At 39.3% G+C, this 55,167-nt stretch overlaps 3 protein-coding genes across 3 annotated transcripts; 2 read left to right on the top strand and 1 right to left on the bottom strand.

The window, feature by feature from the left end:
- The first annotated feature begins 1,055 nt into the window (after positions 1–1,055).
- On the top strand, positions 1,056–31,104 carry smarcc2 (SWI/SNF related BAF chromatin remodeling complex subunit C2). The gene is made up of 25 exons (XM_088338437.1): positions 1,056–1,199; positions 4,318–4,437; positions 4,531–4,616; positions 6,270–6,351; positions 7,261–7,353; positions 7,702–7,771; positions 7,921–7,990; positions 9,544–9,619; positions 9,701–9,945; positions 10,035–10,159; positions 10,244–10,297; positions 10,385–10,422; positions 13,886–14,016; positions 14,087–14,158; positions 14,240–14,353; positions 15,295–15,448; positions 15,523–15,639; positions 15,730–15,792; positions 17,517–17,775; positions 19,174–19,335; positions 19,974–20,035; positions 20,112–20,226; positions 21,852–22,012; positions 26,517–26,651; positions 26,738–31,104. The coding sequence occupies exons 1-25, from the start codon at positions 1,089–1,091 to the stop codon at positions 27,086–27,088; spliced, it is 3,066 nt and encodes a 1,021-aa protein (XP_088194563.1). The 5' UTR covers positions 1,056–1,088; the 3' UTR covers positions 27,089–31,104.
- A 2,847-nt stretch (positions 31,105–33,951) lies between these two features.
- Positions 33,952–39,527, bottom strand: tsfm (Ts translation elongation factor, mitochondrial). The gene is made up of 6 exons (XM_088337189.1): positions 39,381–39,527; positions 37,102–37,245; positions 36,896–37,024; positions 36,666–36,788; positions 36,115–36,196; positions 33,952–34,641 (listed from the first exon to the last, which is right to left on the bottom strand). Exons 1-6 carry the CDS (start codon positions 39,426–39,428, stop codon positions 34,247–34,249), a joined length of 921 nt encoding a protein of 306 aa, XP_088193315.1. The 5' UTR covers positions 39,429–39,527; the 3' UTR covers positions 33,952–34,246.
- Positions 39,528–44,281: 4,754 nt separating this feature from the next.
- On the top strand, positions 44,282–54,429 carry endou (endonuclease, polyU-specific). Its single transcript, XM_088337188.1, has 9 exons — positions 44,282–44,423; positions 44,505–44,627; positions 46,372–46,494; positions 48,813–48,972; positions 49,045–49,250; positions 50,794–50,907; positions 52,256–52,362; positions 54,040–54,182; positions 54,258–54,429. Exons 1-9 carry the CDS (start codon positions 44,333–44,335, stop codon positions 54,376–54,378), a joined length of 1,188 nt encoding a protein of 395 aa, XP_088193314.1. The 5' UTR covers positions 44,282–44,332; the 3' UTR covers positions 54,379–54,429.
- Positions 54,430–55,167: the final 738 nt, after the last annotated feature.

The raw sequence follows: 55,167 nt of genomic DNA, 5'->3' as shown, positions 1-55,167 counted from the left end.
TGCAACATAGCAAAAGTTTGCCCTACGCTGTCTAGATTACTTTAATGTACTGCTTTCCGGACTCCCAAAGTCCAGCATCAAGAACCTGCAACTGGTAGGAAACGCTTCAGTGAGGCTTTTAACTAAGACAAGAAAGTTTGATCACAGTACCCCAATTCTAGCTAACCTGCATTGGCTCCCAGTCAGTTTAAGATGTGAGTTCAAGGTTCTGTTGGTATTATACAAAATTATGCATGGATTCATATTTTACAGATTTAAATTTCCCCTATGTTAGTGCTCGGATCCTTTGCTTGGGAAATGCTGGTCTACTAGTGATCCCAAGAGCCAAGAAGAAATCTACAGGTTCGAGACCGTTCTCCATTTAAGCTCCAGTGCTGTGCTATGCTCTGCCCTCTGAGTTTGGATCTGTAATCCTCCGTGGAGCTGTTTAAATCTAGGCTTGAAACACACTTATATTCTATATTTTATGGATAACCTATATGTCATGTTGATGATGTCTGTGTATTGTTTGCTAATGCCCTTGCAACATTTATTGCAGCCCGGGCATCCTCAAAAGGGGATTACCTCACGTGTGGCCCCATCTCAAGGTTTCTAAATTTCCTCATGCTCCGGTTTTAAGTATTTCCTTGCGCTCATGTAGGTTTTAGATCAGGGGACGCTGTTATAATAGTCTGTAGACTGGGAGGTCGGTGGTTCGCGCCCCGGCCGAGTCATTCCTAAGACTTAAAAAGTGGTCGGCGGCGCCCTCTGTTGGCTGCGGCTGCATCGGCTCGCTACAACGGGTCAGGTGCAATCGACATTTCGTTCTGTGTACATTGTTACACAGAATGACAATACAAGGAAATTATTATTATTATTATTATTATTATTATTATTATTATAGCCCTTTGAGACTTCTTGTGTTTAAGAGCTATAAAGATAAACACGACTTGACTTTTGACACTGATGCCATCCCACTTTTTTAAAAAAAAAATTGGTACAACAGGGACACTTTCTGGACATTATGGCGTACTGCATCAAACTCGTTGCAGTACCTACACTTTGCCTCTCGATGGCGTCCCGCGTTGTCTAGTGTTCTGCAGGCAAAGATGGCGGTACGGAAGAAAGACGGCGGCCCGAATGTCAAATATTTCGAAGCGTCCGATACAGTCTCACAGTTTGATAATGTGCGCGTCTGGCTGGGAAAGAATTACAAAAAGGTACTGGAAGCATGATTCGTAATCTTCCATTGTTTTCACGCCGAAGACGTGGCCAGTGAAGCCACGGGCTTGACAAAGGGGAGGGAAGGAGGGCGCTCTCTGCTCAGCGTCCAGCTGCTCTTTGCCCGAGTCAGGATACAAAAGGATGCTGAGCCCGTTGCGGCGCATCGCGCGGCCGCCCCTGACACTTATCCTCGCGTGATAATGCGTGGAAATGACGAAAAGAGAAGCCCGGGCACAGGCGTGGGAGCCTGATTTCCACGCACCGGGCTCAGGCTCTAGCTAGCTGAATAGCTAATCGGCTAACGGTGCAGGAGCAGATCCAGATGTTGACTGGTTGGGGCGCGCGCCAAATGCACACGCTGATGACTGTAAATAAATAAAAGAAGCGTTTTATTGAGACATTTACGAATAGGTAAAAGCCAAGAGGTAAGATTATTTTTGAGGGTCATCTGTAGTTGCAATTCTTAAAAATCAAGCATGAACTTGTATCCATCTAGTTGAAAGCTTTTGTCCCAAAATTATCATCCTTGACCAGTGGTTCTCAACTAGTCCGACCTCAGGGCTCACCATTCCAACCTAACTACAAGCCTTGACCCAAATCACAAAAAAAAATCCACTTGTCAAATGCATTCAATGAAATGATTGTGCAGTTTATGCCATACATAGTCGAATATCTTCACATTAAAATGACCATCAAAAGCAAAATGACTTTAAATTATGATATTTCCTTTAATGTTCAGAAAGCTGTCTTTTTGTAGAAATCCGTTTTATCTGCGTTTTTTTCCACGCTCAACGAGTGTAAACAATCTATCAGTCTTTTTTTGTGAACTGAACTCACATTTGTAGGGAATTGTCACTATCTATGAGTACACGACTCACTGAAAACGGGTTCCCGATCTCCTTTTGGATCCTGACCCAGCAGTTGAAAAACACTGTCCTTGACACCTATTGATATCATCCATCCATTATCTGCACCACTTATCCTCAGTAGGGTCGCGGAGGTGCTGGAGACCATCCCAGCTATCTTCGGTGGGCAGGGGACACCCTGAACTGGTTGCCAGCCTGTCGCAGGGCACACGTAGAAAGACAACTCACCCGCTCATTCACACCTAGGGACAATTAGGACCGGCCAATTGACCTGACATGCATGTCTTTGGAATGTGGGAGGAAACCGGAGTGCCCGGAGGAAACCGACGCAAGCACGGGGAGAACATGCAAACTCTGCACAGGACGACTGGTAGCTGGATTTGAACCCTTAACTTCAGAACTGTGCCGCTGATGTGCAAAACAATCGGTTGCCGTGGTCTGCCCCCCATTGAAATCAATAAAAACAAAAATAAAACCGGACAATAAATACAAATTATCAAAACAAATACTGTGCAGTATGAAAGGGACCATGTGAGGAAGTACTGCTGTGGAACTGTGGTTCTCAACCTTTTTTTTTTAATTTGTGAAGTATCTCTTGTGCAGTATTTGTAAAAAAACTACTCCTAAAATATAAGTACAACATTGTTTTATTTTGTAACCATAAAGAGATCAAAATGATATACTGTTAGTAAGGTAATTTGCTTAAAGTTTCAGTAATTTTATATTAAATAAAATAAAAATACACATTTTGTTAATTGGAAACATTTTTGTTTGACAATTGAGTGAAAAAATTGTAAAATGAGTCAAAACAATTTTTTTTTGTAAGATTTTTTCATCTTATGATTTATTACAATAATATTTTTAGTCAAATAAGGAGATTAATAACAAACATGCTTAATTATTTGTCGTCATTTTTAACATCTCATAAAATAACAGTAACGATAAATAATTGGCAAAATTGATCTGGAAAGAAATATTTTTTTTTATCTTCTTCATGCATTGGATACAAAACAATCCCCATCACAGTTACAACTCCTTTGTAGACGTTAAAACTGACTAAACTTTTTGGGTGTAATTGTTATGTATGGTACTTTTATTTTCCCTGAAATATCTACACAATTTAACAAGAACTATTTAAATCATTTAATTTATAAAACTAATTGAATTGATTAAAAATCTTACATTTTTCTCCTTTTAAGAACCGCTGTTGTAGAACGTCACAACTAACTGTAGTACAAAACCATTGTCCACCAACAGCAATTATTTGCTTCACTAGTCAATACAACCATCACCCTAGTTAGTACATGGACTTTGTGTTAAGACCATTAAGAATACCTTTGGAACAATGCTTACTTTTAATAATACTTGGCTTTTTAAGATACATTTAAGTTTTCAATGAGGGTAGTGGCTAGGGCACTCAATCTTAAGCTATGTGGGGTAATGACACCCATTAAAAATATTATATTTAAGAAACTCCTCATCTCCCTTCTACAAAAACTGAGAAAAAAACAATTATTTTTTTTGTGAGAAATTGTTCACTGTTATTGTGGTATATTTGTACACTACTTGACATCTTGATGCTGCCAATACTAAGAGTGAAGATCTTTATAGACTAATAATAATAGTAAAAATAATAATACATTCTACTTCAAAGCACCTTTCAGGACATCCCATGTTGCTGTACATAGAATAACAAACAACAATAAAGCAAGAATAAAACACGTAATACATAGCAAATAAAAAACTGTAGGGGGCTGTATGTAAGGCAGATGATCATGAAAAGGCAAGTCTGACGAGGTGGGTTTTGAGTCCGGATTCAATTGTGGACAGAGTGGCAGAATTACGGAGGTCAGGCGGCAATGAGTTCCAGAGCTGGGGGGGCAGAGCGACTGAAAGCTCTGCTCCCCACGGAGCTGAGACGGGCAGCGGGTGTAGTGAGATGAAGGGAGGAGGATGATCTTGGGATGGCGTGGAAATGTGAAGGAGGTCTGAGCGGTAGAGAGGGGCAAGGTTATGAATGGCCATGTAGGTTTAGCGGAGGATTTTGTAGTTTATTCTATGGTTGATTGGGAGCCAGCAGAGTTGATATTAGTATAGTTACTAGACATTTCTAATATGATCAAAGAACATACAAGTCTATACAACTTTTCTATAGTGTTGTATAAACACTCTCACAGTCTGCTAAAGGTTCTAAGGCAAAATTGATTTTAGTTTGGTGTCCCCCTCAAAGAAATGTGCTCTTTCTTAGTACATCCAAGCAGAGCCTCCAACCAACAAGTCTCTGTCCAGTCTTGTGGTCCAGCTGCTGCAGTTCCAGGAGGAGGTTTTTGGCCGACACGTCAGCAACCCGCCACTCACCAAACTGACTGTATGTCTTTGTCACACATTTTATAAACCTGTAACCCAACCCCCTAAGATCTCTGATACTTAAAATCGTAAAACTTATAATATTTATCTCCAGATGAAATGTTTCCTGGACTTCAAGGCTGGAGGGGCTCTTTGCCACATCCTGGCAGCTGCATACAAGTTCAAGAGTGACCAAGGATGGTAAGGCTGTCTTCCCAGATTGGCTCACCACAATATGAATACAGTATCTGTGTTACCGTAAAAGGCAACCCCCCGACGGGCCGTTGGGACGTTAAGGGGTTAAGGTACCGTATATTATTAAAACTCTTTCTGTGTACCGTCTTTCTTTGTTAATATTTATTGTTTCAATGTGGGCACATGCGGCTTATAGTCAGGTGCGGCTCATGTATGTACTAATGTTTTTTCCCTTTAAAAATGTACTGGGTACGGCTTACAATCAGGTGCGCTTTATAGTCCGAATTTAACAGTAATCAAATCCAATTGTCTAAATTTTTCATACACCTGCTGATGTCACAAAGCACCTACAGAATACACATTTTAAAACATCGAGTTCAATCAACATAGGAATCACAACAATCCACTCCATCAGTTTTAAACTGGTCCGAAATTTACACTGAAAAACAATGGTGACCAGATGATGAAGGTGCTGTATCTGAGTCAGATGAGGAGGCTTCTCCTGCTATTGATAACCATGGAAACCTATACTGTCTTTTTCATGTGGGAGAGCAAACCCCTACTCAAAAAAACAGCCACCGCTATTTATGAACTCATTTGTGACTACTTTGAATTGTTTATAAATTAAACACAATATATTAAGTGACGGGCAGAACGTCGACGCAGTGGTTAGCGCGTGTGCGGCACAGTTCTAAGGTCTTGGGAACCTCCTGTGTGGGTTCAAATCCAGCTACCAGACTTACTGTGCGGAGTTTGTATGTTCTCCCCGTGCTTGCGTGGGTTTCCTCCCACATTCCAAAGACATGCATTTCAGGTGGATTGGCTGGTCCAAATTGTCCCTAGGTGTGAATGAGCGAGCGAGTTGTCTGTCCCTGTGTGCCCTGCGATTGGCTGGCAACCAGTTGAGGGTGTCCCCTGCCCACTGCCCGATGATTGCTGAGATGGGCTCCAGCACCCCCGCGGCCCTCCTGAGGATAAGTGGTGCAGCTAATGAGATGAGATATTATGTGACTTAAAAATCTCCCCAAACATTAAAAACTTGTATTCTTTTTGTTTTTGTGTATTTTTCACTTAATGGTGCGGGAGAAAAATATTGTGCAGTGGCCACTCTACTAACAAGCTACGAGGATTTCCAGACACTACCACTAGAGGGCCGAGTTTTCGAGACTGTTCACCACCAGAATTAGCTAGTTAGCACGTAAATTTCCCGCCCTAAGGACCTGTCCCCATGCACTTGTGTTATTTTTTGTTAACGCGCTCTCCTGCTCACTCACTCCTTTGGCAGCTCTCTCCCTCACTTTTCATACACCTCCATCGCAACTTCTATGCTCATAGTAAACTCACGTTTTATTTTCTCAAAATCATCTTAATACTGTTGTTTTTTGTTGCAAATTACCATTTAATTGTGTTTTAGCTATCAGGAAAATGTATTTCATAGCTATTCATGTTTAACATGGATGATTTTGGGAGCATAGGAACGGATTCATTAGTTTCCAGTCATTTCTAATGGGGAAAATTTGTTCAAGATATGAGATATATGAGCTCGATCCGGGAATAAATTAATCTCGACCACTGTTTCTGGAATCTTTATTATGACGCCACTTATAAATGGTAAATTGTGCAGTTTCCTGAGTAACTCCGGTCTTAATTTCCTGGTAGGCGCAGGTTTGACTTCCAAAATCCATCTCGGATGGACCGAAATGTGGAGATGTTCATGACAATTGAGAAGTCATTAGTGCAGGTAAGGTTTTACACAAATTATTTTTCCAAGACATGAAATTTTTGTTGCTTACAAAAGTACATTTGTATACAGTGACCCTGTCTCAAGACATTTTCACTTTACCGTGTGGAATAAAATTTTTTTTGCCCTCTTTATGTTACTTTTACTACTATAAGAAATTAACAACTATTCATTCCCCATGCCTAAAAAAGTATAAAACTGTAACTAAGGCAATTGGTTGAACTACCTCCCTCAATGCCTTTCTCTCTTCATTTAGTTCCGAACCGTGTGTGCTTAGAAGATAATTCTGACTTTTTTGTATGTATGTATTCACCATGGGTCCCAAGGCTTGCAGTGATGATAAAGTGTAAAAACAAAAACACTATAACCATGAAAACAAAGCTTCCAATATACAAAAAAGGAACTCAAATCAATCCGCTTGCATGGCGGTAACCAATCCACGATTAGGACTATTACTGAAAAAAAGGAGGTAATTAAAGCAAGCAAACTCTTCTAAGGTCATCATAATCCATACAAGTTGAAGTTTTAAAAGTATTTTAATTTTTAGTGTACCGTTTCCCCCCCTGCATCCACCCTCTACTCCACTCAACCAGCTCAAGCAACTTAACACCTGAGATACATAAAATTTCATTTTAACTTTACATTTATTTATTGAAACATATATATACATATATTACACATATGCTGTACCTACTACATACTATTTTGTTAGTTTAAAGTTATCATCTCAGGTAAAGGGGGTTCGGAAATCATTAGCTACGCATTACCATAGGTTTTTATCCCTCCTGCACACAAAATTTACCTCAGAATACATTGATGTTGTATCCTGGGGGTCTCCTGAATATTTATTTATATTTTTTCTCACTGGAGGCCCAAATAATGATTTCACGCATACAATCTGTGCTTCAGAACAACTGCTTGAGCCGCCCCGTCATCTACTTGAGTTCTGACATTGAGCCAAAACTGCTGGGGAAGCTGAAAGACATCATCAAGAGACATCAGGTTTGTTTTCAAGAATAAATCACTTCTAGTATGCTGTGAGGAATCTATAAAGAGTTTATGGGATGATTTACACTAGGCCAATGATTTTTGATTGGCTTTTTCTTCCAAATGTATTTTCCTTAATAAGAAAGCATGCTAAAAATGTCCCAGTACTGAAAATGTCCTTGAAAGAATCATTTAGTGTATCCACTTTTCTATTTGAGTTTTGATTTGTAAAATTATTACAAATGATAAACTCAATTATTTTATTTATTGTAGCATACTGATAGTTTCCCATGTATAGGTCGTAAAAGCGCCAAAATACATATTTTCATAATCATCTTTATTTTATTATTGCACTCCTTACAGGGCTCAGTGACTGAGGATAAAAGCTCCAGCTCTCATGTTGTTCTTCCAATTCCTGGCAGCTTGGAAGATGGTGGGGCTAACTTTCTTTATTATCAAAATTTTTGGAGTATTCAAAAACAATGGCATGATATCTCGTGGCTGGACCATGGTGTCACAATTTCTTATCACGGGATTTCTCTTTGTTGGAAATTAAAGAGTTGATTTTGTTTTTCTCTACAGAGGAGTGGGTGCGCCCTGTGATGAAGAGGGACAAGCAAGTTCTCCTTCACTGGGGATATTTCCCTGATAGGTTTGTTTCCATTTGAAGCTTCACTACAGTGTTTTTGTAACATTTTTGAGCCGCCTTTTGTTTTTTTAGGGCAGGGGCTGAGGATTTTGTCGGGGTTTAAAGGCTCACTGCCCATAGAAAATTATTTAAGAGATTCAATATTAGGATTTATTGTCATTAACATAGAATGCCAATAGAGTGTTTTTTTAGGTTTAAAATACTTTTATTTTTAAACCAGGCACGTCAAAAATCTGGCTCGGGGGCGAGTTTCGGCCCATCATAAAACTATTACTGGCCCGCGATCTCTGTTAGGAAATCAATAATATGTGGCCAACCAGTAATGTTGACCGCAGATTAAAATACATTTGTACTCAAAACAAAAATTGCCAGGTGATCGCAGTAGCTGTTTGATCGCCTTGCCGTTGGCTTTCTGTGGAAGTTTTAGCCTACCCCAATTCCGACTTGGGGACTATTAAAAAAAAAAAGGAAAGTTGACTGTGAGGGCTGTCGCTTCAAGGACAAGTGGAAATTGGATTTTTACTAAAATTCCAAAACAACTGCATGTGCCTAATTTGCCAAGAGACTGTGGCTGTTTTCAAAGAATATAATATCAAAAGGCACTGCCCGGCGAAACAACCTGACTACAAAAAGCTAACTGGAAATAAAGCTGTGAAAAGGTGAACCAACTGGAAGCAGTGCAACGCTTTTTCACAATACTGTTGAGTCAAATGAAAATGCTACAAAGTCACGGCGCTGATCGCCAAGCACTGAAAACCTTTCACGGAGTGTGAATTTATTGAAGACTGTTCAAAGAATTCCAGGCTGTATAGTCGTCCCTCACGCATTTTTATGTTTCTAAATCTGGCCCCTGGTTTATACACTTCAGCATTTCTTAACATACACAATTTTAAAATTTTAATTTGTCAATAGAGGCAATTAAGTCAAATGTTATCATAGAAAATAAGTACAAATAAATGAAAAGTATTATTTTAACACTTTTAGGATAAGGCACATTGGCCAAAGCAAATTATTTTCTATTAAAGCAAATGATTAAACACAAATTTCATTTACATACTTAAATGTATTTGAACCTTTCTTAATCCATTTATTTTTCTTTATTATATTTAGATTGTTTAATACATTCAAACCGTTATTTATCCATTCGTTATTTTTAGGATGTCGAGACAGGTGTTATAAATGTATAACAAATCAATACATTAATATTTATAATACTATTTTTTGATTATTTTATTTGCAATTAAAAAAGACACATAATGCTTATAATAAGTTCAATGTAAGCCAGTGTAAGATGATTTATTTTTATTTATTTCTTGATTGATTTAGTTATCGATTGATTCTTTTTTAATTGATTGATTGATTGATTGCAGTGTAGGCTCAAATGTCATCTTCAAAGTAAGTTACCCAAAATAATAACTGTGCTACCAGCTAAGTAGATAATCTTGCAACAGGAAGTTTTTTCTTCTCTTTGGACCTTTTCCTCCCCATTTTGGACGTTCTAAGTACAAGCTTTTATAGCGCCATCACTAATTAGTATGTCTGTCCTTGACCTGTAGTTATGACACCTGGATACCAGCTAGTGAAATCGAGGCCTCTGTGGAAGATGCTCCTGGCCCAGAAAAGCCAAGAAAGGTAGCTGACTGCCAATATTTTTCAAATACAACTTTGAACATCTTTAAAAACAAAATCAGACTCCGTGTTCTTGTTCTACAGGTCCATGCCAAGTGGATCTTAGACCTGGACCAATACAACGAGTGGATGAACGAGGAGGACTACGATATGGGAGAAGGCCACCCGAAGAGGAAAAGGATATCGGCCAAGACCCTCACCGATGAGGTGACCACACCTGATGAGCGGAGGGACAAGAAGCCCGCCGGTGCCAAAAAGAGAAAACGCTCCCCATCTCCGTCCCCCACGCCACCCCCGCAGGAGAACAAGAAAAAGAACGCTAAAAAGGGGTCCGTGACTGTGCTCATTAAAAACAAACTGATAAGTAAATATCCTTTATACGACATTTAAAGTTCTATAAATATGCTTGTTGTGACAGGCCGACGACCCCATACACAAAATCCAAACGGGGCCAAAGAGAAGAAGAGCAAGAGGATCTAAATAAGGACTTAGACGAAGCGTCACCTCTTCCGGCATCTGAAGACGGAAATGCAAACAAAACAAGTGCGCTGTTTTTGCCGTTTCATTATACATAGCAACGAATAATTCTGTGAGTTAACTGATTAAACTTGGGGTTTCTTCTTTTAGATAGCACCAAGAAGGATTCTGACTCAACACCAGTCAAAGGAGGAGCAGATCCAGGTGGGACAGAACAAGCTCTGATTTATCAAAATATGACTTTGTAAAATAATATCTAACATTGGTTTCATATTTTTCAAATCTAAAAAGATGAGCAAGAGGATGAGTCAATGGAAGTAACAGGAAAGGTAAGATGGTGTAAAAAGTCAATTATGATAGCTGTGGAGTCAACACGAGTTCAAAATTACGATTCGGTGTAAATTTTTTCCTTTTTTTACACACTCAATCTTCTATACACTGCAAAATATGAAATCTAACCACATTAGCAAAAAATATATTTAAAATGTAATTTGAAACTGTTTTAACTTGTTTGACCCCAAAAAAATGAGAAAATGTATACTTAAAATGCAAAGGTATCAGTTTTTCCTTGCCTTCATGTAGGTTTTAGATCAGGGGATGGTGTAATAATAGTCTGTGGTTTGCAATAATGTGTGGTCTGTACAGCCCTTTGAGACTCTTTGTGATTGAGGGCTATACAAAAAAACATGACTTGACCTGACATTTTTACAAAATTGCGGTTTAAAATATGTATTTAGATTACCAATGTATTATTCCGTCTGCTAGAAGTCGGTGTGCTTTTTTTAAGGGTGTACTTTGTCTTTTTTCGTCCGAGGAGCATGATGAAAAATATTTTGATAAGTTTTAATTTAACAGTTATTCAAAATAAGGAGAGAAGACATACCGTATTTTCCGCACTATAAGGCGCACCTAAAAGTCTTGTTTTTTTTCAAAAGCTGACCATGCGCCTTATAACACAGTGCGCCTTATATATGGCTCAATATTAAATTCGCAAGGTCTCGCAACTACGAGAAACAGCCGCCGACTCCATTTTTCGCGCTGTGCATACTGGGAAATATTAAACGATTGGTAGTTGCCGGGGCTCGTGTTGTATTTGTTTACTAAGTGGCAAAATGGCTACCCCATTAAACTGCTTAATTCATATTCAACAAATACAGTATTTGTCTGAATCCAGGGTTATGACTGGTGAAGATGTAAAGCACAATTTACCTTAAACAAACGCAGAATTATTCAGAATGTCACGTTTGAGAGAGAGAGAGAGCGAGAGAGAGAGAGAGAGCGAGATTCTCTTTCATACGTGCATTTGTATAAGAAAATGGCTCCTGTTAAGAGACACGCGTACAACGCCGAGTTTAAACTCAAAGCGATCAGTCACGCAGCACAACACGGCAATAGAGCGGCAGCGAGAGAGTTAAACTTAAATGAATCGATGGTACGGAAGTGGAGAAAGGATGAAGATAAGCTCCGCCAAGTAAGGAAAACTCAACAAAGTTTCCGTGGCAATAAAGCAAGATGGCCAGAGTTAGAGGAGACACTTGAACAGTGGGTTGTTCAACAAAGAGCGGCAAGCAGAAGTGTCAGTACGATAACTATACGTATGAAGGCAACAGCGCTGGCACAAAAACACCGGACGTGTTGGATGGCCCATTCACTGAGATATGGTCAATTCGAACACAGCAGAAGAAGAATTCGAGGGATTCGTCGATGAGGAGCTTATAGAGTGATCTTTGTTTTTCTTTTGTGTGTTTACGTTTTACATTTTACAGTTATTATGGTATTGCTTTGCACTCGTTGTTTTTGCACATTACGAGTGTCACTTTATTGCGATTGCACTAACGTTTCATTTAAAATAACAGTATCAGACGTTTTTTTCTTTGCGTGTTGACTAAATGGACAAAAAATAAAATGATATGTCGATGTTGTTCAAAGATGTGTCACGAAAATGCTTTACCTCAGAGAAAATAATAAAACGGCTGTTTATTTATTTTGGGAGTGAATGGAGTTGTGGAAAGCTTGTTTGTTAATAAAGTTTGACCTTTTTGAATATTTTGTTGACATTCCCTTGAGCGTGGCAACATCTAGAGGTTGCATAAAGTAACTACATTCTCTACTGTAGATAGATAGATAGATAGATAGATAGATACTTTATTCATCCCCTAAGGGAACAGAGAGCAGCAAATTCCTGTGAACTACCTTCTCTTTGCCCGTCAGGCAATCCTTGACTCTATAAACATTGAGATCAGGCTTGACTGATATGACTTCATACGGGGTCGACTCCCACTTATCTGCAACTTTGCGTTTCCCCGGGACACCTCTGTTGGCGATCAACACCCGGTCTCCCACGACGAGAGGTGATCCTTTGGCCCTACGGTTGTACAGCTTGGCATGACGAGTCTGTTCTCTGAGAGTATTCCTCTGTACAATTTGAGCAGCTTCATGTAGATCTTTCTTCAGATGGCGTACAAAGTCAGAGTAGCTGACAACAGCATCATTGGTATTAGCATGTTGAAACATGACATCGACAGGGAGACGAGGGATCCTACCAAACACTAGGTAAAACGGTGCAAACCCTGTTGTCTCATGCTCTGTGCAGTTATAGCAGAATGTGAGCTGCTGCAGCATTTGTGGCCACTTTGCTTTGGGCTGAGGGGGAAGGGTTCTGATCATATCTCCCAATGTTCGGTTGAATCGTTCTGCGATACCATTTCCCATGGGGTGGTACGGAGTGGTATGGGATTTCTGCACCCCTGCCATCTCTAGAAGCTCTTTGATCAGTTTGCTCTCAAAATTAGCTCCCTGATCAGAGTGGATACGCCGTGGGAAACCATAGACAAGGAAGAAATCCTGCCACAGACGGCGAGCAATTTGTTTGGCGGTTTGATTTCTGCAAGGGAAGGCGTGCGCCATCTTGGAGAAATGATCAGTTAGGACCAGGACATCTACAGACTTGTTCTCTTGCTCAGCAGTCCAAAAGTCTATACAGACCAACTCCATAGGCTCAGAGGTGACTATGTTCTTGAGTGGTGCACGGTTGTGTGGTTCCGGTGTTTTCCCTACTACACAGCGCTGACAGGATTTGACACATTTATTTACCGTAAATAGCCCTTAATCCCAAAAATGTCTCGAAGGACTGCACAGGATTACAATTACAAAATTGCACAATTACCTGATCTTAAACCAGCATGCACTTATAGCGCCTTATAATGGGGTGCGTCTTATGTATGGCATAAGTTTTAAAATATATCATTCATTGAAGGTGCGCCTTATAACATGGTGCGCCATATAGTGCGGAAAATACGGTAAATGAAATTTGAGCTTGCAAGGAGACAAGAGTGGACTTTACAAAATACCCAAGCTGTACAATATTCAGCCAGTTTAGATGATCCTCCTCTTAGACCTCATTTTTTATTAAAATCTCCCAATTTACAACATTAAAAATAAGGAAAAAAAGACATAAATGAAACTTGAGCTCGTTAGGAGAACAAGAGAGGACATTACAAAATTCCCAAGATGTAGAATTTCCAGCCTGTATTCATGAACCTCATCTCAGCCTTCTTTATTTATTTATTTTTAAATCCCCCAACTTACAAATAACAGATAAACCCCAAGGGATATAGAAATTAAAGAGCTTATTGGAAAAAAGTGGTGCCAACAACTGCAAGGAGCACCTGGGAGAGAGCGGTAGAGGTAACATACAGAAAAGAAGGACGCAAAGTGCAAGATCGTGACAAATATCATACAAAGTCTTACATTTAGATCAAGCAGTTAAACAAAATGAATATTTTTCCGTAGGAGGAGGAAGAGGGCTCCCCAAGCGTTAAGGGGGAACCAGTCAAAGGTGCCGACCTTCACGAAGACAACGTGACAGAGCAGACACATCACATCATCATTCCAAGCTACGCCGCCTGGTTCGATTACAACAGGTATTGTAACGCCGACCTCGAGAATCATTCGATGCTTTCCACCTACTATGTGACTGCTGTCTTCCCCCAGCGTTCATGCTATTGAGCGCAGAGCCCTTCCAGAATTCTTCAATGGAAAGAATAAATCCAAAACCCCAGAGATGTAAGTAAAGTTGAGTTTGAAATCCATTTTTTAGGTTTCCTTCTATTGTCACGTTTTCTCTTTGCTCCCGCCTACCACCAGCTACCTGGCATACAGAAATTTCATGATTGACACTTACCGGCTAAACCCTCAGGAGTATCTCACCTCCACTGCCTGTCGCAGGAATTTGGCTGGCGATGTCTGTGCGATTATGAGGTGAGTAGGAAATGTTATTATCGCTTCTGAATTTTCCTACCGAAAGTGATATTGAGAAAAATAAATAAATAAAACTCCAACTAGGTACACAGATTAAAATGATTTTAAATATTCATCACAGTATTCTTTAGAATTTGAATTTAATTTAAAAAAATCTATATCATATTTGAACATCGTTTACAGTGGGATTAAATGTGCCAATCCAGAATGAACCTGTAATAAAAGACTTAAAAGAGAAAAATAAGAATGTGAAGACAAACAGGCGAATATTTACAAGGTAGTACTTGTAGACTAGCCTAAATGGTAAGTGCATCAGAAAAACAGTGCAATTAAAAATTGTGCAAAGACATTCCCAGCAACAAAGTTCAAAAAATAAAGTTGAGAGAAAAAGTAAATTCTCATTATCCTATACATAGGCAAGATAGTGAAAGGCAAGATATATATTTTATTTCAATCTTGTGAACTTGTATAGTTTGGTGATGCCTCTTAGGAAGTAACTTACAAAATAATGTTACAAAATAATGCAAACAAGGATATTGATTACCTTATTGATTTTTCTCAAAATCACTTTCAGTATCAAATTGCTCTGGGTGCTTTGCTGGAGGTTTTGGATGTTTACAGTTTGATCTGTGGGTTTTCATCATAAAGTGCTTCAACAGTGAACATACATTGTTTAATGAGCTCCCATGTATGATTATTCAGCAATGTACAGCCAAAACGTGGTCTGTTGGTGTGACATCTTGACTGTAACTTGTCGTTGAAACTTTGCTTTTTTTAGACTTTTTCGAAACACTATGTAAAATCAGTATTGTCCTGGATTTGCACGTGCCAAAATCAGCTTCTTTTCTATTTTATTTCCCAGCCAGATGTAATCATGAAAACAGCCATATTTAACTTGCGAGCCAACCCCCTGAATTAAATGAATGTCTTCAAATTTGCAGAGTCCATGCCTTCCTAGAGCAGTGGGGACTAATCAATTACCAAGTGGACTCAGAGAGCCGGCCCACCCCTATGGGCCCCCCACCCACTTCCCATTTTCATGTCCTCGCAGATACGCCTTCCAGTCTGGTGCCCTTGCAGCCCAAAACATCCCAGGTCCTGATACATTTGTAAAAAAGACAACATAAAGTATTCAAATAATGTGATTTAACGCGTGTGTTTGTGTGCAGACTCCTGCGCCGCAACAGATTATGTCCTTCCCAGATAAAGTGAAAGATAAACCAACAGACCTGCAAAATTTTGGGCTTCGAACTGACATGTACAGCAAAAAGTTGGGCTCCTCGAAGGTATCCATTAAAAATAAGACTGATGGGATTTACCGCCCAAACATGTATTGAGGCATGATATTTATGACGTGATCATGTATTTTTGCACAGAGCAAGAGCGCAGCAAGCTCTATGAGGGATTGGACGGAGCAGGAAACACTTTTGCTACTTGAGGTACATTTTTTTTACTACAGACAAGTGACAACCGCCTGTTTATAAAATTGACTATATTAATTCCAATTAAAAAAATCCTACTCACAGAGATTAAAATTATGCAATTGCTGTCAAGGCACGTGAATAAATTATTGAGTCATGATTTGTCGATTTATTTCTTCTCATAATTATCAAGTTAATCCAATTTTAAACATGTATGTACCTTAAAAAAAGTCAAAAATAGTAAAGGTCTTGTATGTTATGTAAGTTTCTGTTTGCTTGGTGTATTTTCTGGGGTAAATAATTTTCAATTTTAACTATTGCTGTCAAATGATTGAAATATTTTGTCATGATCGAAACTTACTTGAAATTATTTAATGCATTGATGGCTCTTTCTTTGTCCAACTGCATATGAATGTCCCTCACAGTTTGGTTACCCTTATGTGAGCGTGTAGCTGTTTATGACGGAATTGTTGCCGTATTGCACAATGATAGCAATAAATATTATTTACTAGCTGTTTCTTAGGGTGCGTAGTAAGCGCTAATCAACCACCCTCACAGTTTTGCTGATAAATTGATTACGTTTGTTAACAAGAGGCTCGGCATAGCAAGCGCTGATAGCATTAGTGAAATGCAACTCGAGTTTGGAAAACAACCTAATTGCGATTTTTCAGACCACTATTGCAATTTTGATGCGAATATCGATTTTAAAAGAAAAGTACATTTTCTAAGTTTGTTTTTTTGTGAATACACAATCATATTGACATGCTTTAACCTTAGGGAAACAGCGCTGTCTACTGGGGAGCTTTTTTCGGCCTGCTGTCTGCTCACAGGAGGTTGTGGAGTAGAGCGTGCTGCTCCCAAATTTTACCTCGCCTTAATTGGCGAATACTGTTAACTATAAATCCTTAAAAAAACACATTATCTCGCATTTACACAATCGCACTACGCCACATGACTTATCGGTTAGATTTCGGTTAATCGTGCAGCCCTAGAAAATTTCTAAATAGCACTGGCATTAGCAACGCTTGAGCCTCGAAGGTATATCGGAGAATAATTGATCTTAAATGCTGTTGAAAGTGAAACACACGATGTCTATGTGGGCTTTAATAATCTGACCAGGAAAGGGTCTTGTTCATTGGCGGAAGGCTATTGTATGAAACAAGGGTCTCCAATGTGGTGCCTAAGGGACAGCTGAGGTGCCCGTGAACTTGTTCTGGAAATAGCTCACCAGCGCCGGGTCATTGTTGTTTTCCAGTAAAATAATTTTCTTTGTGGTTGACTGAGTCTAGTTAACCCTACTTCCAATAATTAACCTGGTAATATCATAGTAACAACATTGTTTTATTTTATAAATGTGTATCAAACTGGGTGCTCTTTGCGGTAATTAGTAACAAAAATGAGCTCTCACCCCAGATATACAAGATTTGGTTGGATAACGGTTTCATTATGAGGGAATTCCAATTTGAGCATATCACCATGTTTGGACAATAAGGGCTTCTTGACGTTCAGTGATTTCCCAATCATTCCATGACGGTTTATAAAATGCCATTCTCTGCAGATTTTCTCTTTAATAGATACTACCAAGTTGACATTTTCTCCACCATGCATACCTAACATTAAGTGCATTAGGTAATTAAACTTTCTCTGCTTCATTATTTGTGTAATAATTACGATTTGATGGTGTTATAAAGAGAATGCCCTAATGCCATTTGCAGACCGTTTTAAATATTTGCTATTTTCAGGGTTTAGAGATGTACAAGGACGACTGGAACAAGGTCTCGGAGCACGTGGGTAGCCGCACGCAGGACGAATGCATCCTGCACTTCCTTCGCCTGCCCATCGAAGATCCGTATTTGGAAGAAAGCTACTCGTCCCTAGGCCCGCTGGCCTACCAGCCAGTGCCTTTCAGCCAGGCTGGAAACCCCGTAATGAGCACCGTAGCATTCCTTGCTTCTGTGGTAGATCCGCGAGTGGCCTCGGCTGCGGCAAAATCGGCTCTGGGTGAGAGGCTGATCATTTTTGTTCCAAACACTGCAAAAAACACACATTTCTGTCTTGTTTTAAGATTATATTTTTTATTCTTAAGCTATTTTGACTTGTTTTTTTCATAAAACAAGAAATTGTATACTTATATCAAAACAAAATAATCATACCTGGTTGAAAATAATTTTTAAAATAACCCAAATTATCCACAATCTGCTAAATAAGACATATTTCCTAGTTTAAAAGCACAGTGTGTATTATTTGACCAATAGCTGTTGCCGTATTTTGTCGTGAGACAGAAAACTAGTGCTAGGAACAAAACACACTACGGAGATTGGAAGTGATCGCAAAGCATCCTTTTCTTCTTTTTTTTTGCCAAGCCTTTTACTAGGTTTTGGCTCATTGGATACCCGTAGCTGCAAGGTGGCCGACAACTATGTTGGTTCCCATTAAATGATGCTCATGTTATGTAAAATAAACTCTAATTTCTCAACCTACATGTATTTTTATATAATTGACGTATTTAAAATAATATCGATACTTTTAAAATATGAAGTTTTCTTTAATACTTGGAGGCGCTAAACAATACTCATTGTAAAATCCATTCCAATCAATAAAAAATTGGCAAAAAAAATATTTTTTAAAACTGGCATATATTGTATCCAGGTGAGGCTTATGTAAAATAAATGCACATTTCTCACCCTAAGAGTATTTAAAAATGTTCTACATAATGGTTCATGCATTTTTGCTTATTATTTAAATAGAGGGGTTTTTTTTACCAAGAGGAGGAGCTATATAAAACTTACCATCCCTTTAAGGATGTTGTGTTTTTTTTACAAATAAGTTGAAATATCGTAAAACACAAAAACTACTTAAAATAAGCAAAATTTTCTGGGAATGTGGAATTTACTTGCTTGCAAAAAATAAAATCTTATCCCATTGACACAATATTTTGCTTAATGTAAGAGTAACATCTCTAGTTGTAAGATATTTTACTTTGTAATTCAAGTAAAACAAAAACATTTATACTTAATAGCCAAAATGATCTTGCCTAGAAAATGGTAGATAATCCTACTCAGTTCAATTTTTTTTTAATGTTTTCTTTCAAGAAATAATACAAAATATATTTCGACAAGGAAAAAAAATATGATACTCTTCTCTGCCAAAGGCGTAAGATTTTCTTATTTGTAGCGCAAAGATAAGGTCTTCATAAATGAATTCAGTCCTAGGGTTAAGAGGATGTTTTAAACCTAAATAATTGTACTGCACACGGAAGATTGGTAAACAGTTAGCTTGTTGAAAGCCAGTACCTAAACTAATCTCTAAACAACTGGCAACTCTTCACTCTAATATTACACTGTAATAAGTGACAATGACAATAAAACCTGCATCACCCATTTTCAATTCTTCTCTCAGAGGAATTCTCCCGGATGAAAGAGGAAGTTCCTTCAGCCCTGGTTGAGGCCCACGTGCGGCGTGTAGAGGAAGCAGCGAGGGTCAGCGGGCGGCAGGATCCTCTTTACGGTTTAGAGGGAAGCGGCATCGCCGGTACCGGCCTAGAGGACGGCGAGAGACCGGGTAAGGCTGACTACATCACAATAATTCAACCAGGGTTCCCGCGGATCCTTGAAAAGTCTTAAAAGGCATTGAACTCATAATTCAAAATAAAGGCCGTAATTGGCATTATAGTGTCTTGCATCCCATTCTAGAAAGTGTTAAAAATGCAAACACATACGATTTGTATTTGTTTGAACTAAAAAGATTTAATAACATTTGTCAATTGTCTATTTATTTTTTTATAATTCACCCATTTACTTTGGCGGCAACGTGGCGTGACCGCAATAACGAAACTGTCAAAACGGTGATGTTGTTTCAGTCGGGCCTTTCCGAGCAGACGCATCTCTTAGGTCTACCCAGAATACACATAGCAACTTCGGACAGTGACGTTTACTAAATCGATTTATAGAGAACTGTTCGACAGGACGTTTTTCCCAATGGCTAAAAGCTGTGCCAGGTCATATGTACGAGACACGATGTATTGAGTCCAAGAAATGTTGTTGTTGTTGTTTGTTTCAATTGTTATGTTTTTTGTCGACTTGGTCTTAAATTTGATGTCAAACAGCATTAAAAAAGTCTTGAAAAGTCTTGACTTAAACTGTCCTTAAACTGTAGGAACCCTGTCAACAATTCTCTCTGTTTTCTTTCCGGGTGCACAGATGACAACAGTGATGAAAGCAAGAACAGCAACCACTCAAACGAGGAGAAGAAGGATGCCAAGGTAGGATCTATTTATCCCCATGTTTTTATTTTGCCATACGACTTTTGTTAAACTCACTCTCCAAATGCACAAACAGGACAGTAAAGAGGGAGCAAACGAAGAAGAAGAAAAAGTGACAGAGAACGGAAAGAAAGAAGAGGAGAGAGGAAGAGAAGCTGACAGCGAGACGGACAAAGCTGAGTCTGAGATGGGTAGGGAAAAATAGGAACAAATGAGCTAATAAGATTTCCATTGCTACAGAATACAACAAATCCTTCGTAGTTTACTGCGCCAGTTTATATAGCAAATTAGAAAGTACCAAAATTATTTGTGTATATCGCACATTTTATAAACTAAAAATAGAAACTAAAAATTTTGTGTATGTGTAATACAGGAGGGTTTACAGTAGAATATTACTGTGTTTGTGCAATGATTGAGCAGTCAACAAATATCACTGATCAAAATCACAAAACATTGCTACTAGAGTTGTACCCAGTTCACTGCTGAATCTTAACCACTAGACCACAAGTGATATTGATAAAAAAACGAAAAGGCATTCAATTTTATCCCATCGCACTACTTTTATTCACGGTACCAGGGACAAATGTTAAAGAATGGAGAAATGGGATGCTGCTGGAAATGTGAATTTCCCTCCGGGGATTAATAAAGTTATCTATCTATCTATCTATCTATCTATCTATCTATCTATCTATCTATCTATCTATCTATCTATCTATCTATCTATCTATCTATCTATCTATCTATCTATCTATCTATCTATCTATCTATCTATCTATCTATCTATCTATCTATCTATCTATCTATCTATCTATCTATCTATCTATCTATCTAAAATGGAAAGTTGTCCTGAAATATATATAAGTGAACTCAATAAAGCGGGGGGAACAACTTTTTGATGTATATGATATTGAATCAAACTTTGAAAAACATTAAGTAAATACATATGACATTTTATGCTCGTATAGGTTTCATAGTTTACGTTGTCTATAATTGATTTTAATTATGGCCGCCAGTATTCCATGTTTGTCACTTAAGTTTGAGCTGAGTAAAAGTGAAACATTTTTTTGCTGAATCAAAACATTAGGTGTGCGTTATGCATGAACACAGGGTGTATACAGTATACACGAATAAATATGGTACATATTTACTATGAAACTACAAAAATGAAAAATAAATCAAGCAATGTTCATTTTTGAATTAATGGTGATTGTTTCTTGGTTACTCCTGGTGCAATAGTGCCATCAATTGGACACTTGCAGTAACAGTAGGTTTAGTGTGTTCAGCATTTTTGGTCTAAAAGCCACTTTTTCAATGTACACTAAATGTTTTTACACAGCATTCGAGTGGCGATTTATTGCCTGAAAAGTGCTTTACAAATACATTTGATTTGATTTCAACTTGTCGCCATGGCGTCTTAGTGGTTAACACCTCCGCAGTTCTGAGGTCATGGGAAAAAAAAACAACTCACAGCCTTCCTGTGCGGGGTTTGCATGTTCTCCCCGTGCCTGTCTGGGTTTCTTCCAGGCACTACGGTTTCCTTTCACATTCCAAAAACATACATGTCAGGTTAATTGACCCGTCCAAATTGTCCCTAGAATGAGCGAGTGAGTTGTCTGTCTCTGTGTGCCATGCAACTGACTGGCAACCAGTTCAGGGTGTCCCCTGCCCACTGCCTGAAGATTTGCTCCAGCACTCTTAAATGTTACTCTGAAAAAAGTACAAAATCTAAAAAATTCTGAAATGTGATTTTCAAGTGTTTGGCAGCTCTGCATTTCACACAATTTAAAAAACAAAAAAAATGTTTCTTCCTTTCAAGGTGATGGAGATAAGGAAAAGGATGGAAAAGAAGGTGAGGAAATCCAAAGAGAATCTGAGAGCGAGGGAGAAAAGAAAGCCAAGGTAGAGCGGGACGTAGGCGAGGGCAACCTCGCCACTGCAGCCGCCTCCGCGCTGGCTGCGGCCGCCGTCAAAGCAAAGGTACGCAGACAATATATTGTGTAACGACAGTATAATTAATACTTAAAACCAAATAACTGCAACGTGATGGAAACAGTGTACAATATTTGAAACAATTGACAACAGTGAGGTATAATAGTCAACATAATGAACTGGCATCTGATGCAATCTCCTTTGTAGGTTTCCAATTCAAGTCAAGTCACATTTATTTGTATAGCCCTTAATCACAAGATGGCTCAAAGGACTGCACAGGTTACAATTACACCGGTGCCTGATCTTAAACCAACATGCGAGCAGAGAAAAACTCAAAACCTCAGCGTGAGGAGAAAAGAAACCTTGAAACCAATATTAAAAACAGAATAAACTTATCAGTGACAAATGATGCGTTTGCCCGTTCCTAAATTGTAAAACACCCTAAACGCAGTCTGTTACTTTTACAAACACAACTAAAAGAATTGCACATGTTGCGGTGCTAATGCTAGCAGTAATGTAAAATTCCCTTAAGAATGAGCGTGTGTTGTCATTATTATAACATAACAAGCGTGGCGGTTCTGTCGATTGATGAAAGCGTTCCATTGTAAATAATCATGTTTTCAACGGTTAACTTGTAGTTGAATATCGTTAATTGTTTAAAAATGTGAGATTTTCAAGATTTTGTAGAAAACTTACATTGTATGGACGTGTTTTATGCATTGATGGCATTTTTCTTGGTCTTAATCCAAATGTCCAACTGCATTTGAGTAAAATACAAAAAACAGTCGGACAGAGAGTGACTGAGGTGTTTTTCACTGCCCTTAATAGCCGCTGCATCCTGACTGGGCTCTGCAGTGATTTCTTCTTTTGAAATCTGCGGTGCATGTGTATTTTATCGCTAAAACAACATTACAATAGGCAGTTTTTGTGTCTCTTTTGTCTTTTTGGCAAAAAGATTTCTATACACTGACATGCCACAATCGATTAAATTGTGGGTTAGACAGAAACTCCAGTGTTTCTCAGAGAATTTTAGTGAGACTGAGCAAGATTTCTTCTGACTAACAGAGATACATAAACAAATACAAACCCGGGTTTTTGTGATCATTTATACAATGAGGAATCTTAAAATTATTTTACATAACTTTGCATCTATATATATGAAAGGTTTGCCTGAACCTCTGCCCAGTTCTTTTATCTTAGATGCTTGCTATATTAGAAATGTAGACTGTAAATTCTCTTTTAACTATTTACTGGCTGGCAACCAGTTCGGGAGTCCTTCCCATGCCCGAAGACAGCTGTGATGGGCTCCATCACCCCTGCGGCCCTAGTGAGGGAAAGCGATGCAGAAGATGGATGGATGTATGGCAATGTTATTTAAATAAAAGGTTCCAAAAAATTTGAAGCTCAACACTTTGGTTGTGATAGGGTTTCAGGTTGATCAGGCCTTCAAACCTATTGCACTCCGAGTGCAAAAAGGGGCTTGCTGGGACCAAAATTAGGTGTTTTTTCATTCACTCATATCACATTCAAAACTAAACCCTTCTTAGTACCCAATCTGATGGTGGGCAGTGGCATGCAGTCTTTTTTTTCCTGTAGTGTCAAAAGCTCCCAGAATATTTAATTAGTATCACGTATTATGTATGCATCACTTAGTATTACCCAACCTCAATCACGAATAATTATTGGACCTAGTTAATTTCCCTTGTATAACAATTGTACGTGTCCACACCACCATCTTGAACATGATTAATTTGTAAATATTGTGTGTAATTACCCCAACCACTCTATATGATGAATATAATTCCAGATAACTACTGTAATTTGTGTCTAAAACCGATTGACCTTAAATGTAAAATTTTTGAATGATGGCCAAAAAATATTAACATGATTTCAATAAATACAAATATTTGGCATTGACCTTTCATTTCTAATAATTGAAGAGTTGATCTACTTATTTCGTGATCTTTCAGGAAACAAATTTCGTATTTAATTGTAATTTGGGACAGATAATTTTGGCTAATTGTTTCAGGGCACAGGCTCTCTCTCTTTTTCAATAACCTCTTATCTTACACTCCGCTTGTCTTGTCCTATAAAGTTCAAATAAAATGTAGAAAGTACCCACAAAGATCCTGCAACTTTTACAATTTAAGGTTATTTAAGTTTTGTGTTTTGTTTGATTGATAGATTAAGATAAACCCAATTTGTGACACCCTTAATCACAAGGAGTCTCAGAGGGCTGCACGGACCACAGATTATTGCAGACTACAGACTGCTATTACACCGTCCCCTGATCTAAAACCTACATGAGGGCAAGGAAATATTCAACATGAGGAAAATGAAGAAACCTTGAGAAGGGACCGTACATGAGGTCATCCCACTTCCAGGATGACCAGGCTGCACTTGATGTTGCAATAACAACACACAGATATTGTCAACATTAAATATAGGTCATTCATAAACTATAGAATATAAGTGTGTTGAAGCCTAAATTTAAATAGTTCCACTGAGGTTGCAGATCGAATCTCAGGTGGCAGAGCATTCCACAACACCGGGGCCCGAATGGAGAACGCTCTCGAACCTGCGGTTCTCTTTTGGCTCTTGGGATCACTAGTAGACCAGCATTTTTCGAGCGAAGTTAGGAACATAAGGGGAAATTAAATCTGAAAGATATGAGGGAGCAAGTCCATGCATTATTTTGTATAATATCAACAGAACCTTAAAATCACATCTTAGGCTAACAAGGAGCCAATGCAGGTTAGCTAAAACCGGGGTAATGTGATCAAACTTTCTTGTCTTAGTTAAAAGCCTTGCTGCAATATTTTGTACCAGCTGAAGGCTCTTGATTTTGGATTTCGGGAGAGCAGGGAGTAGTACATTACAATAATCGAGACAGGAGGTACCAAACGCATGAATTATAATCTCTGCATCGGAATGGAACCGCATAGGACTAATTTTAGCAATGTTGCGAAGATGGAAACGTTTTTTTTTTCTTCCGGTTTTGAGAATCTAGGTTTTACTGATATTCCTTATATCCTTTTTTATCCTTTTATCATTGTCTGTTATTGCTCCCAGACAAAATTATTTTAAGTCATGTTTATTTATTTGTATAGCCTTTAATCACAAAGAGACTATACTGTTGTTTGTACTAAAAATAATCATTGAAATCAAGCGTAAAAAAATTATTAACTATTTGAAAAATCCCTGGCCGAATGCAAGGTGCATTTGAGATTACATCTACACTCGTATCCGTATACAATATAAGTTATCCAACTAACCTACCTCACATATATTTAGATTGGGGTTTGAACATGCATTATCACCTTCACAGAGAAAATGCTGGTTGTCACGGGGAAAACCTGCACTTTCCCCCAGATAAGACATACTCTGTACTGTACAGAAGAAAGATAAAGAATTTAATGATGCTTCCACGCAACATTTAAAAAATATATTTTACCAATAACCTATATGAAATTTGTAAAATGAGCTTTTAGACACTCACACAGCGCACAAACAAATTCAAGGCCTGATCCCCAGATAAAAATGTAGCTTTTTTGCTTTGTTTGAATAGTCTCTTGGCCCCCACTTTATCGCCCATGTGTGTGTCCTTGTTAGGATACCTTATCCTTCTCTGCCTGATATTTACGTCAGTTCTTACAGAAGATCCTGCTTTTTTATGCCCTCATTTACTTGCATTTGCATTGATGAAATATCTTTAAAATAAGGTCTCACTAACTTTCTGTGTCCAAAACCAAACTACTCACCATATACACTCAGAAATTGGAACTGGACACTTTCTGCTCTTGGCTTCGTCAAAGCACAACTGGAAAAAACCCGCAGCAAGCATAAGACCACAGGGTCAGGCACAAATTGAAAGGTTCACCTGAACCTTAGCCCAGTTCTTTTATCTTAGATGCTCGCTGTATTAGAAATAAGAACTAGGGGACTGCAAATTTTCTTTTAACCATTTAGTGGATGCCAGAAAGATCAATTTCATGGGAAGCTCCTCCAACATGAATCAAAGATAGGGACTAGTTTTATACTGTCTTGGTCGCCAACCCACGCAGGGGGGACAACGCGGCCTCATAGTAAATATGTGTGACTCAACTGTTTTAGGTGGTTCAAACTGGATAATGTGCGTAATAGTGCTTCGATAGGAAGACACAACGACCTAACTGTAAGTCTTCTATCTAATATTGGAGAGGCCTAATCTAACATTTCATAATATTTTTAATAATACAAGTTTAGACTGGCAGGGCCAATTAAACCCTGGCAAAATGTTCCTATGTATGGGAAACACTGAACTCGAAATGGCAAGGTCATTTGCACATACATAATGTCAATTAGGTGTGCTGTTTTACATACGAGTAACGGTACATATTAAACTACAACTTTAATGACACACAGATAGAGAAAAGTTGCAGTGACTGTTTGGCAAATAAGAATGCAGGACACTGCACGATGCATATCTGTGAAGTGGCGAAACTGTGAAAACTAGACCGCGCTATAGTGAGGGATCACTCTATATCTGACTTTGTATTATTTCCCCTTCAAGCATTTGGCTGCAGTGGAAGAGAGGAAAATTAAATCTCTGGTGGCACTCCTAGTGGAGACTCAAATGAAGAAACTTGAGATCAAACTGCGACACTTTGAGGAACTGGAGACGATCATGGATCGAGAACGAGAGGCTGTGAGTGGCTTGTAGCAGGAACATTTAGAGAAAAGCTTACTTTCCAAGACAACCGTTGTCCTCATTTTAACATTTTTCCCCATCAGCTCGAGTATCAGCGCCAGCAGCTTCTGGCTGACCGTCAGTCCTTCCATATGGAGCAGCTCAAGTACGCCGAGATGCGAGCCCGCCAGCAGCACTTCCAGCAGATCCAGCATCAGCAGCACAACCAAGCCGGGGGTTCGCATCCCCCCCAGACAGGCAGTCAAGGCTCCACCCCAGCCCAGGCAACCGCTGGTGCGCCTGCATCGCAGCCTTCCCCCAACTCTGCCGTGCCGGTTTCTGCCGGGCCGGCCTCGGAGTCCCAACCGCCTTCGGGGGCCCGGGCATCGCCCCCAGGTCAACCTGTAAGCAGCCACTCGGGTTCCGGAGGTGCACCGGCGCTCCACGGTCAGTGAGAAGCCAAAATCACTTTGCTGCAGCTAACTGACAAACTGCCGTTGAATCCCTTGAATGGAGACGCGTGCTGTTTATGTTGTTCACCCGAGGTGTGTGACCCTTTTTTTTTCCCTGTTACCATCACCTCCAATCATAGAATTCAACTTGACATGCCATTATACTTACCGTATTTATTAGTGTAGATTGCGTACTCAAGTAAAACGTGCACTCCTGAAAAATGCTCACTCCTGATTTTGGTTTAAAAATCGGTACAACTCAAACTATGTGTTTGGATCCAATGGGAATCAAACCCTGATCGGCGTTCAGAGCACTGTATTTTAACCACTAGTTCACCATTAGTGTACAACAGTGATCCTCAACTTGTCTGACTTAAGGACCCACCATGCCACCCTAATGACAAGCTGCAACCTAAATCAAATGTATCCTGTAGTTTAAAGTAAACAATAGTAGAATACATACGAGAAAAAAAACCTGATATGACCATACGTGGTATATACTCACATATAAGCCTACATCGCAACCCAAATTTCCCTAAAATAGCCAAACACAAAAAGAAATACATACCTAAAATATTTTTACAAATTGTACTTAACAACGATATTTATTTATTTACCGTTTGTAATAGGCCTGCCCGATTTAGGAAAAAAAACCTAATTGAGATTTTTCACACTTGCATTGCAATCTGGAAGCAATTTTCGATTTAAAAAAAATGTGCATTTCTGTGCTCGTTTTGTTTTTAGGGAGAAATTAAACATAGTGACATGCAAACTTATCTTGAGAAGATGTCCTTGGAGACTAAGAGTATACGACTGCAACGAAATAACAAATATAGATCTACAAATAAAAACAGGATTACAGTTGAATAAATGGTCTTTATTGTCATTTTACAAAAATACAACGAAATTGGAGGGCGACTCCTTTCAGTGTAAGAAAGCGATTTAGAGAACAGATGGCTAAGCTACACGCTAGTGAGGGGTAACCGCGACTTTTGCAAGGTCTTTGTGGTGATTGAAATAAAAGAGTCACAAATGTAAAGGTTTTCCATGAGTGGTAGCCCTAAGTCAACCGTTTCATTGGTAATGGATCAGGCGTTAAATGACTAGCCAAAATTGACTGTGGTGGCTTAGGAATTGTTAGCCTAGCTGTTAGCTTCCCTTCTGACACCGCCTAAATCAATTCTTGGACGCTGGAGCTCAGCTTTTCTTTGCGCTCTTCTGACTTTCCTCAGAGTCCAATTTAATTGATTAATTCATTTTCAATGTAATAGGCCGCTAAAGTTACGAGCTATCATGTTTGTTTCGGTGGCCAGTTGTGCGCCCGGCTATTTGACTAAGCGCTTACAGCAGCCTATCAAAGTCATGCACACACATTGTGCCTCAACTTTATTGTATAGTGCCTTTCAAACCTGCTTCTGATTGGCTGGCGCTGTAAAACCCTTAAATGTGGAAATTTTTGTTGGCCAAACATTCCATCACTGAAATAACAAACTTACTAATAATAATATACTGGTAAAAAAACAAAACTTTTACAAATCATTTAATGCTTCATTGGCAGACATTCGCACACTATTTTCGTATTTTACAATCATTTCTTTCTTTGGCTCAATTGTTGTTGCCATTGTTTTCCACTTTTCCTTTCCCTTTTCACTAACTTTCTTGGGACCCATTATTAAAGGCAAAAGAAGGAAATAAAACCAAAAAAAATCACAATAAAATGAGAAGTGGTCCCTCTCAAAAAAAATTGGACAACGGCAATTGAATAACAGGAAGAACAGCTGAGGCAGGGCATAATCGGCATCTACTATAAAGGAGTGTAATTGAAAAGTGGGTCGCAATCCATCAGTTGAGAATCACTCTTGTAGATGAAGTACAAATGCCTGTAGGTTTTATCTCATTAACAAAGTAGTTTTAGTCACTGTGCCAGAGACGAATGTTAACTTTTTTGTGAAATTCACATTCTATTCTTCTATTTTATTCTAAGAATTGTAAGTGACAAATATATTCTCATTGTAATGTGTGAAATGCACAACAATGCACATTTAACATTCAACTCTGGTACAGTGACAAAAAAGAGTGTGATAATAAGATAAAGCATAATGCTTATTTATATGATATTGAATTGTATTTTATTATTTTTGTATCATTAGTTTATATTGGTGGTTTAGTGGTTAGTATTTGGCACTCTCGCTGCCTTTACCCAGGTTCAATTTCTGTTGCATCCAATGTTTTGCGATTGTGGTCAGCGATATTTTGAACTGATGGATATTTGCACAAATATAGTGAAACCTCTTGCATAACGTGCACCGAACTTTCTGAGTTTTTTTTAAGCTAAAATAAATAAAAAAGAGTGTGTTATACACGAATAAATACGGTAAACCCCCCGGTCCGACACAAAGAACATATTCGGGGAAAATTCGCTCATCCAAAATTATAGAAAAGAGACTGATCTGGGAACAAATTAATCTTGTATGTAGCAGTATTACTGTATATTTACTTTTGCATGATTTGCGATCGATTCATAAACCCATGAACAAATTAGTTGAATGTCTTTTTTTTTTCAGTAGAATTATCAGAAAATTACTGGATTTACAAGAATTTCTGATTTTACTATTTGTTCCAATTTACATGAATTTCAAATATTTAAATACATTCATGAAACTAATATTTCACATAATATTGGCCAAATCATTTCACCAATTACTCTCTGAATTTGAAAGTGAATAAGCTCAAAAAGTTAAAGTTAGATTGGACTGTGACTAGGCTGGCCATGAATAAGTTGAACTCTGGAGAATTGAAATTAAAATCATAGTATATATTAATGTTGATACCCAGTCATTAACTGACATAATCAGTGAACTGTTGAGTTTATGAAAGGGAGAGGTGTCTTCTTTTAATTTTATTTTATTACAAGATTCCGTAGCAGCTAATTCAGACCCCAATGTTTTAAATGTGTCAACTCCCCTCGTCGTTTCTAAATTGACCTTTATTTTGTATTCGAAAAAAATGCACTTTTCCTATTTCCTTCGGTCTCATTTTAAGACTTGAAGCATCCATGATTGAACTTAAGCACTTATACAAAAAGCCCTTTTGCTGTCTTAAATACGATTTCATACCGACACTTTTTCATCACCATGTTACCCGAGCATAGTCTGGATGCCATTGAAAACCATGTACTGTAAAGTGAAACTTCTGTTACAAGCCAAATGTATTAGTATGAAGACAGACAGAAAAGTAAAATACAAAACACATTTTCAAGTACTTAAACGATAACGGTCAAGCACTTGAAGAGTAAAACGGACTGAAGTTTGAGATTTTGTGACAAATGTACTGTGGTGATGACAGAATCAAATGACATCCTTTGTGTCTATTGCGAAACCAAAACTTTCTATTAAACATGTTATCACACTTATTTACTGTTTTTTTTTAAATGAAGAAAATTGATCGGTTTGTTTGAAGAAAAAAACCCGCAGAAGACAAAGGAGAAGTGTGTCCTTTGGTATCTCGACAGAATCCTCAATTTTTATCCAATCGACTTTTGTATTTGTTACTGTTTTTTCATTGTTATTATTTGATATCAACATTGTATTGGAATATTGTTATCTTTGTAGTCTCTATTTACCTTTTTGTGTGATTGTGAGAATGTGAAAGGAGGCATGACTTGGAAATGCGTAATCTTTCTTATTACCATGCAGTTTTATTTCTAGTGCCATTCTAATGTGTGACATGAAAAAAGACCTTACATGAGGTGAATTCTTGTTTTTTCAGTATTTCACACGTCACCTGAGCTGTGACTGAAGTTACCAACATCTGTGTTAAAACTTTGTCGCGTGGACTTTGTGAAAAGAAAAACATCGTTTGTGTGTCCTGAGTTTTCGAACCCATCAATTCGCATCGATTGATTACAATATGTCCAAATGTCTTCAATAACTCATCACTTCAATGTGTGATCAATCTGGCTGTTTGGTCTTAAAACATGTTGAGGGAGGTGAAAAATAAAAGAATGTGGAAAAACACAACTCAGTTGTCCTGCACAGAGCTGGAATTGCCATCTTTTGCCATTTTATTGTCCGAAGAAATGAGGAAAACCATCCATCCATTTTCTGCGCCGCTTATCCTCAGTAGGGTTGCGGGGGTGCTGGAGCCAATACCAGCTATCTTCAGGCAGTGGGCAGGGGACACCCTGAACCAGTTGCCAGCCAGTCGCAGGGCACACAGAGACAGACAACTCACTTGCTCAATTTGGACCAATTAACCTAACATGCATGTTTTTGGAATGTGGGAGGAAACCGGAGTGCCCGGAGGAAACCCACACAAGCACAGGGAGAACATGCAAACTCCACACAGGAGGTTCAATCTCATGACCTCAGAACTGTACCGCACACGTGCTAACCACTGCGCCGCCGTGTTGCCACTGGAAAACCATTTAATGAAAAAAATAAAGCTTCAAAAGGACACTGTATTTTTAGTGCCTCCTAGTGGAAAAAAACGTATTTAAAAATACAATCTTGATTTCAATCAGGGGTGTCAAACTTATTTCACATCGTGGGCTACATATGGCCTCGTTAGATGTCAAGTGGGCCGAACTATTAAAATTATACCATAAATGCTGTAAAAAATTCCACCATACTTTTATGTGGTAAAGCTGCTGACTAACATTAAATCACCACAGTAAGGATTCATATTCACAGAGCTGTATTCTTAATTCTAAGGCAGCATTTTAAAGGCGTTTGTCGAGTCTGGGCCTATTTTTTTTCCTGATATTTAGCATCTTTTACGCCTGTACATATGCTTCAATACCTGGTGTCATGTCCTGAATAGCTGACCCTTTAGAATGTCATTTAAGTTCTTGTTTGTGAGCTTTGAACACATTTTTGTTTTATTGATATTCATTACTGAGAAGATTTGTTCACAGAGGTAGGTTGCTCCAATCATGCACAAAATTCTAGCATCCAGGGATTTTAATTTGGAGTAGTAGATGCTGATAAAATTTGCCCTTTAAATCTGCATCACAGGGCGCAGTGGTTAGCACGTGTGCGGCACAGTTATGAGGGGATGAGATTGAAACTTCTTGTGTGGAGTTTGCGATTTCTCCCCGTGCTTGTGTGGGTTTACTCCGGGCACTCCGGTTTCCTCCCACATTCCAAAATCATGCATGTCAGGTTAATTGGCCGGTCCAAATTGTCCCTAGGTGCGAATGAGCGAGTGAGTTGTCTGTCTCTGTGTGCCTTGTGACTGGCTGGCAACCGGTTCAGGATGTCCCCTGCCCACTGCCCAAAGATAGCTGGGCAGCACCCCCGCGACCCTACTGAAGATAAGCGGTGCAGATAATGGATGGATGGGTCTGCATCACACTAGATTGATCGAAACTGCAACACTCTGCCTCCTAATGGACATTCCGTGAATTGCATCTTATTAAAAATGTATTCATTTTTTCCCACTTTTAAATTATCCTGCGGGCCTGATTGAACCTCCTTGGGGGCCGGTTCTGGCCTGCGGGCCGTATGTTTGACACCCCTGATTTAAATAATAAGCAAAAGTACATGAACTATCATTTAACGTGCATTTTTAAATACTCATAGGTCAAACAATTAGCATTTTTTTACACAATATGAACCTCCTTACCTAAAGATAACATTATTGTCCGCCATTTTGCTGCAACAGGTACCCCAAATCCTTAAAAGACTAGGCAAAAAATGAGAATTGAAATGGTGCAGTTTGATCACGAAGTCTTCCGAGTTTTGTATTCTTCAATGTGATTTTTCGCACTCATTTTTTTTAAATTTTAGAATATCTCGTGGTCAAATATATTATCCACTGTATTTTTTCGACAACGACCTCTGCCGCAGCAGTGCCTAACTTTCCAAAAAAGTGGAAATATTTTGTGAAGCTTTCTTATAAGCAAGTACAACTTCTAACATCTGGAAGCAAACCAAAGCATCACATTCATGCTCTTTATGATATTGAGTTTCGACTTAGTCTCCCGTCACACCGGAGGTGAAGTACTTTTTCTTAGGCATCTCTGAGATGAATACATATTCACTTGCTAAAAAAAAAATACTTAAAAAACTTAAACATGTTCCATGAATCCGTGGCAGGGGATACATTTTCAAGAGGGGTAAATCCTTGACATCACCCTGGAAATCCCAATTTATCACTGAGGCAGGTTAGAGTACAAATAACCAATAAGACGCCGGAACAGCGACTCGGGAAAGTCGTGCTTCAGGTGCCGTCAAATTTGTTTTTATGGCAGTGCTTTATGGTATCAACAAAAAGGATTGTACTTAGATTTACTTTCAAAGAATACGTCACAGAAAAAAATACAAATTTGCCTAGTTGTTTTAGCCAGGTTACTCAAATGCAACTAAAAGGAGCTGTGCAGAATTTGGAACTTTGTTAATCTCTGTCGCCATCTCCTGGTTTAAAATAATCCCTGCAGCCTCTGTTAAGCTCTTTACAATCTGCGTGCAAGTATGTGTTCAAATGAATTTTTTTTCATCTTTTGGGGGGTTTGCCATTTTCATGCTACACTGATAGAGAAATTTAGAAAAAATGTACGGGGATAAACATGGCATCACTCTCCAACACCCCCCTGCTCCCATTCTTGGAACTTAATGTGTTTCACCCCGAACCGCTCTGATAAAAGATATAAGCAGATGGGCGCCGTGAAAACAAATGCATAAGGTTTCTTTCAACTCAGATGGGTATTGTTAACACATACTTAATAAAATATTCTATTTTCAACTTTTTAAAGCCACCTCAACACTGCACCCCACTTTTAAAGAAACAATGAAATAACATTTTATGCCAATGAGGACATTGAATCACTCAGCCACGCCTTGATGTACATAGACAACCACACATAATACTGTATATGTTCATGGTCCTTTAGTTTTTATTATATCCTAGTTTTAAACGTCTTATCCATGTTGTACACCACGGTTGCAAAGACAATTTCATTGGTATTTTTATGATAATGACAATAAAGACAATCTCGGATTATTATCAAATTTGACCAAACAAAAGAAAATGCAATAAAAATGCTTTTAGATAAAGCTCCACCATAATAATTTGATTTTGTAAAATTCATAAGTTCTAAAAACTGAGGGAAAGAACAAAAACAAGAATTTCATTATGCTAGACACGAGCTAAATACAATGATCACTTTGCCTCCTCGCCAGAGCTCTCCCCGCATTGAAACCTGACAAAGTCCAGCACCCGAGCCTGCTGACCCTTCAAAAACTGGGCCACGGTCCTGCTGGGGTCTCCTAGGAAGGTCTGAGGTAGGAGTCGGGTCTCGCTTTCACCGCACGGCAAGTCCTCCATGTTCCCCAGCGATGTGGGCGCCTCTCCCACCACATGCTGTCCCAGCTTTCGGCCCAAATTTCCCCGCTCGTCTTCTTTTCCGCCCTGGAACACGACTAAAGCGCCGTAACGTCCCATGAGCACCTCGGTCTGGCCCGCCACGCTGCCGTGCACGTAAGAGCCGAAGTTCCACTCGGCGGGGATACTTAACGTGACCGCCCGCCTCACTGACATGTTCTCCCCCAGGCGACCTGATAAGACAAGAGGCACAATTAATGTTGCATTCATTTTTGAAAATAATGGTATACGGCAGGATTAACCCCGTTGAAAAGTGTTATAAAAAAGCAAGCTAGAAATAAATAAGTAAAAGTACTACTGGACATTTAAATAGAATAAATTTGATAGGCAGTACGTTATTAAATGACAAAAGTTATATTAAAGAACAATGATTTGTTGTTTCAATAAAGTTTTGTTAAAAAAAAAAAAAGACATCGCGAGTGCCGTTAGCACGTTTTCCCTCATTGCTTGCTGTGGGCAGAACATGCCTGCCAGCATAGACAGCAGATATAACAATAGCAATATTTAGCAAAACATTGCTTGGAATTTGAAAACGGAATCCCCCTTTTTCTTCATTTTGACTTCACCTGGTGACAGTATGATTCACAAGGGACGAAAAACATGATCTAGACGAAGATTTGGCCCATTTTTCTTTCCCTCCCTGGCAGAGAGCAGCCAATGATCTTTTGGACTGGATTGATTACTCTCTGTATGTTTTTTCAATTCACACGGTGATGCTGTTAACCAGAATGCTCTCCACTGTGGCTTAGTAGAAAGAAACTGGCAGCTTCTCTTCAAGGTTGTTCCTCCTGAGAACCCTCGGGAAGTGGAGTCGCTGCTGGGCCTTCCCCACCACAGTCCTGGTGTTAGCAGACCGGTCTAGGTCATCGTTTTTTATCGTAGTTATTTACTAGAAAAAACTCAGTTTGAATGCCTAAAATCTTTATATATTTTTTACTGTAAATTTAAACTGAGTAAAGGGTTCAATTATTCATTGATAATTACATTTCCAGGGAAAAAGTGTCGGTATTGGATCGGTTTTGATCGATGCTACCCTGTACTTATATGGACTGGATCAATACCAAAAATTCCAGTATCGCCCGCCACGAGTATACACAGAGTTCCAACAGCTTGAAGCAAGTTGTATTCAAGACTTTTTGAATGCCTTATGAAATTAAATTTAAGACCAAGTCGACAAAAACAACAATTGAAACAAACACAACAAAAAAAACAAATATTTTTTGCACAATTCGGGCCCCGTACCTGTTATACAGCACAGCTACTTCTCATTAAATAGACATTTTCCCATGGTCCAAAGCAAACGTCTCTGTTCCAAGTTTCTATTTGTATTGTGGGTAGACCTGAGACATGCGTCCGACTGAAACCACATCACCGTTTTGATACTGTTATTGCGTTTGCGCCAAGTTGCATTCAAATTAATCTAGTGAATTTTTTAAAAACGACAATTGAAAATTTGAACCTTTTTAGTTCAAACAAATATAAATCTTATTATGTGTTGTCATTGTCAAGACTTTTAAAAATTGGATTGAAGACATTCTAATGCCAGTTGAGGCCTTCTTGTTAGAATAAAGAATTGAATGCCTTTTAGCACTTTCGAGGTAGGATCCGAGGGAACCCTGTATAAAGTGTTCAACGTTAATACTGACCTATGCTTAAGGCCACCTGATCAGCGAGGGTGACACCATCTGACACGCTTAATTTGCTCAGTTCATCAGTTGCAAGCAGACTCTGGAACACAAGGACAAAAGGAACTGCAAAAAATGGACACTTGACAGGGTTGTGCAATGTTCGCTTTAAAAAGTTAGGTTCATGCTTGAAAGGGAAAATTTTCGAGAGTGACATTTAAAAAATAATGCAATACGTTGTGTGTTTTTTTGATGGGGAAAATAAAACAAGTTTTTAAAAATGTATTTGGTGCTGAAAAATATTTAGAATAATATTGAGAGTCACACCAAATACTACAGGGGCAAATTGTCCCTAGGTGTGGATGAGCGACTGAATGGTTGTCTGTCTCTGTGTGCCCTGCGACTAGCTGGTAACCAGTTCAGGGTGTCCCCTGCCCACTGCCCAAAGAGCTGGGATGGGCTCCAGAACCCCCGCGACCCTACTGAGGATAAGCGGTGCACATAATGGATAGATATCAGCGACACTCAAACAAGAGGGAAGCGATCGCCGTGGAAACCACAACCTCACCCACCTTCACGTAACCTGTCCGACTTTGACTTTTGTTTCGGTGGTGTGCCAAAGTGGAGAAGGCCACGTCTTTCACCAGCTGCTGAAACTTCTCATTGCGGGCGACAAAATCCGTCTCGCAGTTGACCTGCAACGCAGCGAAACTGATATTTCACAGGGATATAAAAATAAGGAATTTAATCTAGACAAACTAGTGATCAAATAAACAATTCGCCATCATCCTCCATCATGTACCTCCACCATGACTGCAACTCCATCACCCACAAAGAGTCCTACTAGACCCTCTTTGGCTTTGCGACCTTCCAGCTTGTTCGCCTTACTCCATCCTTCCTTCTGAGCTTGATCATGCAACCAGGCTTCAGCCTAGTAGACAAACACCGCATAATCTTCATTACTAGCCCCACGTTGCCAACCGAGTCCACATTGTTCGCGGATCCAACCTGCACTATGTCATTGTTGCACTTCTCCAGGGCTTTCTTGCAGTTGATAAAAGTGTAGCCTGTGTTTTTTCGCAATTTGACCAAGAGGTTCTTGTCTGCTGCCATGAGACGATGACATGATGTGTGCAAAGTGTGTCTGCTTACCTAAAAGTGATCGATAAGATCGCAGTACAAGCGTTACTTTATTAACAACATGGCATTATTGACAATAATTGGGTAAAAAGGCTAGAAGCAATAGTTACACTTAATCTGTAATTAGTAAACAATGCATTCAAACATTTTTCAGTGCGATTGTGGCCTTACTGTTGGCAGATTTCTCCTGCCATAATGGCCTTACCGACATGTGATGAATTTCTAGGAAACATTAATGAAAAATGACTAGTTTTTTAAATGATATTGTATACGATAATGGCCTTACAGTATGTTAGCACTGCCATTGTCACATTCAAGGTATAAATGCAAACAGTTAAAGATGGTGTGCTATTTGAATAGTCCCTCAAAAGTTGAATTAAATCCATCCATTATCTGCACCACTTATCCTCAGTAGGGTCATGGGGGTTAAATTAAATATTTTCTCTTTCAAGTATGCGATAATAGTTTTTAACAGAGTTCAAAGAGTCCTTTCCATTGCTCCTAACTGCTTTTATCTTACTATTATAAGGCTTATTTGGGGCAGATAAAACCTATACAACGATTTAAAAAGAAGAAAAGTCTATTCAAGCGCGTCTAGAAATACCATGCACTAGCACTAAACAGTGACCAGATGATGAAGGTGCTCTATCTAGGTCAGATCAGGAGGCCTCTCCTGCTACTGGTCAGCATGGACACCAATACTATCTCTTTCATTTGGGGGATCAAACCCCTACACAATAACAGCCTGGGGAGGGTTGGGCCCCGCCAGGCTGTACTTGCCCAAGACACACTACAGGGAGTGGTGCCCCTACAACCCTGGTGGTTCAGGGAACCGTGAACCATGTATTTGCACGCACAATATGTGTTATTCTGCCGCTATCTCTTGGCTGAACGTCATGATTGCAGCCTAACGTTTTTTTTAAACTGTGCTGTGCACTACACCCTTTTAATTATAGAATTTAGAAAATAGCACAGCGGCGCAGTGGTTTGCACGTGTGCGGCACAGTTCTAAGGTCTTGGGAACCTCCTGTGTGGGTTCAAATCCAGCTACCGGACTTCCTGTGCGGAGTTTGTATGTTCTCCCCGTGCTTGCGTGGGTTTCCTCCGGGCACTCCGCTTTCCTCCCACATTCCAAAGACATGCATTTCAGGTGGATTGGCCGGTGCAAATTGTCCCTAGGTGTGAATGAGCGAGCGAGTTGTCTGTCTGTGTGCCCTGCGATTGGCTGGCAACCAGTTCAGGGTGTCCCCTGCCCACTGCCCGATGATTGCTGGGATGGGCTCCAGCACCCCCGCGACCCTACTGAGGATAAGCGGTGCAGCTGATGAGATGAGAGATGAAATGAGATCCTCCAAAAGTGAATAACCGAGGTGCTCTTTCTACCTACCATACAATATACAAAAATTCCCGATTCCCGTTGCCTTTATAGTAAACAAGTGTCAGGTGGACGTAAAATGAATTATTGTATTTCATCCCTGTCGACGTATACATTTCCAACGTCCTTTATTCGTTTTTGACTCATTTCAACATATGGAAATCTTTAACGAGAATTTACGTTTTCAAACTGGATTTTTTTCTTTATAACGATCTCTTCTTACCAATCTCTGCTCTAATCCGGATCGTCGATAGCAGACGATAACATCATCGTAGTTTGCTAATATTCACAGTATTCTACATAGATATGCTGCGTTGATTAGATATATTTTTGTTTTGCCTACTAAGAGGAATTGCAATCATTATTATGAGGAGCAAATGACTAGGTATGATATGCTTTATTGAATTGACTGCAAGTGGGGAAAGGGGTATAAAAATCAGTGAAATAATTGTTTGTGTTGTTTATTTTGTAAATAAAACACAATAATATAATTTCTTACCTAGATTATCTTTATTTGTATTCTTCAATCTGCCTTGCTGTGAGTAAAATGGTGCCATATTGTATTAGTAAGGTTCCTGATCGCTAAGTAAAGGAAAATGCAATGATTAATAAGAGAAGCGATTGGATGATGTTGATGATGTTTATGTTTATTTGAAAATACTTGTGCAATCATATCCCGATCTGTTGTTGCTACCGAACCAAATGAATAATGAAACTCATCATTAATCAGAATATAAAAATATATATATACAATAAATTGCAGTTTGCTCACCGTTGTCACGTTTTTGACGAAAGTCCCGAATAAAGCGTTTAATAACATATCTAGCTGCAAAGATTACGAAAGATCAGTATGTAAAAAATGTGTGAATGTCATTGACTTCCACGCTGTCTACGGTGGCCGAGAGGTGCCAATTTTGACCGTCCCGTAAAGCCAGCACGCTTTCTATCGTCCTCTAGAGTAAAGGAGAATCACTGCAACTTCTGTGTCTAATCAAATTTAAAAAATATATTTGTAAAGCACTTTTCCAGCAATGAATTCACACGTAAAGTGCTGAATAAAATGTTATATGTGCAATAAGGATAAAATATTTCCGTCCTTTTCCTCCCACCCACTAACCTGAAACACCTTATGGAACACTATATTTTTTTTCTGAAGTTGCACTGCCCAATATATATATATATATATATATATATATATATATATATATATATATATATACCTTTACGTGACGGCGGTATACATTTCCAACACTGCCAGCGACTCTAATGCAACTAACAGCTAACTCTTAAAGCTAAATATGTACTTGCTAACTAAAATATTTTGCGTGGTGTAAAATGTGCATTCATTTTAAATATTCACATTTATTTAATTGGGAAGATTTGTCACAAACCAGAAACAGAGACAGGACCCAGTAGCGTTTGTTTTCCCAGTTTTATTGATAAAGAGGGAAAGCAGGGATTGCTTCCCCGATCCGATGATTGACGGACACGGGTAGCAAGTGGCTGGAACGCGGAAGTGGCACTTCCGTGTCGAGCGAGGATAATCTTAGACTGCCGGGACACTGGTCATTAGCCGGGACGGGAGAGCAAGGGCGGTATCGAGTTCAGAAATGAAGTCGGCAACAGGTATCAGGCAGGAAGCGGGGCAAAACAGGTCGGATGTCGGGATGGCAGAACAGGGCAGAAACAGGTCCAGAAACAGGTCGGCAACTGTATAAGGTAGAAGAAAACAGGGCAGGAAAAATGTCTGAAGGTATGAGCTTGCCTAGCTGGGAGCAGAGGTTCGCAACGATCTGACGGCTTCCTCTTGAAAGCCGGGGGTTTAAAAGGAGTCTCTGAACCAATCAGCTGTCAGGGTTGTTGGCGCCAATTGGGCAGTCACAGGTGCCCTGAATCAGCAATAATGACAAGATTGAAGCTTAGAGCTGCCTCAGCGATGCTAGCCAAACACCATCAGTAGCCCATACTTTCTATTTTAGCAAAAGTGGGCTAACTTGAATAATTATATTAGCATTTCTTCATCATTGACTGACAAAATTTTCGAAATGTGATTGATTGAAATACAATATAATAAAGTGCAAAAATCTATTAACAATAAACAAAAAAAATCTTCAGGGAGAAGTATGAGACAATGTGTGTGATACAATAAGGTAGGGGTGTCCAAACTTTTCAGAAAGGGGTCAAATTTAGTAAGTTGAAAATGTGCGAGGGCCAACTATTCAGCCTGGTGTTCTTTAAACTGTTTTCAATAATTTCACACGACGTGAAAAGGTATGCAGTGCTTGGCAAACAGCGTCGGGACCTCATTGCTCGACTTTGTTGCATTTTCATTTGACTCGCATTTGACACTCGTAATAAAAGCACTCCTGCGCTGTTTAAACAGCCTCCAGTTGCTTCACCTTTTCACAGCGTTTGTTTCCAGTTAGCTTTTTGTAGTGGGCATGTTTAGTCTGGTAGCTCCTCTTCATGTTATATCATTTAAAAACAGCCACAATCTCATTGCAAATTAAGCAGACACAGTTGTTTCAGCGAAAAAAATACTCCAATTTCCACTTGTCCAGAAGCCCTCAGGTTCAACTTTCCTTTTTTTATGTACAGTTGCATTGTCGGAAAGGAGGTGGGCACAGAAAGCCAAGGGCAAGGTGACGAAAGGGCTGCTGCCATCATTTGGCTAAATGGTGATTTTTTTTTTGGTAAAAATTTATTTTATACTGCGGTCAACATTACTGGCGGGCCACATATGACTAATTTTATGATAGAGACCACCGGCCAGTAAATTTTTTTATCACGGGCTGTAACTGAACCCCGGGGAATAAGGTATCTAGATCATCTCAGGTGCTGTAGAAAACCGTCTTCTTGCGGGCCTCGACTTTGGCATATGTGATTCATACCTGTCCACCACGCTCGGTTTCATTGAGACTCTTACTCAGGATATTTATTTTTCTTGCTTGCCGTGAGTTGTTAATATAATGAGTGATTCAACTTCTCCAAATGCAAAATCAATCGCTAACTCCCGAGTGATCGCACCCTGCAGGCTATTAGCTGGTTTGTTAATTGGAGCGAGAATGTTGCCCTGCACCCAAAATTCACTTTCTGTTTTTTTCTTTCCATTTTTTTCAACATCATGCGAAGAGCAGACCGCAGCAGTTTCAACCGGGCTAATGCGTCATACCGGAACTTGCATAGTTGTGGTCTGCGACGGGATCGGCTGTTGAAACGAGTTGAGCAGTCGTTTGGGTGCTTAGGAAATTATTTCTTCCTTACAAATAGTTTCTAGGTTATTTTTTGTTCTCCTTCGTAGGTTCAGCGACATGTGAAAAGAGTGTGACGCACCAAATACAATGATGATATTCTTAGCTTAGCCTACCTTAGCTTAACCTCTATCAAATCCTTAAAAAAGTAAAGGTTGAAATTGGAGAGGAAAACAAAGTTTGTAATAATGTAATTTTTTTTTTGCATTTTATAGGAAATATACACAAATTATTTTAGTGCTTTTAATTAAAGACAATTATTTATTCCGTGATAAAGTTATTTATCATAAAACGTCACAATTTTGTGATTTTTTTTTTTAATTCAAAGTCGCTTATTTTTAACAATACTGAATAATATTAATACAATGAGTATGCAGCTTGTTACTGTACAGAGGAATATAATTCTCTAGGGAGGGAGAGTAAAGTTTCTGATTTGGCGCACACCTTAGCCCCAAACAGTAGAATTTGCAATAGTATCAGCAAGATAACAGCAAATCAAACCATCTAATAATTGTTTTCTTGTTGGACAAACTTTTTGCATTATGAAGGGTAACCTATCTATTGATGCTTTTATTCAAAAGGAGCAGCAGCAGAATATATATTCCTTTCATTCACATTATCATACCCCAGCTCCTCAACCCAACTCTTGTGTCAGAATGCTAAGGTGATGAGGACGAAGTCAGGTGTCATACTATTACATCTACTCTTCACTTATGCAGGTTTCCTGACTACTTGAGCCAGCTAAGAGTCGGAAATACGCGGGAATGGACCAAGTTTTATGAAGATTTATACTGCAGAGCATGAATACACATATACAAACCTAATCACACATCAGATAGGACGCACTGTGTTAAATATGGTGAAATGGCTGTCTCAGTTCGACGCGGAGATTATAATTCATGCGTTTGTTACCTCCTGTCTCGATTACTGTAATGCACTACTCTCCAGTCTCCATTAGTCCAAAATCTAGAGCCTTCAGCTGGTACGAAATGCTGCAGCGAGGCTTTTAACCAAGACAAGAAAGTTTGATCCTATAGCCCGATTTTAACTAACCTGCATTGGCAAACTGCTAGCTTAAGATGTGATTTTAAGGTTCTGTTTGGTAGTGTACAAAAATCATGCATGGACTTGCTCCCTCATATCTTTCAGATTTGATTTCCCTCTATGTTCCAGTCCGGAGCCTTCGCTCTGAAAATGCTGGTCTACTAGTGATACCAAGAGCCAAGAAGAGATCTGCAGGTTCGAGAGCGTTCTCCATTAGGGCCCAGGTGCTGTGGAATGTTCTGCCCACTGAGATTCCATCTGCAACCTCAGTAGAACTGTTTAAATCTAGGCTTAAAACACACTTTTGTTCTCTCGCTTATGAATGACCTATATATCATGTTGACAATATCTGAGTATTGTTTGTTGAAGCTACATCCATTCCAACCTGGTCATCCTGGAAGGGGGGGTTACCCAATGTGCGGTCCCTTCTCATTGACCTCATGTTGAGGTTTTGAGTTTTTTCTTGCGTTCATGTAAGTTTTAGATCAGGGGATGGTGTCATAATAGTCAGTGGTATGCAATAATCTGTGGTCTGTGCAGCCCTTTGAGACTCTTTGTGATTAAGGGCTATACAAATAAACATGACTTGACCTGACTTGACTACAAATATACAAATGTGCACACACACAGAAAAAAAATCAAAATTGAAAATTAAAAAAGGAACAATGATGCTAACATTAATACTAAAAAATGATATTTTTAAGCTATTTCTTTCCTTTTTTCTTTTTTTTTTGGTCTTTCTTGATATTCCTGATGGTCTCGCTTTGTCGCTTTTCCACATTTTTTGACTGTGGTGGGGCTCAGCTCAATTGTTTTGTGTATCCCCTTCACTTTTTTGTGACACTCTTTATAAATCGCTTGCAACAATGAAAGTATGTTTTAATTGAATTTTTCAAATCATTGTAAGAAAGTCTTTTTCTTCGTTTAATCAGGCTTCGAAAGGAGTGATAAGAAATCTTTCATTTTGTACTCTATAGTCTGTAGGGCACATGTGACTTAACTCATTCGAATGTGTTCAAACCTTGATAAACACATGTGAAAGACAACATCTGACACTGTTGTTTATTTTTTTCGTTTTTTTAGCATTTCTTTAACAAATTTACACATAATTAAAGACGAACAGATGATCATTTAATGTGTATGTGTAAAAAAAAAACTGAAAAAAAAATCACACCTCACAGATCGATACTTTCCCTCATATGATACTTTAAAGTCGTATCGGTGCGCAAAGCAGGTGTGGAGTTTCACAGACAAAAGATAAAAAGCCTATTTGCACATTAAGAAAACGGGCGCGTGGCCAATCCAAACGGAACAATTATTAAACCAATCCAAATAGCAGCGTTAATTGTGCTCAAAGGGCATTTCGCACCTCTAATCAGGTGAATCCTGACATTTGGGCCGGCCCACGCGCGACTGGGTTTGTATAAAAATGAGGCCGAAAAGACAGGCTTTACCAGCCAGGATGAAGCTCTTTGCCGCCTTAGCACTTTGGGTCGCTCTATTCTCTCAGGCGCACAGTAGTGAGTTGCATTTTTCATGTTTACTGATGCTCCAGTTGTAATGTACGTGCTATTACGGTATTATGTCCTGTTCCTTTTTAGACTCGCTTGACTCATGTCAGAATCGTTGCGGATTCGGAACCGACAACACTTTCTCCTGCCAGTGTAATCCGTCCTGCGAACGTTTCGGAGACTGCTGTTCTGACTATAAAGGAGTCTGTCAAGGTAATTTTTTGCCAGCAGTCCAGGATTTGGGAAGAAAACGATTGACAAGATTTTGACTGTAAAGTCATCATTTTGAAATGACGAGAATTCAAATTGATCTCAAAATTCTGGGAAAGAAATAAGGATTTTAATGTTTAGGAAGAAAACGAAAGAGAAAAAAGATACCATTCTGGAATTGAAATCCGAAATTTGAGAAAAACAATTGACAAGACTTTGACTGTAAGCTCATAATTCTGAGGTAAGATTTATCCATCTATCTACCTACCCTGGTCATATCCCTCGAGAGGGGTGACCGACAGCAAGAAAAACACATACAGAAAAACAAAGAATTAAAAAAAGGAAAAAGTAGCAAAAAATACGCACAAAAATTTTGGGGGGCTATGGCCAATCCCAAAGCCCGAAAACCTAAACAAGTTAAGCACCTCCAAATTTGGAATTCCAAATTTCTTCAGAATTTTGTGGAACAAATGTCATCTCATTAGCTGCACCGCTTATCCTCAGTAGGGTCGTGGGGGTGCTGGAGCCTATCCCAGAAATCATCGGGCAGGGGACACCCTGAACTGCCAGCCAATCGCAGGGCACACTGGGACAGAAAAACTCACTCGCTCATTCACACCTAGGGACAATTTGGACCGGCCAATCCACCTGGAATGCATGTCTTTGGAATGTGGGAGGAAACCGGAGTGCCCGGAGGAAACCCACGCAAACACGGGGAGAACATACAAACTCCACACAGTAAGTCCAGTAGCTGGATTTGAACCCACACAGAAGGTTCCCAAGACCTTAGAACTGTGCCGCACACGTGTTAACCAGTACACCGCCGTGCTGCCCTGTGGAACAAATAAAGACTCTAATTTAAAAGATAAAAAAAGTGAAAAAAAGAGAAAATTTGGAGATTGAAATCAGAAGTCTGGTAAAATTTCAGAGTTCTGGAATAAAAGGAAAAATTCTATAAATTCTAAGTTGAAAATGTGAATTCAATTTTTCTCCTCAAAACTACTGTGCAAGAAATAAAAACATCTCATTTTTAAAATAAAAAAAAAGAAAAGAAATTGAAATTAAGACATTGAAAAACTGAATTGAGAGGGAAAACGTCAGCGTTTTTGGACTTTAAAAAAACGTTAAGCAGGAATTTTACTTTTAAGTCATAATTCTGACATGGAAGAGAAAATCCAAATTTTTGCAATAAGATTTCTAAATAAAAATGAAATATTATAACTTTAAAAAATCGAGACAAAAAGATTCTCTTAATGAAATCCGAATTCCGGCCAAACCTTCAAAACGAAGAAATGAATATACGTCATTCGTGTTCAATAATAGTAGTGTTACGTTCAAAGACCAATCCGACAGTCGGACTTCTGATAGATTAAAAACAAGAGGATATAAAGTTCTAACCTTGTAAATGCGACTGCGTGGCAGGCACTCCATTGAAACATCTTCCAAATTATTTGTTATATCAAAAGCAGAATCAGAACTGTCTCGTGCTTCGTTGCAATTACGATCATTGATAAGAATGCAAACTAATTTCTTTTGTGTTCTGTTCCTGTCGTTGAATTTGAAATACTATTGCTTTTGACTTTGTTTGATAATATGCCATCTGTTTTGTGGTATATTTTAAATAAAAAAAAGCAGGAATATTTTGATTATTATTAGTCTCATACATATAGGTGTATGCTACCTGTTTCTATTTTGCAACACGGGAAAAAAACCGTTGTGTCTGTCTTTGTCTTTCTTTCTCATGTAGCTAGCAAATATTCATGCAAAGGCCGCTGCAACGAGAAATATAACCACGAAAACGAGTGCCACTGCAACTCAAAGTGCTCACAATACAGTAACTGCTGTGGAGACTACTCAACTGTATGCAACGGTAAGCACAAAAGTAAACGGAACACCTGCTCACCTTCACATCATGGACCGTGACCCATAACTCAAAGGAAGGTCAAAAAGAAGGGATTTATCTATCCATCTATCCATCTGTTAATGAATCCATCTGTTTATCTATCCATCTATCTATCTATCTATCTATCTATCTATCTATCTATCTATCTATCTATCTATCTATCTATCTATCTATCTATCTATCTATCTATCTATCTATCTATCTATCTATCTATCTATCTATCTATCTATCTATCTATCTATCTATCTATCTATCTATCTATCTATCTATCTATCTATCTATCTATCTATCTATCTATCTATCTATCTATCTATCTATCTATCTATCTATCTATCTATCTAAATTCCAATTAATCTTGAAAACTGTAGATGGATGATATATTTACGGAACCTAACCAGCAGAGGTCAGTGTAAGTCTTTATAAAACATCCTAGTGTGACGTGACATTATAGGCCAGTAGGTGGGCAAACTTGATGAGTCAGGGGCCACTTTGAGTTTTTAAAAAAATGTCTGACGGGCCAGACCTTGAGAGAAAAAAATGATTGACTCACTGAATTGTTTATCTATATCTGCTGGTCGTCTCGAATCTACATAAAACATAATAATGTTGATCTATGCATGTTTTTCCTCATTTGCATTTCTGAATATACATGCATACATTTACATGTACATGCACACTCACCGACATTACCACTTTACGAGTTAGACCCCGGCTTTTCTCCGCTAAAATTGCCTACAGATTTTTCAAATGTCACGGTTCACGGCTCCCTAACCACCTGAGTTGTCAGGGCACCACTGAGTTTGCAACTTGTCTGCTGAGAGTTCCTGGCCTGTTCTTGGGTCGTGGCAAAGGTGGCATCAGTCCATTCTTTGATGTTGTCGGCCCAGTTTTTCTTCAGTCTTCCTCTCCTCCTGCCCTCTTGGACTGTGCCCTGGAGAATGATCTTGGTCACTCTTGATCTTCTTGTGACGTGACCATGCCACTGAAGTCACAGTTGACAACCGTTATTCATATGGTCCAATGGGCCCTCTGATGGGGTTGTGCAACGTTTCGTTTGTCACATAGGCTGAGTAACTGATTCCTGTAGCATCGCTTCTCCATGGCCTGGATTTTCTTTTCCAGTTCTGCTGTGAGAGTCCATGTCTCCAAGCGTAGAGGAAGATGGAAGTACCGTAACTAGCGCTTTGCATGAGTCTGATCTTGGATTTCATCGCTATGCTCTTGTCCCTCCAGATGGGTTTAATTCAGGCAAGTGCGGCTGTGGTTTGAGCAATCCTGGCCATGATTTCTGTTTCTGACCCCACTTCTGATGAATTTTCCAATTTAAACAACAACAACCAAAAATGGTGACTCGAGACTAGTATTTAAATCTACAATTGCTTCATTTTGAAGCGAGACTGAGTGAATCGCATTCGATTTGGTAAAAGTTTACCACTTCCTGTTTTAAACAGGCACATGTTGTTAGTTTTTTTAATATTCTGGAGATAGTTTGTGTTCCGCTCATAAAAATAAAGTGCGTAATAACGTCTACTGCTTTTTATATCAAAACGTTGGCATTTGTGCACTACTTTTTACAACTTAGGCCGGTCTCCAAGCACTACCATGTAAACATTTTTGCCTATTTATCCCGACATTCTTTTATCTTATTTTTCTCTTTTAAGTCTTCACTTGTGTTAACCTGGAGTGTCATGCCAAATCTTGTTGCAAACAACGTTGAATATGTTTTTTTTAATGACAATTCAATTCAATGTAGAGGGGACACTGTATTATCCATTTATTTTTAGCGTTTTCGTTTGGTGGGCCTGTTTACCAAGCCTTGCCCCATGTGGCCCAACAGACCGAAGTTTGGTGTCCTCTGCCTTAGGTAGTCCAAGGATCTCATTCTATTTTGAATTGTCTTTATTATCATTGATAAGAAGGTAGAAAAACATTGTAAGCAACGAGATTACACATACTACTCTAGGGTAAACACGTACATTAATGAAGACTTAGAAAATAAACAAGATAAAAGACTGTCTGGAATAATAGGCAATAATATTCAGACTTATATTTCCATTGTGCAGTGGTTAGCACATTTGTCTAACATGTCTGGGTTTAAGCCCGGATGGAAACATATGTGGGCCTGGAGATGGATGGGTGCCACCAGGTAGTACTTGCCCAAGACACACCACAAGAAATGGTGCAACTACTATCCTAATGGTTAATGGATCCAACCAACCAACCATTCATAACGTAGTGCTTAGAGAATGTCTTAAGTTATAACAAGAAATTCCAAACACATGCAGGTGGCAGCCCGGTGATCACGGATGCCGAGATCAAGTCGGTCTCTGAAGCTCTTTACGCTATGGACTCCAACCGGGCTTCCGCCTCCCAACTGGTGATCGACCCCCAGGCCTTGATCTCAGGATCCCAGGCCGGGTCTCAAGAAGACCGTTCCAAATACCCGTGAGCCAAAACCTCATCAGCTCGTGGTACTTCTTTCATGTCAGTCTGACATCATGTGTGTGTGTGTTTTAGCTTATTCCGGTTCATGGATGAGGCGGGTTTGTTCTCCAAGCCCACCTACGCGGCCCTGGTGGCTTTGTTGGACAACTACAACAGGATGACAGGACAAACAGAGGACGTGAGCTCGCAGGAAATTGCAGAACAGGACGTTTTCCTTAGGGAGACCATGTCCAACACCGAAGTGGGACGGGAACTCTTTGCCTTCTTGTACACTAAAGGTAGGTCAACGCCAGAGGTTCGGTGGAATTAACTCGAGTAAAAGTACTGTTACTTCCGAATAAGCAGAAGAGAAAAGTAGTATTCCAAATAATTATTTGGATAAAAGTAAAAAAATATTTGGTGAAAAAACTACTCAAATACTGAATAACCGAAGCAATGTCTTATTTTTTAATTTATTTTTTAACAACCACTCGATCAGGTCATCAAATAATCAAAGTCCATCAACTCAACAATAAAGTACACGTCTGTGTACTCAGTTTGTTTGGGTGAAACCCCTCTGGATATAAAAAAATATGTTTAAATGTAAGGCTTCAGCTATATACACTCCGCATACAATTCACGGCTCGTGGATCCTTAACCACCAGGGCATGTGACAAATTAACACTACTGATACTAGGTCCTAAATTACTTGGGCAAAAATATTTTGTGCTGAAATTTTGAGTGTGACATTGTACAATACGCATCACCTCACTTAAGGGTTTCATATGCTTGCATGAATACAAACTTTGTAGCGATGACAATACCTCCTTTTGCTTTTGTGCCATCTTAAAGACTCTTTGTTTTGTATATTTTTGCATTTTTGTTTAATATTTTTAGTCAAATTATTAATGTATTTAAAAGAATAAATAATTCTAGGGATGAATTGATAAATAAAATGTTCTCATAGAAAATGCAAGAATAAATGATTTAAAATAAGTTCTCTAAATACATATACATTTCAATAAAATGGCTCCCTTAAAAAAACATAAAGAAATACAATATCTAGATGTCACGGAATGGAAGGGGTGACCGGACCAGAACGGAGGCAGGAGGCAGGAAGGGAGAACTCAATTGCGTGACGATCCAAAACTTTTATTTACCAAAATAAAAGTTGTCCATAACTCAGGGACAAGACAGAACAAACAGGTTTTAACAAAACGTGCAAACACAGGCTTCTTCCAACTCAACAAAACAGGACAAGGCATAACAGAATGAACAATGTGTATATAATGAGCCAGCACCCGCAAAGCCCACAATCCAGCCTTAAATAGCAGACACGCGATTAGTTGAACTGCTTCAGCTGGTGCCCAGGGGGCGGGGCAGACCGGTCGCCAAGGCGACCATGACACTAGATGAATACATATGAAATGAAAATGTACTTAATGAGCAACTGTCCGGGAATACAGTAAAAAAAATTGTTCCTAACCCTGCTCACAAGTGCTACCTGGCGGTTGTTTGGGTCACTGGCCAAATCTATATAAAAGAAATGTAATAAATAAATAAATACAGCGGCTTAGCAGAGACAGTCAGACGCATACTTAAGTAATGCTTCAATGTAGGCTAATGTAGCGGAGTAAGAGTACACTTTGTTCTTCACAGATCTACTCAAGTAAAAGTAAAAAGTACCGTGATTTAAAAATATTCATAGAAGTCCAAAATGTCCCAACACTTACTCAAGTAAATGTGATGGAGTAAATGTAATTTGTTACTACCTACCTTTGGTCACCGCATGCACATGAACACAAACATGATTACTTTAATCAAACTGATGTTCTCCTAAAGGTATTTACGCGTCAGAGGAAGAGTTCCTCTACGATTTGAAGATGATGTGGTTCGGCCTGTACTCGCGAAACAACAGGAAGATGGATTCCAGCGGTTTTGAACACATTTTTGCAGGTTCTTACCATAAAATCATTTCCAAAGTGTAAGAAAAGAGCAGGAAGTTAAAGGGACAGCGTGTCTTATTTGACTGCTAGATGTTACTGTATGGTGTTACTTATTAGCGAGATGGGTTACCAGTCTGTTATGTATTTGAAATGGCAAGTTATTGGGTTATTACTATGTTATTATTATTATTACAGTTGGAAATCTTATTTCTTAGAAAGTCACATAGACCCATCAGTAGTGAACTCTTTTCAGAACCATTTCACGGGCAGATGTTAAACTTTTACCGGGAATTCTGTGCTCACGTTTGCTTCATTGATTTGGCCTTCTTTTTAAATAGTGTATAAGCCACACCCCCTCCCCTATGTGCTGTTTCCGTTAGCTACCGATGACACACAACCAAATCGTTTTCCTCACGTTGGGGTTTTTGAGTTTTTCCTTGCCCTCATGTAGGTTTTAGATCAGGGGATGGTGTAATTAAAAGTAGTCTACGGTTTGCAATTATATGTGATCTGTGCAGCCCTTTAAGACTATTTGTGATTAAGGGCGTCACAAATAAACATGACTTGACTTGCCTTGATATAAGCCAACCCCCTTATTTGAGTATTTTGTTTTACATATGTTAATTCAGCTTAGCGCAAAAATCCAGAGTAGGAAGATTATCTCCATGAGGAGAAATTCAGCGTTCTTGTATGCTGTGCTTGAGATGGCGCCACCATAACTGTATGAAGTTGACTTTGCTGGTAAATAGAAAGATGCCCATACATAATTAAAGTTGCTGGTGGGTCAAGATTTATATGAGGCGGGATTATGGAATAAGAGCTTGCTCTGTCCACTCCACGCATCGGCCCGGTATTGCAGTACCTCCGGGAACGGTGCATTCGCAATGATCGCAGCAAGGCTTTAGGGCTAGGACCTTAGCTTGGCCTTTTGGCTGAGAGTAAGTGTCCCAGCTCCTAGGCTTTGTAGCGTATAATGAACTGACCGATAACGGATAATGGATAATGAATAACGAAGATAGATCAATAACCCTTAAAAACCCCAAACCCCCTCCAGGAAGCTGAGAACTTTAGAATTCATGTTCTATATTTAACAAGTAGTGGAATGACACCGTAATGCACTATGTAGTAACAACAGTAGAGTTACCAAATTTTGCTGATGAAGCATTAGATAACTCGTTCCTGAGAAAAGTTCTAGGAAAATGTTCCTTTGTAACACGTTACTCCCATCACTGGTCATGACCCACCTGTTAAGAAACACTACTCTAGTAGCTATTTTACAACCAGGGACTAAAATAAGATAGATGGAGTATATTGTCATTAATTTCCTGAAAATTTAACAGAAAACATATTATGTACAGGTGAGATTAAAGGTGGGAAGGTGTCAGGCTTCCACAACTGGATCCAGTTCTACCTTCTGGAAAAAAAGGGGATGTTGAATTACTACAGTCACAGCTTTGACGGACCCGTAAGTGCAAAACCCTCTTCCGTTTCTTATCCCATTTTTTCCCCTTTCCTTCTAAGGTTGTAACTAACGACTAGTCGACTAGTCACCAACTGTTGAAACAATGAATCGAATGATCGGATAATTATTATTTTTTCATCAAATTTAGCAAGTTCATTCAATTATGTGGCAAATGATAATAAACAAAAGAATAGATACGATGAAAAAAAACATGCTTTATTATCTTAAACTGATGAGGCACAGTGCTCGGTCAGTAAAGACATAAATCTATGAATAAACTCTTGTCCAAGTTTTAGTGAGAGGCAAATAAATAATACATTAAAATCAAGTAAACATTTTTATCTCAGAACCAGAACAGACGGAGGACCCAGACGCGTAACGTTTTCACACAAGCTTTATTTTACGGAAATGGGGCAGTCATGCGCATGAACACAAACGCCAGTGGTTCGGCGATCGCTAGGCGGAAGAAATGAGACAGAAGACCGGCACGGAAAAACAGGAAGCCAGAGGCAGACGAGATCCATACCAGATACACGAGCAGATACGAGGCAGACGGGATCGATACCGGTCAGGGCGAGCTAGACGAAATCGATACCGGATACTGGAGCAAGATACCAGACAGGACGAGACAGACGGGATCGATACCTGATACTGGTGCAAGATATCGGATAGGATGAGACAGGCGGGATCAATACCGGATACTGGAGACGATACTGAACAGACGAGATCGATAACGTAGAGGACGGGACAGACAGACTCGATACCGGGCAGGATACCGGACAGGGTCAAAATACACGTCTTGCGGGTGCAGAGGTTCGTTGACGGACTGACAAAGGGTGAGTGAGAGCACTGAGCTCAAATAGGAGGGAAGCATCAGGCAACAGGCCGCAGCTGGCGCTAAACGGGCAGGGCCAATTGAAGGGCAATGGGCAACTGCGATATTTATAGCTGTAAACCAAGACCAAGCTAATTAGTAGCTGTGGAACAGTAAATAAAACATATATTAGGCTCATTTTGTGAAGGACATCCAGTGTTCAACGGCAAGGTCTGTAACAAAAGAACTGAACAATTTAAGAGCAAAATAATTTTAACAAGTCATGTTTATTGTTTTTAAAGTTTAATAATTGACGTTTGTTCTTCCGGTTCCTTGGATTTCATTTCAAATACGTTTATCAGGCAAAGTCTGGCATATTGCTCAAACTCTCTTTTATAGAAAAATATACTCGGATAAAATGTACAACGTATGTCATCAAAACCGTATTGGCTTGAATGTTGTTTTAATCTTACTGTGACGAGTCAGATTCATTTCGTTCTACTGTCCAGCATGATTTCTTTTTAAACGTTCATGCATCACTGAGCTACTGCCAAGATACGCAAGGTCTGCAAGGAGTTGTTTTTGTTGCCGTATCCAGGCTAAAATGTTCCTAAACTTTAAAAGGTTTGGAACGCATACTTGATGTTTATGCAGCCATTACCGCTCAAGACAGAGACGCTATTGCACATGAACAACTCAAAAGAGACTATATTCATGTAGAAATGCTTCACTCTGTTGGAAAAGTTTGGCGATAATAGTTGAAAACGGAAGTGACTATCCGTCATTTCTATTATCGATTTTCGGCGACAACGTCGACTGATCACGGCAGCCCGATTTTCTTCATCGTTTCTTCTCCTTCTCCACAGTGGACGACCTTCCCGGACGTTTTGGGCATGCAGTTTAAGTGGGATGGCTACTACAAGCCGGTGGGCTCGGCCATTATCGGCTGCAGCCCCGAATTCGACTTTGCCCTTTACAGCTTGTGCTACATCACCAGGCCCGGGAGACCGTGAGCAACTGTCGTCCTCGGACTTTAATTCCAACTTGGGTTCGATTCACAAAGTGATTTTTTTCCTCCTCTTAGTTGTCGTTTGAGTTTGGGAGGGAAGGAGCTGATCATCCAGACGTACACCTGGGATAATTCTTCCTACGGCGACGGCAAGAAATTCATCGGCACGGGTTATCCGGCCACGCCCAGGACGTGAACGATCCCACAGAGTGTTTGACAGAAAAATAAACATTGACTGAAGAGGAAACATTGTCTTTTTAAAGATGGTTCAATGAAAAAAATGTCAAAAAAATCCCTCGTGATTAGCAGATGCTGACAACAGCCCTGGTCTCCAATGGCCTCTAAGAACACCTTAGTAGCCCGTGAACATGTTCTGCAAATAGCTCACCAGTGAAGGATCATTGTGATTTTCCTGTAAATTTGATTTCTAACTGATATAATTTTTTAGCAATTGGGGTTAGGGTTTTTGAGGGTTATTGTTCTATCTTCGTTATTCATTATCCATTATCCGTTATCGGTCAGTTCATAATACGCTACAAAGCCTAGGAGCCGGGACACTTACTCTCAGCCAAAAGGCCAAGCTAAGGTCCTAGCCCTAAAGCCTTGCTGCGATCATTGCGAATGCACCGTTCCCGGTGGTACTGCAATACCGGGCCGATACGTGGAGTGGTCAGAGCACCACCTTCATGATCATGGTATCTCCCCTGCCAGGTAAGTACAACCACGGTACTCTCAGCCAAAAGGCCAAGCTAAGGTCCTAGCCCTAAAGCCTTGCTGCGATCATTGCGAATGCACCGTTCCCGGAGGTACTGCAATACCGGGCCGATACGTGGAGTGGTCAGAGCACCACCTTCATGATCATGGTATCTCCCCTGCCAGGTAAGTACAACCACGGTACTAGCAATTGACTTAACCTATAATAATTACAGCATGGTAAGAACATAGTGGAGAGGGATGTGTGCAGCCAGCTATACCTGCCGAAGAC

Source organism: Urocampus carinirostris, chromosome 6 (genome assembly GCF_059441175.1).
Source record: "Urocampus carinirostris isolate Australia breed hairy pipefish chromosome 6, RoL_Ucar_1.0, whole genome shotgun sequence".
NCBI lineage: Eukaryota > Metazoa > Chordata > Actinopteri > Syngnathiformes > Syngnathidae > Urocampus > Urocampus carinirostris.
Note: the sequence above shows the minus strand (reverse complement) of the source record. Positions and strands in the feature narration are given on the sequence as shown.

Excerpts from the sequence above, each read along its gene's own strand:
- smarcc2 (XM_088338437.1), top strand. The coding sequence starts at position 1,089 with ATGGCGGTACGGAAGAAAGACGGCGGCCCGAATGTCAAATATTTCGAA. Across the intron at positions 7,991-9,543 it reads TGGGGATATTTCCCTGATAG|TTATGACACCTGGATACCAG; the intron begins GTTTGTTTCCAT and ends CTTGACCTGTAG. Across the intron at positions 15,449-15,522 it reads TGCAGCCCAAAACATCCCAG|ACTCCTGCGCCGCAACAGAT; the intron begins GTCCTGATACAT and ends GTTTGTGTGCAG.
- tsfm (XM_088337189.1), bottom strand. The coding sequence starts at position 39,428 with ATGTTATTAAACGCTTTATTCGGGACTTTCGTCAAAAACGTGACAACG. Across the intron at positions 37,246-39,380 it reads TCGTCAAAAACGTGACAACG|GTAAGCAGACACACTTTGCA; the intron begins GTGAGCAAACTG and ends GATCACTTTTAG. Across the intron at positions 36,197-36,665 it reads GTCGGACAGGTTACGTGAAG|AGTCTGCTTGCAACTGATGA; the intron begins GTGGGTGAGGTT and ends CTTGTGTTCCAG.
- endou (XM_088337188.1), top strand. The coding sequence starts at position 44,333 with ATGAGGCCGAAAAGACAGGCTTTACCAGCCAGGATGAAGCTCTTTGCC. Across the intron at positions 46,495-48,812 it reads CTACTCAACTGTATGCAACG|GTGGCAGCCCGGTGATCACG; the intron begins GTAAGCACAAAA and ends AAACACATGCAG. Across the intron at positions 50,908-52,255 it reads TTTTGAACACATTTTTGCAG|GTGAGATTAAAGGTGGGAAG; the intron begins GTTCTTACCATA and ends TATTATGTACAG.